The sequence below is a fragment of the Caenorhabditis remanei genome, chromosome II, assembly GCF_010183535.1.
Source record: "Caenorhabditis remanei strain PX506 chromosome II, whole genome shotgun sequence".
NCBI classification, from domain to species: Eukaryota; Metazoa; Nematoda; class Chromadorea; order Rhabditida; family Rhabditidae; genus Caenorhabditis; species Caenorhabditis remanei.
In genome coordinates this window covers 2377435-2448292 of record NC_071329.1, presented here as the reverse complement: position 1 = coordinate 2448292, position 70858 = coordinate 2377435, and the positions used below count along the sequence as shown (strand labels likewise).

Sequence of the window (70858 nt, the reverse complement as noted above, 5' to 3'; positions counted from 1 at the left end):
CTCAAAAAATTTTGTGAAAAAAAGTTTCAAAAATTTTTTCACTGTTTCAAAACCTCATCTGACTGAAAACTCGACAAAACTTTTCCGCAGGCAAATTTTATTATGATTTCCGAATTCTACACAAAATTCCCAAAATTTTGAGCCCCATATCGACTAGGTTTGTAGCAAATTGAATTTCGACCTCCCCGACCGCGACGCGACCGCAACGCGTCATAAAAGAAAATTTCCAGATGTGTGTTTCAACTGAGCTCAAAAGCTTTTTCCGTGGAATCTGTGGAAAATTAAAAGTTTCATGATCAAAAATTCCGAAAAAAACTGAAAATGTGTCAGGTGCGTTGCGGTTGCGTCGCGGTCGGGAGTAGGTCAAAATTCGAATCACTCCAAATCTGGTCAATATGGGGCTCAAAACTTTGGAAATTTTATGGAGAACTCGAAAATTGTAACTAAAATTTAGTGCGAGCGTCGGTTTTCAAATTCTCGGGGGGTACCAGAAAAAAAAATTTTTTCGAGTTTTTTGCCGAAATACAACTATCTATTTCCAACAGAAACTCGTAATAAATCACTCCCATTGGACAAATCGAAAACGGAAATGAAGACAGATGTTCTCTTCGAAAGTGCACATGTTCAAAGTGGGCGGAGCTTAGCTAGGGGGAGACGGGGGGTCATTTGACAGGTGTTGGGTTGAGTTTTTTTTTTGTTGAAACATTTAGAAAATGGAAAAGTAAAAAATGAACTATGGACAATGAAAGTGAACATAAAATTTGAAAGTGCAAGTTGGGAGCATAGAGAATAGAAGGGGGATAAGGAAAATCAAATGACTTGGGTTTACATTGAAAACTAACTTACCTTAAAAGTTTTTAATGCATTTTATGCAAAATTTTACGCTCTCCAACTTTGCAGTTGACAACTTTTTGATAACTCCTCCAGATTTTGAGATAGAAGGACTGGGAGTTAAACGACATAAGTTGAAGAGGATGAAGAGGTTAGTGTCTTTAAAGGCTCATATCTCGGAAACTAGAACAGCTATCAAAAAGTGGTCAATTACAGAAATGGGCCTCTAAACATGTTCCATAAGATAGTAAAAGTTGAGAAATTTGGAATAATTTTTGGAGCCGTGACACCTGGTCAAAATGGAAGAAAATTCTGAAAATTTCGTTTTTGACCAAAAATGGTGCATCGGCTCTGATTTAGTACCAAAAACGTGTTTTTCTGGAAATTTCTTGTGGTAACATGTAAAATTTGATATTTAACATTTTTCTTTTGTCTCGAAATTTTATAAAATTGTGAAATAGCCAAAACATGGTGCATCGGCCCTATTTGGCACTAGAAAAACGAAAAAATCAAAAATTTCTTAGTATTTCTGCATGAAATAAGCAAAAAAAACTGTTTTACGTTATTTTTAAAGCTAAAAATTTCCAAAAACCTCAAAATTTAGACAAAATTCAGCCAAAACAACAGAAAGTTTGATATATGGTGCATCAACCCTATTTGGCACTGGAAAATCGAAAAAATCAAAATTTTCTTAGTATTTTTGCATGAAATAAGCAAAAAACTGATTTACGTTATTTTTAAAGCTAAAAACTTTAAAAAATCTCAAAATGTTGACAAAATTTAGTCAAAACACAAAAAATTGATATATGGTGCATCGACCTATGTCAGAACTGGAAAATCTATTTTTTTCGAATTTTTTGCATGGAATAAGCAAGAATAGTTATTTTCCGTTTATTCAAAAGCTAAAAAATTTGAAAAATCAAAAAATTCAGATAAAATTAAGTCAAAACAACAGAAAGTTTGATATATGGTGCATCGACCGATGTCAGAACTGGAAAATCAAAATTTCTCTGGAATTTTTGCATGAAATAAACAAAAAAAAGTTTTACGTAACTCTAAAAGTTAAAAAACTTCAAAAATCTCAAAATTTTGACAAAATTCTGTCAAAACACAAAAATTGATAATATGGTGCATCGACCCTATTTAGCCTTGAAAAATACACATTTCCTTGGAATTTCTGCATGCAAAACGTAAAAATAGGTCTGCAAAAGTTTTACGGTATCCTGAAAACGTAAAAATCCAAAAAAATCCAAAAAAAATCCAAACGGCTCATATATATGGTGCATCGACCGCATTTAGTACTGAAAATTACCAAAATTTCGGAATTTTTTTTGATCTACACTTAATTCTTGACATACCTATACAACCTAAACCTAATAAATCGAGAGAAAACATAAAATAGAGAAATGCTTCTTCTTCCAACCTACTCACCTATGTTGTGTTCAAATGACTGCGACTAACTAATAAACGGCCATCAAAATGAGGTCCCATAAAGAAGAAACGAGAGAGTGCAGAGAGGAGAGAGACGCAGAGAGTGAAGAGAGAAACAAAAAAACATATGCGATACTCTTTAGATGTCCCCTTAGAAACACTCTTAGACCGATTTGTGACAAAATGTGAAAAGACACATCTGGACATACTTTACTCGAGGGACCAATTTAAAACAAAAAAGAAAAAAAAATTGGTTGGCGCGCCTCGGGCGCCCCCGAAAATTCCAAAAATCCAAAAAAAGATTTTTTGCACTTCAGAGCGCTCTCTAAGGGTACAACTCCCCCCAGTGCATGAAATGTCTGGCGTGCCTCCGGCGCGTTGATCATTAAGGTGACGTTAGCTGGCGTGCCTTTGGCGCAAAACTTAGAAATTTATATCATCAAAAAGCTCTGATTATGAGGATTCCGAATGTGGTTTTAGATTTTGATTCAGTTTCATTTTTAAATAATTTTCTAGATTTCCAGTGTCCCAAGTTAAAACCTTTGTATCTCGATGAGTTTTGAAGCTAGCAGAAATTTGAAAATAGATTTGAAATCCGGGGGATTTCAGCTTTCTGATGGTATACAGAGGTTTAAGGAAAGTTAAGTTTAAGGGGAAGAAAATTGAGTTTTAATAACAAAAAAAGATGAAAAAAATCTTTTAAAAAAATTTCGACCTACTTTTTTTCTTCGTGAACCTAGGCTATTTTTGTTCAACAATTCAAGAAATTGGATCAAAATTAGTCTAAAAACTGCGAAAATAGGTTTTTTGCACTTAAATCCTCCCAGGAATTGAAAAAAAACTGGCGCGCCTTGGGCGCGTTTTCAGATTGTTGGCTTGTACCGGGAAGCTCAAAACATGGAAATTCTGAATCTGTTTTCAGATTTTGATTACCTTCTAAATTATTTTCTAAATTGGCCGAGAAACAGGACACATTTTAAAAAACAAAGTTTTAGGGGTGAGAATTGAGTTTTTGAAAAAAAAATCTGAAAAAAATGTTTCCAAATTTTTTCAGATTAGATTTTTTGGTAGTTTTTGTCAGAAATAGTTTTTTTTTTTAAAATATAGTTTTCGGCCCTTGAGAGTTGAGAGCGCTCTCTAAGGGTGCAACTTCCCAGTGCTTGAGGTGTCTGGCGCGCCTCCGGCGCGTTATTCTAAACAGTCAGATCGTTGATCTGGCGCGCCTTTGGCGCGAAATTATATTACTAAAAATGAAGATAGATTCAGAATTTAAATGATTTCAGCTTTTTGTCATGCACATTTTCAATTTTAGGTTTCAGAATTGAGTTTTTCAAAAAAAAAATTCAGAAAAAAAATTTTGCCATTTTTTTTCAAATAAGATTTTTTGGTAGTTTTTGTCGAAAAACTTGTAAAATTGCAGCTGTACCCTAAAAAGTATCGGGTTTAATGACAATCAGCCGTTTTTTGTCAAAAAAATGTCCTAAATTCAAAAAAAAAAAGTAAAATTTCAACTTTTCACCTCCAAAAGTCTCCAAAAAAACCCCCCGATAACAAAAAAAGGCGGAAAACGCTTAACCTTAAAACATACACAAAAAAAAACGTACAAATATAGAAAAAAGGGAGGTGAGAGAGTGAGAGAAATAGAGAAAAAAAGAAAGAAATGGCAACACACCATACGGAGTATTGTGTTATCAGGAGTATTGTTATCAGCACAAGTTGATCGGCAGAAAGGGAGAAAAAAACTGGTGGGAAGGGAAAGGGAATTATTTTATGTATACGTAAGAAGAGAAGGCAGGTGATGGATGGGTTGGTTGGGGAAGAAGACAAGAAAATATTGATTAAAATTGTATTAAGCAGATTTGCGCGGAAGTGATTTTTTCAAAACGGAAGTCGGAAGTCGGAAGTAAAATTCCAAATCCGGAATTCGGAAGTCGGAAGTCGGAAGTAGATTTCTTCGCAAAGATTTAAAAACTCCAAAAGAAAATATCATGAAATTCACAAAAATCAGTGAGAAACTAGTTTTTTGATGAAGAAAAGCCTATTTTCTGTCCTTTTAGACCATTTTTCCTTATATTTCTGAGAAATTTACTTTTCCGAAATTCCACCGTTATGAAATGACGGAAGTCGGAAGTGAAACTCCAAATCCGGAAGTCGGAAGTCGGAAGTGAAAAAATGCCCGGAAGTCGGAAGTCGGAAGTGAAAAATGCCCGGAAGTCGGAAGTCGGAAGTGAAAAAATGCCCGGAGGTCGGAAGTCGGAAGTCGGAATTCCGCGCAACTCTGGTATTAAGGTATTCCCGTGAGTAAATTAACACGGCACACTTCTTACAACTGCGCTCTACCGGAACCGACGAAAATTTCAGGCATTTCTCAAGGGGATTTCGGTGGAGCGCAGTTGGAAGAACTATGCCATGCTAAAATATACACATTGATAGAGTTTTCCAAACTTGCAAAACGGGCCGAAATAGGCCGGCGCATAACTCGCTTCAAACTGAGTTTTATGAGCTAAAAAACATACCAAAATGTAGATCTCAGCGAGTTCTATGTCACTGATAATATACGGGCCGGATCGCTATTCGTTAATGTGCCGCGGGCCGGGAAAAAGTGACAAAAAACGCGAAAAGGGCCAAAAAAGGCATTCTAGCCCGGCCCGCGGCACATTAACTAATAGCAATCCGGCCCGTAGTAGGTCACGGACATAGAACTCGCCGAGATCTACATTTTGGTATATTTTTCAGCTCATAATATTCATTTTGAAGCGAGTTACGCGCCGGCCCGGTTTGCAAGTATGGTTTTTATACCCATTTCCATATTACGGCGTGTCAGCTACAGTATTTACTTAAAAGTCAATTCTACAAGATGTTTTGGAACACTATAAATTTAAACTAGACGGAATCGGTACATTTTAAAACTGGGAAAAAACCGAAAAATTCAGCAAAAAATCGGTTTGACAAAATTTTTTTTTTTTTTTCAATTTTAAGGGAAATTCGAATAAAAAAAATCATGTTGGTTATGTAGATCTAACCTAGCTCTATATTTTTGTAGTTGACCACTTTTTTGTACGGGCGGTCTCTGGGGAGTTATGGCGTGTCGAAGTAGACATACCTCCTTCCCTCTCAAGTAAACGGGCTGCCTACCCACTTTATTTCAAATTAGTGTATCTCTCTAGGGACCGCCCGTATAAAAAAATGGTCAACAACAAAAATGGAGATCTGGAAGCGCTCTATATCATACTAACGGTTTAAATAATTTGGGTAACATGGTGGTACTGTTACGGGATCTCGAAGTTGCCCGTAACTCTCTAGGGAGTGTCAGTACAAAAAGTGGTGGTCAACTAGTAAAACGGCGGTCTAGGTTTTGGCAATAATATATGTACTAAACATTTGGAAAGCACAAGGCTTCAGTTTAGAACATGTAGAACAATACAGTGAAAAAAATGGTTGAAAACATCGAAATAGGGTCAAAAAATAGTAAAAACTTTAAACTTCTTAAAATCCTTCAAAAACCGTAAAAACGTAACCAGGGCTTAAAAATAGAATAGGGACCACCACCTGACCAGTACGTGTCTACTGGTAACACAATAAGCCATCTGACAGGCGTGTGTAAAAACAAAAAGGTGATACATACGACCTGGAGGGTGTATTGGTCAACAAGTTGCATCCTGGTGAGCACATAGACATAGCTAACGGGTCCCTCTTTTTGTGATTAGAAGAAGACATAGTGTGTAATGTTTGACCCCTCCTCTCGGGGCCATCCATTCCGCCGAGGGGAGGCACAACCTGTGGTCAGAGAAAAGAGGAAGGTGCAAAGTGATTGATGGTAGCAAATCATCTTTTTTATCAAAAAAACCAACAAAAAATTGAGAAAAATTTGAAAAATTGGAGAAGATAGACTCTCATGATACTGTCTGGCGCGCCTTCGGCGCGAATATCAAGCTGTATCGTAGAATTGAGAAATCGCTTGTTACAGTTTTGACGTTACTAAGCTTTTAAAACTTGAAAAATGTAAAAATTCTCAGATTTTTATTAAAAAAATGAAGAAAAAACGGTTTTTTTTGTTCGATGCACCATGTTTTCGGGGCCGATGCACCATTTTGGGGGCTTTTTTGAAAAATTGCGGGTTTTCGCTAAAAATGTTTAAAATTTAACATTACGGCCCTTTTAAAGTGTTTTTTTTTCCGAAAAAAAGAAAAAAAGTTGGATATTCTTTGTGCAGAATTTCAACTGAAACAACTAACTTTGAGAGCCCGTCACCCTCTTCCTAATTATTATAATTAACCTAAATTTTTATTTATTGTATAGATCAAATCTAGATCTCCATTTTTGTAGTTGACCACTTTTTTGTACGGGCGGTCCCTGGAGAGTTATAGCCAATTGAAAACAGAAAATTTCATTTTTTGAGATTCTAGTGAAAATTGCTCGATTTTGAGCTTTTGTCTTAGGGTACCTGGTAGCTCAAACCAAGGGAATTTTATATTTATTGTGTAGATCAAATCTAGATCTCCATTTTTCTAGTTGACCACTGTTTTGTACGGGCGGTCCCTAGAGAGTTATGGAAAGGAGAAAGTTGTCTATCTTCCAGGAACCATAACTCCCAAGGGACCGCCCGTACAAAAAAGTGGTCAACTACAAAAATGTAGGTCTAGAATTGATCTACACAGCGAATATAAATTTGAGTTAATTGGTCAATTAAGAAAATTGAAGAACGGCTTCGAAAGTGATGGTACTGTAACGCTACTTGAAAGCTAATTTTCAAAGCTTTAAAAAGTTTCTTCAAAAGCAACAATTCTAAAACTATACGAAATTATGATCTACACATACAATTCCGTCGTCCACCACCTTCTTCTTCTCCCCCGTTCAAATCGTACATTTCTTCTAAATGAATAAATGAAAGAGACGAGAGAGAGAGACTACACAAAAATGAGAGACGCAGAGAAAAGAGAGAGATAGAGATCTGTCTAATTATTATCTTCTCAATAAGAAAAGAAGAAGACGAATGGAACGGAAAGAAATGGGGGAAGGTGTTTCACGCAATTAAGGCATTGAAACTAGATAAAATACGGGGAAAATAGAGAAAAAATAAGAAAAAATAGGAAAATTTTGAGTCGGTACGCAGTGAATTTACCATAGTGCAAAGATACGGAGTCGATGAAATGCTTAAGGGGACCTTAAAGATTGCCTCGAATAGAAATTTGAGTCGCTACGCAGCCAATTTATACAGATTGGGCAGATATATGCCACTGTAAAAGTTCAAAACTCTGAAAAAGACAAAAACTGTTGAGTCGCTACGCAGCTAGTGTTTAGTAAGATACGTAGCTTACTACACAAAAATGCCATATGACAGGAAAGCTGAAGACGTGAGGATTCTGAATCCGTTTTCAAAATTTATCAAAAAAGTTTAAAAACCGAAAATATTGAACATTTTTGGTAACCTAAATGAAGCGACATATTGGCTGGCGCGCCTTTGGCGCGTGCACCGGAATTGTCTATAATAAAGTTATATCAATGGAAAGCTCTGGTTTTGAAGATTATGAATATGTTTTCAGATTTGAGGCACAAGCAAAATCAGTTGAGATACGAGGTTTTTAAAATTTGCAATTTTTTTTTCAGAATTTTGAGAGAGTCTCAACTTCAAATTGTTGTATCTCGGTTGAATTTTAAGATACACAAAATTTGAAAACAGGTTTGAAATCCTTGAAACTTCAGTTTTCCGGTGATGTAAATATTTTATGATTTATTTTTAAAATACAACAAAAGTTAGGGTCATTCAGCAAATGAGTAAATTTCAGCTTCAAAACTTCTAAGGGCTTATAACACCCCGGAGACCGCCCGCACGAAAAAGTTGTCAACTAGAAAAATGGAGACCTCAATTTGATCTACACAAACAATATTAATTGGAAATAATTGCGGTAATTAGAGAAAGTGTGACAGGGTATCAAAGTTAGCTGCTTCAAAAATTTGGCAACTTTTTTTTTTTGAAAAAAACAGTTTAAAAGGTGATCCTTCATACCAAAACCGCTTAAAAAATCAAAAATTTGTTGCATTTTGAAAATTTTTAGCCGAAACTTGCAATTTTTCAAAAAAAGTCCACTAAACGGTGCATCAGACCCAAAAACATGGTGTATCGACCAAAAAAATCCGTTTTTTTTTCCAATTTTAGGCGCCAAAATGCTTATAACTCCCAAGGAACCGCCCGTACAGAAAAGTGGTCAACTACAAAAATGAAGACCTTGTTTTGATCTACAAGATACTAAGCATTCACCTATTTCTATCAAAAAATACGCTTGAAATCCGTTAAAAACTGCAAAAACCGCAACTTTTCAGAAAAGTCCGCAAAACGGTGCATCGAACAAAAAACCGTTTTTTTTTTTTCATTTTTTAGTAAAAATCTAGGAATTTGTATATTTTTCGAGTCTTAGAGCTTTAGTACCATGGTCAATTACAAAAATAGCAATTTTTGCCAAAAAATATGAGCCCAAACCTCCAAAACGGTCCCAAAACTCCCAAAGTCCTCCAAAAACCCTTATAAAATCGCTATAACCATCATGAGCCATCTGTAAATACCACGTACGCAATAAAAAAGCGTCAAAATAAAAATGACCTGCTTTTTCTCAAAAAACCCTCAAAAAACCGTTAAAAACTGCCAAAATCCCCTAAAAAATCCGCCCAAATATGCCACGTGTCACCGTACTGGAACTATGCAACAAAAGTGATAGCATGCGCACACATGTAACAAGTAAAGAGACACAGATACCAGAGATAAAAAGCCACAAAAAAAAGGCGAAAAAGAAAAAGAGAAATCGTACATACATAAAATGGAAAGTCAAAAAGGAAGAGAGAGAGAGGAATGGTTCCTGTCAAACAAGAAAAGAAGAAGACGTCTTCTCCCGAAATGACAAAAAAAAACGAAAAAAGAAAGGATGATAATGGCGCCGACGGCGCCATTCTGTATTCATTGATGGCGGGGAGGGGGAGAAAGGGCAGAAGACATTCTTCAGGGGGGTTAAATGGGGAACATTGATGGGGGGGGGGGATGGCATCAGGGTAGGAGGTTAAAGGTTAGCGGACATCTATAGAGCCTAGACTGTATAGCAGAGCTGTGCGGAAGTAAAATTTTCAAAAAAGGAAGTCGGAAGAAGGAAGAAGGAATAACATTTTCGAAAAGGAAGTCGGAAGAAGGAAGAAGGAATAAAAATTTTCAAAAAGGAAGAAGGAAGAAGGAAGAAGGAATAAAAATTTTCAAAAAGGAAGAAGGAAGAAGGAAGAGGGAATTCCGCACAGCTCTGCTGTATAGGTCTCAAGAATATTTATTTATTTATTCAATTAAATGGAAAAAATGACTATAAGATACAAAGCAGACTTGAAACATGTCCCTCGCGAGACATAGAAGGGACAATTGAATAAAGCGGAGATCAAAAAAATGTTTGGCAGTTTTCAGTGCTAAATGAAATCGATGCACAATATACAGTACCGCTCAAAAGTATATTAAGTTTTGCATTTTTCAGTTGAAAAAGTCCAAGAGTGTGTCATGGTAATACTTATTGTCCTATTAAGTAGATTTTTAATGGATAATACAAATCAAAGGTAGAGCTTTATTTTTGTAGTTGACAACTTTTTTGTACGGACACTCCCTAGAGAGTTATGGTCATTTTAAAGGGACGGCTCAAAAATCGCACTGAAAGTCGATTTGAGAGAGAGATTACTTCGACGATATGTAACTCTCTAGGGTGTGACCGTATAAAAAAGTTGTCAACTACAAAAATGGAGTTCTAGATTTGATCTGTACGATCCATTAAAAATCTACTTGATGGGACAATAAGTATTACCATGACACACTCTCAAAGTTGGATCTTTTCAACTGAAAAAGGCAAAACCTAATACACTTTTCAACGGTATTGTAGGTGTGTCAAAAATTAAGCGTAGATCAAAAAAAAATGTTTGGGAGTTTTCCGTGCTAAATGAGGCACCATATATAAGGGGTTTTAAAATTTTTTGAAACTTTAACGGTGTCAGAATAACGTCACAATCCTGTTTTCGTTTATTCGGTGCAGAAATTCGGAAAAAAATTTAATTTTTCAGAGGCGAATAGGGTGGATGCACCATATATAAATTTTTTTGTTGTTTTGACTAAATTTTGAAAAAAAAATTGAGATTTTTAAATTTTTTCAGCACTTAGGAAAAATGCAGGTTTTCTAGTGTTTAATAGGGTCGATGTATCATTTTTCGGTTATTTTACGTTAAAAAAACAATTTTTAAGAATATTCGAGAAAATTTAACTATTTGGTACTAAATGGGCCTCAAAAAATGAGATTTTCAGAATTTTCTTCCCGCGACATCATATGTCATAGTTAAACAGGCCATGACTCTCTACTAGAGTTGCGCGGAAGTGATTTTTCTAAAACGGAAGTCGGAAGTCAGAAGTCGGAAGTAAAATTTTGAAAACGGAAGTCGGAAGTCGGAAGTAGATTTTTTTTGCAAAGATTCAAAAACTCCTAGAAAAAGCTCATAAAATTCGCGAAAAACAGTGTAAAATTAGTTTTTGGCTGAAGAAAAGCTCATTTTTTGTCTTTTTAGACCATTTTTCCTTATATTTCTGAGAAATTTACTTTTCCGAAATTCCACCGTTATGAAATGACGGAAGTCGGAAGTGAAACTCCAAATCCGGAAGTCGGAAGTGAAAAACAGCCCGGAAGTCGGAAGTCGGAATTCCGCGCAACTCTGCTCTCTAGGTATACCGCCCGTACAAAAAAAGTTGCCAACTACAACAATGAAACTCTCAATTTGATCTATACAAGTTATATGAATTCAAAACGGTTGCGCTAGTTGTGATGCAGTAAAATGTTCTCAAAGCTGATCAAACTTTTAGAAAAAAATTGGGGATTTTTTTCAAAACCTTTTGACCTAATTTCGAATTGTATCAAAACAACTGCAATAGACCTCCGACCTTTCCCCCTCTCTAAACCCCCGCATGCTGTCCACTCTTCCGAAACCGTAAAAACCGTCATAAAATGCGTTTTTTCTCCTCTTTTTTTGACTATACCTGAGGACAAACATTACTCATTTTTTGGGGACAATAGGGAGAAGACTAGGCTGAATAGGAGGACTGTCTCTTTTATTTTTTTTTGGGTGTGGTGGTGACTAGTAGTACGACTAGAAAGCTGTAACAAGATAAAATACGGGGAAATGAAGAAAAATTGGAAAATTGAGTCGCTACGCAGCGAATTTAGCATAGAGCGGAGATACGGAGTCGATCAGAACCTTGAAGATTGCTTTGAGTCGCTACGCAGCGAATTTAGCATAGAGCGGAGATACGGAGTCGATCAGAACCTTGAAGATTGCTTTGAGTCGCTACGCAGCCAATTGATACGGATCATTCTCTCAACTTGAAAAGTTAAAGGTTCAAAACTCTGAAATAGACAAAAACAGTTGAGTCGCTACGCAGCTAGTGTTTAGTGTGATACGGAGCTTACCACACATAAAATATTATATGACTAGAAAGCTGATGACGTAGGGATTCTGAATCCGTTTTCAAAATTTGAAAAATGTCAAAATGGGCAGAGTTATGGGAAGTTAAAGTGCGCTCTACTGTACTACCAACTATGACAGATGGTATGTTCAGTTTTTCAAGCCACGCCCCTCTTTTTGCCACTTTTTTTGAAGTGGGCGCAGCTGGGGGGACACCACTGGCAGGTGGTGACCCTATCGGGGTCGGCGGCAACTTTTGGAGTATGTATACACAATATGGAGTGGGGATGTGAGTCATGGGATGTGTGTGGTTGGGGGATCGAGAAATCGCTAAAACTTCAAAAAATGAAAATTTGTTGTTTTTCAAAAGGTCGTAACTCTTTAAGGACGGTCTGTACAAAAAAGTTGTCAACTACAAAAATGGAGATCTAGATTAGATCTACACAATAAATACAATTTGTTGACCTTCAAACCGCCTGGGACCCGAAGACGGTATTACAAATTAATCAAATTTTCACAAAAATTGCAAAAAATAAAAATACATTTTTTCAAATGGCTATAACTTTTTAAGGACTGCCCGTAGAAAAAAGTTGTCAACTACAAAAATGTATATCTAGATTCAATATACACAATCAACATTAACTGGGGATAATTGTGGTAATCAGGGAAACAGTGACGAGCTCTCAAAATTAGCTGTTTCAGCTGAAATTCTGTCCAAAATTTGTGTCCGCAAAATGGTGCATCGGGCCCGAAAACATGGTTAAATCAAGGAGTTTTAACATTTTTTATGATTTAAATAGGGTAGGGGGCTTAGTTAGTACCGTCAAAACTCGTTGTCAGGAAAATACGAATGACGGACTCTCAAATTCTACTAACTTTCATGAAATTAAAAAATACATTTTTTCAAATGGCTATAACTCTTCAAGGACCGCCCGTACAAAAAAAGTGATCAACTACAAAACAGTAGATTTTGATCTAATCTACACAATTAATACAAATTTTTCAAATTTCAGACTGTCTGGGACTTCAAGACGGGGTCTCAAAGTAAGCCAATTTTCACAAAAATTGCAAAAAGTTAAAAATTCTCTATTTTTCAAATGGCTATAACTCTTCAAGGAACGCCAGTAAAAAAAAATGGTCAACTACAAAAATGTTACCCTCATTTTGATCTACGCAATAAATATAAAATTTTATTGGTTTGGGTGACCAGGTACCCTAAGACAAAAGCCCAAAATCAAAAAAATTTCACTAAAATCTCAAAAATGAAAATTTGTTGTTTTTCAAATGCCTCTAACTTTCCAGGGACCGCCCGTACAAAAAAGTTGTTTACTACAAAAATGTAGCCCTCAGTTTGATCTATACAACTAATACAAAATTCCGTTGGTTTGGGCTACCAGGTACCCTAAGACAAAAGCCCAAATTCGAAAAATTTTCACAAAAATTGCAAAAAGTTAAAAATTTTCTATTTTTTAACCGCCCATATCTCCTCAGGGACCGCCCGTACAAAAAAGTGATCAACTACAAAATTGGAGATCTAGGTTTGATCTTCACAATATATATATAAAATTCCGTTAATTTGGCCTACCAGGTACCCTAAGACAAAAGATAAAAATCGAACAATTCTCACTAAAATCTCAAAAAATTAAAATTCCTTGTTTTTCAAATGGCTATAACTCCCTAGGGACCGCCCGTACAAAAAAATGGTCAACTACAAAAATGAGATCTAGGTTTGATCTACCTTAACAAATGCAATTTTTTGACCTTCAGACTGTCTGGGACCTCAAGACGGTTTCTCAAAGTAAGCCAATTTTCACAAAAATTGCAAAAAGCTAAAAATTCTTTATTTTTCAACCCTCATATCTCCTCAGGGACCGCCCGTACAAAAAAGTGATCCACTACAAAATTGGAGATCTAGGTTTGATCTACACAACCGATACAATTTTTTACAATTTCAGATTGTCTGGGACCCCAAGACGGGATCTCAAAGTAAGCCAAAGTAGTGGAAGTAGTACTACTGGAATTCTCTCTAAAAGAATGCTGAATGCATAGTAATCAAATCACTTATCACACCAACTAAGCATAGTTTACACTCCTACACTCAAAAAAAAGTGAAAAACCTGTTTCTATGCCAAAAAGATACAGATAACTGTCCCCCCCCCCATCATCAATCTCATTATCATATGAAAAAGAAACGGGCGGTTTCTTTTCTTTCCGAATCGACGGCTGTGTATTAGTTCCGCCCGTTTCACGCCTAGACAAGAGGAAGTGATGTGGAACTTATTCAGTTTCATTGTGAGAGGGGGAGGGATTACTAGGCCACGCCCACTTTTGACAAAAGTTACAAAGTTTTAGTTGAAAATTTTGGATTAGGGTCGCTACGCAGCTAATAAATTGATACGGAGTGAATGGAAAAGAGCATTAAGGGAGTTGAGAGAGTCGCTACGCAGCCAATTTAACACAGTAAGCAGGATACGGGGGTTACGCCCACCTCAGGGAAAAAATTTGACGAAATACGCGATTTTTAAAGCTTTTTGTCAAAGAAACGCGATTTTGAGAAGATGAGTCGCTACACAGTGAACTTGACACTGAAGAATGATACGGAGTCGGTAAAGAAGACTGCATAACGCATTTTACCAAAAAATTTCGCAAATTTTGTGTCAAATGAAATTATTGAAGTCTTATACTACGGAATGACCGATTTTTGAGAAGTTGAGTAGCTACGCAGCCAATTCAGCATAATAAATTGATACGGAGTGAATGAAAAAGCGCATTTGCACCTTAGAGTAGCTAGATTCTGCAAAAATGGCAAAATTATATCAGTTCCGGGAGTCGAGACGCTACGCAGCCAATTCAAACTAGTCAATTGATACGGAGCCAATGAAAAATATTTCTCGCTAACTAGGCCACGCCCATCTCTTAGTCAGTTCCGCGCAAAAGTTTGAGAAAAAACGCGAAACCCCGGATTCGTCGAATTTGAGTCGCTACGCAGCCAATTCAGCACAATAAATTGATACAGAGTGAACGATCGGCACAAAAGGTAGAACTGTAGCCCCATTAATCTTTACTAATAATATTCAACAGATTCCGTTTGTCTGTTTATTTGTCGCCGATCATAACTCCGTCCGAACTGGACCGATTTTAATGAAACCTGGATAGATAGATAGGAAATTGCGCTTAGATGATGCCCGAACTTTTCTTTTTTCTAAAATATCAAATTGGACGTCTTCTGGAGACGATGCCGATTTCAACAGTAAAAAGCGTTGAGAAAGGTGTGTCCCGACAGGGTGGTAGAAAGTTCAAAAAATCAATGTCATACTGGCTCGGTTGTTTCTTGACTGCATTCTCGAAAGCGCCTCGGCCGCGCGTGTTTGGTGTAGCGGTCTACGCAGATGACTCTCACGCGTGGGGTGGTGAGATCGTTACCGCCAGGTCGGAAATGTTTTTTGGATTTTTGTTTTGATAAGGACATAGCCAGTATATGAAAGTTGTAAATATTTTGTTATAGCCGAGATTTTGTAGAACAAAAGGGTGGAGTAGCTATCTTTGTGTTGACACTGTACACACCGCTCAAACTCTGTCATAATGGATGATTGAGTTCTCACTTTGACGGTGTTTAAAAAATTTCAATCCTACAAACACCGAGTCAGAAACTTGGTAGTAGTTAACAATAAGCCTTTTGTCCGAAGCTTCATGGGGAAGTCATGCAGCATTGCCACCGATCGTTTAAAAACTCAAAAAGTGTTTTTTTAAAGAATTAAAAGAATTTTTTTGTGAAGTACTGTCATGTACAAATGAGAAGGATTGAAATCAAAATAGACTGAATAAGGGGCTTCTTTAACTTTTCAACTTAGAAATATGTAAAATAGTTTTAGTTTCGAAGTATTCCAGAGAAGAGAGGCGGCATCGCCGCCGAACAATACAAAATTTAGAAAGCAGAACTTTTTGGATCAAACCAAACTAAAAAGAAGATTTCCGTGTATATGAAACAAATCTTGAACGAATTTGGGGGAAGGAGGCGGCATCGCCGCCGATAAGTCAAAAACTTCAAAAAAATACTTCAAACGCAACTTTTGAAGATGTGAATAGGAAATTCTCTTTTGGTGAAGGGTTTCTCAGACAGGCAAAAAACACATTTCCTGTATTTAGTACAAGAATTGATGGTGAGTTCTAGAATAAGGATTTGTCTAAATACCGCCTTAGTTTGCCTTCAGAGGTGGGAGGCAGCATCGCCGTCGATCAGTCAAAAATAAAAATAAACGTAATATTTAGAGGATCACCTGCCTTTTGATAAGGGGAAAATAGAGTTACCAAGTTCCTGTTTTTCTGAAGTAATTTGTCGAAATCTTATCAGAAAAGTAAGGGTGTTTTAATTGTTCTCTCTAGAACGGGTTGCTCAGCTAATAAAGACTACTAACAACTGAAGAAAAGTTATAGGACCAGAAGAAAAAGAGAATTCTGATACCCCGATTGTTTGAACCATGTGAGAAGCGCCGCAGGCGCTTTAACACTTAGAAGGGGGGTGCTGAGAAGGAGGTTCAGTTGCCGTTAGGCGACGTGAACCGACTGGTAAATTAATAAAGAACACAAAAAACAATTTCTCTTTTTCCTCGTCGCGGGGTCTGGGTAGATCAAAACTTTTTTTGTAGATCAAAATAAAAATGTATTAAATATTGTGGCCACGCCTTAAACAAGATACTTCTAAACACGTAGAAAGTGATTTGAGTCGCTACGCAGTCAATTCGGCACAGATATGGTGCATCGACTCGGAACTCGGTTTTTCACCAATTTTTTTTGGTTTTTTGGGGTAGAAATAAGTTCTAAACACGTTTTTTTCTGTTCATTCACTGTTTAAATTTTTTTTTAACTCAAAATACCAAAAAAATCTTTAAAAATCACCATCAATGCACCATATTGCACAAAAACTTGATTTTATAGATTTCATACCTTTTTTCACCGAATTTTCAGCTTTTTGATGTCAAACCTGGGTTCTGAACACGTTTTTTTTTCACTAAACTCGATTTTTGCTCATTTTTTTTTGTTTCACATTGCTCTCTACCCATTCGTCTCCAGCTATACATACGAAATGTAATAGCTCCTCATAAAGCATGTTTTTAGACTTAAAACCCCAGTTTTCTGACAAAAAAACACACTTAAACCCTTCCAAACAGATCAAAAATCAATAATCCACAAAAACAAAAAAAGCAAAAAGAGAATGGGCCGAACCGGGGATTGAACCCGGGACCTCTCGCACCCAAAGCGAGAATCATACCACTAGACCATTCGGCCGCAACGAGAAGAGAGGTGGAGGGCGTATAAGAATGCGCGTCTCCCCCACCGCTGGCTGCGGCGAAGGGAGACGCTTTTTCTCTTTTTTCGCCGATTTTTTTCTCAATTTTCGCGCTTTTTCACAACAAAAACCCATTCAATCATTCATTCATTCTTCTTCTAAAACAACACAATAATTAAAACAAGTAAGATATTAAAGAAAACCCTAAAAAAGTGAATAAGATGGGGGGCGGAGCCTAGAGAGAGGGAAAGATCGAGAAATTGGCGAGAAAAATGAAACAAATATGGTGACGATAATAGTGGATATTTATAATATTAACAGAGAAAATTTTTGAATTTTTAATTTTAAAAATCATTTGATAAAGAAATAGTGAAAAAAAAGAGAACAAATAGGATGGACCGTAATAATTAATGGAAGTCAAAAGTGGGCGGAGCTAAGCGAGGGGGCGTGGTCAATCAGATGAACAGCTTGGCAAGGTCCCGGGTGTGATTGAAGACGGCGTGACGTTCTCTTCTGGAAAAACTAATGGATTTTAGAAGGGGGAAAGTGCGCTCCACTGGACAACACCCCATTTCCAGCATTTTTTGAAATTTCACTTACTCCCTCGCCACATTGTTCACAAAATCCGTCAGTTGCTGGGCGGTCGCCTTCATCGGATCGTTGGGAAGCGAGTGGACTGCCACAGCGATTCTCTCCTTGAACTTCTGGAAAGATAAGACGGGACTTAATTAGCAGCTCATCCCCTCTTACAACCGCGCCCCACTGCAAACGAAAGAAGAGACTCTGCGTCTCTCTTTCCGATGCTCTCTCGTTTGCGGTGGGGCGAAGTTGAAATACAAATTCTCGGCTAATATAGATATCAGAGTTGCATGGAAGTGAAATTTTCTTATCCGGAAGTCGGAAGTCGGAAGCGATTTTCCTTATCCGGAAGTCAGAACTAGGAAGTCGGAAGTGAAAAAACGCCCGGAAGTCGGAAGTCGGAATTAGATTTTTTCTCAAACTTTCAAAAACTCCAAGAGAAAAATCATGAAATTCATAAAAATCAGTGAGAAACTAGTTTTTGGCTGAAGAAAAGCCTATTTTCTGTCCTTTTAGACCATTTTTTCAAGTATTTCTGAGAAATTTACTTTTCCTAATCTCCACTCTTATGAAATGACGGAAGTCGGAAGTGAAACTCCAAATCCGGAAGTCGGAAGTCGGAAGTAAAATTTTTAAAACGGAAGTCGGAAATCGGAAGTCGGAAGTAAAATTTTCAAAACGGAAGTCGGAAGTCGGAAGTAAAATTTTCAAAACGGAAATCGGAAGTCGGAATTCCATGCAACTCTGATAGATATAAGTACCTCCTGATCGTGTTTCCCAATTTGAAGGATCACATCGGCCATATCTCTTCGAATTTGTCCGGAATGACTGAAAAGAGCCATCCAAAGAGCAGTCGACGTGATGTGTTGAGCCTGATTGTCGACGATCAGTTGGGCTCTCGTCACACCATCATCCGAGTAGTTCGTCTGCAAATTATCACATTTATTATGAATTATGGTATATGAATTTGAAAAGCGCCAAAGACACACCAGTTTTTCATAAAGTTTGGGCTTTAAAACAGAACTTCGGATAAAAAATGTTTAAAATTGATATTTTCCATACAAAATGGCTTAGAAATTGCTCGAAAAAGTTGAATTTGAATGATTTTGTAAAATTTAAAAGCGCTGCAGGCACGCCAGACCCACAGGAGGGAAAACGGCTCCAAATTATGGAAAGCTACAGTACTTTTGAGCAATTTTACACCAATTTGAAATGCGCCGAAGGCGCCCCAGATCACTTTTTCCGTTTTAAAAGCGGCAAAGGTGCGCCAGAGACCATTTTCCATTTCTAAATGTCTCAAAATGAACGTTTTCAGCTCAAAAAATGCTCAAAAAACCCAATTTTCCATCGAAAATCACGATTTTTCTCTTATTTTCCACCCAAAATTACCTTTTTAGCGGCTGCCAACTGTGCCAATATCTCCAAAATGAATTTGGTGATACTCTTACTGGCATCCGGATGATCCAAACGAAGATTCGAGATGGCGTGAATGAAGAGCATTTGAGAGATTGAGTGAGTGAAGAAGATCGTCGTCGCACGCATCGTGAATCGTTGCGCCAAACGGAACAAATCGTCGACGGTGTCCGGATTGTTGACGGCTCCACCGTTTTCGAGCAGTGGGAATGTGTGACGGGAGAGTGTCTGGAAATATGAATATGGGGGCGGAGTTTATAGATAGGAAATTCGAAATCGACCGGTTTTCTCTTTGAAATTCTATAAAAATCACATATTTCCAGCAAAAAACGATCTAATTTCAATCTTTTTAGGCTAAAAGTTAGAGTTTTTCAGAAAAACTTCGAATTGATTTTAAAAATTGATAATTAATGAAATGGGGCGTGCAGGGAGAGCGTCTGGAAATATGAATATGGGGGCGGAGTTTTGATTAGGGGGAAACTCGTATTTAAGACACCTTTCAAATTGGCGCGAAAGTCAAATTTTCAAATTTTTTCAATTTTTTAGCGAAAAAGTCAATTTTTTTTTTGGAAAAAAGGGTCATTTTTTGAAGCCGGGCCGGGCCTTGAAAATTTCCTACCGGCCCGGCCCGGCCAACTATGCTTTCAGCACATTAAAGGAGGAATGAAGCCTTTTTGTTAAAAACTTTTATTATTGACGCATATGCTAAAAATCGCTCCACAATTCCCGTTTCTTCTGACTCAAAATGAGCTTTGGTGGAAGAGTTTTTCCGCGCGGCCGTGTAGTCCTCTCGGACAAGATTTCTAACTCAATTCCTGTTTTTCTCACTTGCTAAACAAGTTTTCCAGACTTGTCATGGTTGAAAAAAGTGAGAAAAAGAGGAATTCCGCAAAAATCTTGTCCGAGAGGACTACACGGATGCGCGGAAAAACTATTCCACCAACGCTCATTTTGAAACGGGAATTGTAGCGTTTAGAGCTTTACGCGGCAATTATAAAAGTTTCTTAGAATTTTCTGAAGTATAGGGAATTTGCAAATATGACTTCAGTCATTCTTTAAAAGTACTAAAATCAATAATTTAGACTGAAAAATTTAGGAATTTCTCGAACTTACATCAAGCATATGAAGTAGACCTGGTCTCATCTCATCCAATTGTCCGTACTCATCGACTATCACTGATGCCATATAGAGATATGATGAGTGACGGTGTTTCGGATACGTTTCGATCATCTGGAAATCATAGATTTTGAAGTTTCAATATGAAAACATGGGTTAAAACAGGTGAGAAAGTTATTTGAAAAGCGCCAAACGCGCTCCAGTTCCAACCTTTACTGATAATCTAACGGTTCTTAAACAGAGTTGAGCGGAATGCGGTTTTTGAAATGGCGGAAGGCGGAAGGCGGAAAGCGGAATGAACTTTTTTTTGGCGGAAAGCGGAAGGCGGAAGGCGGAATTTAAAAAATATCGGCGGAAAGCGGAGAGCGGAAGGCGGAAGCGAAAATTTTTTGGCGGAAGGCGGAAGGCGGAAAGCGGAATGGAAAAAAATGCCAAAACGCGGAAGGCGGAATACAATGTCACTTTCAAAAATACGATTTTGGCCTTATTTTGTAGTAAAAAACACTTAAATGGTTAAATTTGAGTTAAATTTTGTTTTTTTGATAATCAATTATAGCTTTGCTGCAAAAAACCACAAACATATCAGTAAATTGGAATAGGTGATCAAATTTTTCAAGCTGAGGAAAAAATCTTTAAATAGCGGAAGGCGGAAGGCGGAAAGCGGAAATAGGAAAATTTTTGGCGGAAAGCGGAAAGCGGAAGGCGGAATAAAACATTTTTCGGCGGAGAGCGGAAAGCGGAAGGCGGAAGGCGGAATTCCGCTCAACTCTGTTCTTAAACCATTTTCTCTACAATTTTCCACCAAAAAAGCGGCCAAGGTGCGCCAGGCATTTTTGGTTATAATCCAAACCGCGAATTTCAACGAAAAATTGTGGAAAATTCAATATTTCCGTCAAAAAGCAACTGCTTCTAGGGTAAAATTTCAGAGAAATCACAATTTTTAACATAAATTCGCGATTTTCCTGATAAAAATGTGACTGTTAGCCAGAAAATATTGAAACTAGAGAGATTTGTGCTGGAAATATGGTCAAATTGTCCTATGTAAACTCCGTCCATATTAGCTAGAAAACATTCGAAAATATCTGAAAACTGGAGTTTATAGTATTATCTCGCTTTTTTGAAAGTTTGTCAGTCAAATTTCAAATTTCAAAACGTTTTTCCAGCTGAAAATACCTCAAAAATCAGATTTTCAGCTATTTCTGACAATATCAGACGGGAAATTATTCTCAAAATCTGATTTTTCGAGATTTCCAGCCTTGAGCACTCCTTACCATTTCCACGACGGGTCCAACCAACGGTCGACTCTGTGGTCCGAGAGCTCTGAAAATGAGTCGACACGATCGTATCGAATGTTCAATGACACGTGGAGTTCCTTCGAATTTTCGACACGATTTGAGAAGTGCTCCGATGAGTTGCTCGGCGACTGGAAGCAGTGGAGACGGTTGTTGTGGAGACGATGGATGACCGTTTGGTGACCATATGTCTGAAAATTTCACTCTAAAATCGAAAAAAATCGGATTTTTAGCCGAAAAATCGCATTTTTATGCAGAAATTCCGTTTTAAATGACGATTTTTAGCTAAAAATCTCATTTTAAGCTGAAATTTCGTCTATAATTCAAATTTCAGCCCGAAAATTGAAATTTTAAGCAGAAACTCAGTCTGAAATTTGGATTTCCGGTTAGAAAATCGTGTTTTTAAGCCAAAATTCACTCTAAAATGACCGATTTCAGCTTAAAAATAGCATTTTAAGAGTTTTGACTGAAAAAGCGCATTTCAGACTGAATTTCAGCTTCAAAATGAGACTTTTGGGCTGAAAATCAGTCTAAAATGACAATTTTATCCCAAAAATCACATTTTTAAGCTTAAATTTAGTAAAAAATGACGATTTTTAGCCCGAAAATCTCGTTTTTAAGCTGAAATTCCGTCTATAATTCAAAATTTCAGCTTGAAAATATAATTTCACAGCTGAAATTCACTTTAAAATTTGAATTTATAGCCTAAAAATCACATTTTTAAGCTTAAATTTAGTTAAAAATGACAATTTTTAGTTCAAAAATCATATTTTTAAGCTGAAATTCAGCATAAAAATGATGATTTTTGCCAAAAATCGTATTTTTAAGACGAAACTCCGTCTAAAATTCAACTTTAAAGTAAAAAATCGCATTGTCAAGCTGAAATTCGGTCTAAAATTGGAATTTATAGCCCAAAAATCACATTTTTAAGCTGAAATTTAGTCAAAAATGACGATTTTTAGTCCAAAAATCTTATTTTATGCTGAAATTTGAAGATTTTTGATCAAAAATGAATTTTCTCACCTTTGAACACAAAAGCGCATCGATCAATCCAAAGAATGGGTCGAGTGGCGAGTGACGCCCACGATTCGTACGATTTCCCCTTGAACAGTCCTCCCTCATTCTCCTTATTGGCTCCATTTGAAGCGGACGAATTGTTATTGTTGTTGGAAGAGGAAGATGACGGCGGATGGGTGGCTTCTGTGGCGTCAGTTGACTGAAACTTTGTCACAAGGGGTATACGATAAGAAGATAGAGGTGAACAATGAGAAAATGTGACTATTTTCAATTTTTTAGGCTGAAAGTCACTTTTTACAAAGAAAAAGTGCGAAAATTATGTTAAAAATTGAGATTTCTCTAAAATTTTACCTTAAAAACGCTAATTTTTGACTAAAAAATTTGAATTTTTCGCTGAAATTTGGATGTCTGGCGCGCCTTGACCGCTTTTCTAGTTAAAATTACCGAACAAGTAGCGTTATTTGGTTCCATAATGTAGGTTTCAAACTGTTGAACAAACGTGACGAAAGCGCGCCAGACAGAATTTTTCTGTGAAATTAACTGTTTTAGACCAATTTTTCGTGTACTTATTTCACTTAAAGTGCGTCAAAGGCACGCCAGACATTAAAAATTGGCAATTTTCATGAAAATCTAGACCTCAATATAAATTGTCCGATGAAAAACGTCTGAAAATGCCATTTTGTATAAGAAAATGTGAAAAATCGATATTGTGTTTTTCATAGAAAAATGCGTCAACGGCACGCCAGACGGCATGATTCTCACAAAACTGGCATTATTCACTTAAAAATAGTCATTTTTGGATAATTTCAGATGAAAAAACAGCTGAAACTTGGAAATTTTTCATAAAAATCCGATAAAAACCGGTATAAATCCATAATAAAAGCAACCTACACGATTCAAATTCCTAATAATTGGTTCACAGAGTTGTTGCATTGCGACGACGGCCTCCTCTGCCGGCAATTTCGAAATAATCGTGGAGACTGCTCTCGTCAGTGAGCATATCGCCTCCTCCACTTTGATTCCGTTCGTTGTCGTCTGTTCGAGTACGGAAATGAGTGAGAATAACTGAGGAAGCAGTTGCATCATTGGACCCGCGCATTTCGCTGTGATCTGAAAATGGCGGGTTTTTGGAGCTGAAAATAGATGAAAATCTCATTTTCAGCATCAAAAATTACTGAAAATATTGAAAAATGACTGAAAATCTACACAAAAATAGATTTTCAGGATCGGGAAACTTCTACGTCGACTGAAAATCGACTGAAAATCGACTGAAAATGTTAAAAATTATGTTTTTCATGCGAAAAATCGCCAAAATAGCAGGTTTTGGGGCTGTAAATAGCTGAAAATCTCGAAAAACTCATTTTCAGCATCGAAAATTGATTAGAAATATTGAAAAATAGGTATAATTTGAATCAAAATGTTTCCAAAATCTTGAAAAAATGGCTGAAAACACAATTTTAAGCTAAAAAACGTAATTTCTCTGGAATTTTGATTCTCAAAAATGGCTGAAAATGGCGGCTTTTGGAGCTGAAAATCACTAAAAATCTCGAAAAGCAGGGTTTCTGCACCAGGAAATGGTGGAAACCACAAAAAACGATTGAAAAATGACAAAAAATGACGAATTTTAAGACTTTGAATCCAAAAACTTCGAAAAATCGGCAAAAAAAGACTGAAATCCCGTGAATTTCAGCATTTCTTACAGGTTTTTTGGCTGAAAATGGCGTTTTCTAGTCAATAAATGCAAAAATATTAATTAAAAACAGAAATTTTCGATCCAACCCCCGTCATTTTGATACGAAATGCCAGTTTTGCTCTCAAAATGCTAAAAATATCTGGAAATTTTGGGGAAAACAATCAAAAACAAGGTTTTAAAATCGAAATTTTGGCGAATTCAGAAGGATTACAGATCAAAAATCGATAAAATTAATCATTTTTCATTTAAAAATTCAGAAAACCGTCTATTTCAAGCCATTTTTCAGAGTTTTTTAGCTGAAAATACCGGATTTTCAGCAGTATTCCTTACCCGATCGAAGCACACGGCAACATGATAAGCGAATCGAGGATCTGTGGCGAATTGTAGAATCCATGGAATGACGGGTCCTGAAGTTATAACTTCTTTCAGAAAAAAGTTCCATTTTGATATGACAAAATCTCTAATGATGCGTCCAAAGGAACTTTTGTGTAAAAAATCTTTAAATTGACGGAAAAGCGGCACGAATCTGTCTATCGATTGGAAAAAACAGGACCCAGAAATGTTACAAACTAGAAAATTTACAGCTTTGTATTCCGTTTTTCCGTAGTTGACCAGGCGCAGCTCGGACTGAAGCTGCTTGAGAAAGTGTCGATTCCAGAAATTCTCGGATAAACTTCATTGTAAGCTTTTCGCGAACAGCTCGAGCTGAATGTGGTTTTATAAGTTTAGTTATATAAGAAATATAATAATAAAACTGTAAAGAATACAAGTAAAATAGAATTATAAAAATAGATAAAGAAAATATAAATAAAGGAAAGAAAATAATATAAGAGGGTTCTCTCAACCACAACTCCAACCCAACTGACGATCTCTTCTTTCCTCCTCCTTTGATACTAGCGTGGGCGGGGCCTAGTCCGCATCCTCTTAGGAGTAGTACTTGGCACAGTGCGCACCGGGTTACAGATGTTTGTGAAAATTACTAACTTAAATGCATCGACTGGAAAATATAACAGCTTCATCCCATTTTCCAGTCAGTGATTTGACCCTTTTTCGGTCAATGACTAAGCCCTGCTAAAACATGGTTTAATGATAGAATTTTAAGTTGATGCTAGGAAACTTATTGAAGGAAACAAGAGGGACATAACAGCAATAATATAAAATTGACAAAAATAGAACTGAAAAGAATGGTACTGTAGCAAAATGAACCCCCAAACGAGAAGGTTATTGGAAAAATAATGTAACAGGGCACAATCTCTCGGAAGAAATGTAGATTAAAAAAGAAGTTGTTTACGAATGTTGATAAAAAATACAAATGGAATCGTCGAATCACTCAACGAAAAACAATACAACACGCCGGTTTTCTCTTTTAAAGGAGGACTGCGTTATTCGAATTGAAACCTTTTTTTACATGAATCAACGCAGATTTAAGGCTAGACAATAAAATTCTCTTAAAGGTATTTTGAATTCAATTTTTACGTGCATGAGAAGACCGCGCTCATTTTTTGCGACAGTGTTCAAAAATGGAACGCAGCGTTAAAATGGGACGTGGTCGCCGCGTGTGTGCGGCGCGGTCTTCTCATGCACAGAAAAAAATGAAATCGTAATAGGCCAGGAAATTTGATTCAAGAAAGCTATGAGCTGTCAAAGTTGTCAAATCACACCTCCATGGTGCATGCTTTCACGTGCACCATGAAAAATTCAACGGAAAAGTGTACCATGAAGGTGCGATTTGACAACTTTGACAGCTCATAACTCTCTTGAATCAAATTTCCTGGCCTACCTTCAAGGGAATTTTATTGTCTAGCCTTAAATCTGCGTCGATTCATGTAAAAAAAGGTTTCAATTCGAATAACGCAGTCCTCCTTTAAAAGAGAAAACCGGCGAGTTGTATTGTTTTTCGTTGAGTGATTCGACGATTCCATTTGTATTTTTTATCAACATTCGTAAACAACTTCTATTTTAATCTACATTTCTTCCGAGAGATTGTGCCCTGTTACATTATTTTTCCAATAACCTTCTCGTTTGGGGGTTCATTTTGCTACAGTACCATTCTTTTCAGTTCTATTTTTGTCAGTTTTATATTATTGCTCTTATGTCCCTCTTGTTTCCTTCAATAAGTTTCCTAACATCAACTTAAAATTCTATCATTAAACCATGTTTTAGCAGGGCTTAGTCATTGACCGAAAAAGGGTCAAATCACTGACTGGAAAATGGGATGAAGCTGTTATATTTTCCAGTCGATGCATTTAAGTTAGTAATTTTCACAAACATCTGTAACCCGGTGCGCACTGTGCCAAGTACTACTCCTAAGAGGATGCGGACTAGGCCCCGCCCACGCTAGTATCAAAGGAGGAAGAAAGGGGAGATCGTCAGTTGGGTTGGAGTTGTGGTTGAGAGAACCCTCTTATATTATTTTCTTTCCTTTATTTATATTTTCTTTATCTATTTTTATAATTCTATTTAACTTGTATTCTTTACAGTTTTATTATTATATTTCTTATATAACTAAACTTATAAAACCATATTCAGCTCGAGCTGTTCGCGAAAAGCTTACAATGAAGTTTATCCGAGAATTTCTGGAATCGACACTTTCTCAAGTAGCTTCAGTCCGAGCTGCGCCTGGTCATCTAGCACCAGCATCAACCATGTCTGCAGAAGCTTCACTCCTTCCAAACGATACACTTTCAAGATAGGCTTAGTTAGAATGACTTCGAGTATTATCCGGAATTGTAGTTTTCCATCATGCTCCACTCTTAATATCCTTGCTCTATATATTTCCTTTATTTCAGTGCTGTCTCTAGTTAGAACTATCCGAAATAGAAACGCTACGAATCTGAACCGACTAAAAAATAGTTGAAATTCGTTTTGAAGCAATTAAACCTAAATTGAGGGTTCTAATTCGTACCACTTCTAGTCCGGGCGACATCGCTCAGGAGCAGCATATTTATTCTACGTCAATTTCGTTTTTTTTGCTTCTACCTCGTCTATGCAGTCATAATATAACTGAAATCCTCTTTTTCCAGACTCACACAACTTTTGTTCCCTCCGACAAACTACAATCTATTACAATGCAACAATGCAAGGTAACAAATTTACTAAAACTTAACAAATTCAACTTTCCTCATTCCAGACCATGCCAGCTCCCACCGTCTACCCTCCATTCACCAGACACTCGGGGAAAACGTCTGTCACGAAATGCGCATGCGGCATGCCAGAAGACGACGCCGTTGAGATGGTGATGTGCACCAATCGAAAGTGTTACACGTGGCAGCACAGTCAATGCGTCGGATTTCAAGGAGATGATGACCTCTCCAACTATGAATGTCCATTGTGCTCTAGAGGTGAAAAATGGAGTGAAGAAGATGATAAACGATTGATGGAAGAATTCGAGTTGGAAGTTGGAAAGAAGGAACCGAGGGACAAGAACGATTTCTTCAAAGAATTCCTCGAAAGATATGAAATCGACGAGACCACCGGTTTTCTTGACCGCCGATTCAGCGAAATCTCCGAAGATTTCCTACTCGATGAAAGCGTGGATATTAATCGAAGAGCGGCGGTGTGCATCCGGGGAAAGCTCAGAATACCGCAAGAACTCAGAGAATCGTTAGTTATTGTGTTCAGTTTTGAATTTATTCTGATCTTTAACATTTTCAGACTCGAATCATGCGACAAACTAGAGTCAGATGGTAATGGAGGGTACAAATACACTTCAAAAGATAAGAAAGTCAAAATCGTTTCTGCTCCACGTCGACAAGTAACTGTGAAGCCTGAAGAATCAGAAGAGGATCCTGCAGCAGCTTCACCCTTAGCTCCAAATGCTCCGTTTTCACTGGCCGAGGATCCTGCAACTCTCCCGAACGATGCTTCAGCTCCTCAGTCACCAGGGCTCCATGACATCCCTGAGTACGACCCACCTCAGCAAGACTTCGATCTCCTACAAAATCTCTCTCAAAATCTGGCAGAAACTTCGGATGTGGCTTCCCAAGACACTCGGACTCCATCTCCAGGTGTTCACGAAAGACTCTTAGTGAAGATACGTCCATCAGACTTTCCATCGCTCTTTCCTGCTCACCTTCTAGCGGCTCCAGTCCCAGCTACCCCAACGCCAACTCCTTCCAAGGATCGTAAGCCAGAATCTCCCACTCCACCAGTCTTGGCTCATGACACTCGGACTCCAGCCCCTCTACCACTGAAGGCTGCTCCGCCATCAACTTCAACCAAATCTCCAGCAACCTCCACTATTGCTCCACCAGTAGATCTTGCTCCAGTTCCCCCGTCTTCCACCTCTCATGTTCCAAATGGTAATCCTCTAATTCATGTTTTTTCCGCTAATTCCATCTACTATTTCAGACGCTCCAATGGATCTTGGGAATCTACCTCCACCTCCAGCATCGGCTCCTAACGGTAATCCTCTAGGACCATTAGGCGTATCAGGACCTTCAATTCTGCCAGGATCTTCAGGACTGCCAGTACCTCTATGCCCATCTCAGTATGCAAATCAGTTCCAAAACCAGCAACCCGTCCAAGTCCATCAGCCAGGTGCTAACCACGGTGCATGCCCATCTTATCAACCTGGACTACTAGAATTGTTAGGTCTGTCGAGTCGACCAGGACTTTCAAGACCCCTATACCCCACTCATTTTCAAGGATGTCACATGCCCATCAACAGTGTGCCACAGTTACCAGCTAACTATGGCGCAGGTTCTCGGCTCTTCAACTTCTCGAATCAAATTCCAATGAACAGTGGGCAGTATTCTGGACTGCCCGGCCAGCCTGTTTCCATCCCAATTGGAAGGTACCACCAAGCTATTTCTAATCCTCGATCCAGTGCTGCACCCTTCAATATCCCAGCTAGCAGCCATCCGAGTTGGTGTATCAATCCTTGCGTGCCAGATGCCAGCAGAAAGCGGAAACACGAGGAATTGTAAGTTTAAGCATTACCTAGCCTACCAAACTCTTATAATCCTGTTTTTTTCCAGAAACACCAACCTCGCTATGCCGGAGATCCCGGCATATAACATACTATTCGTTGTGAAAGCTTTCCTGGACGGCCTGGAGCAGAGTGCTCTAAAGAGTTTGGCAAAAGAGTTCGAAAGAGCAATGGTGACGAGAGAAAAAGAATTAAAAGAGAAGGTGGGTTTCATTAGAGCGCACTTGCATCGCATCACAGATTTTGTTTCAGATGGTCCCGTACAACATCTTCTTCGACCACCTGGAGTTGGTGTACAAACTCCTAAAGGACAAGTCGCGTGAGAAGAAAGCGGCAGATGGCGAGATCGACGCAAAGCTGTTTTGGCAAGCATTCTGGAAGCTTCCCGACGGAAATCGCATGTTTCTAAAGGAATTCGTGACGCTTTGTGGTAAAATCAAAATGTTATGGAGAGGAAGGAAGGAAAAAGTGAGTTTGCTGCGCGGCGGGCGTATTTTTATTGTATTTTTCAGGCCATCAAGGTATCGGATATTGAATATAACTTGAGAGCGCCTTTCCTGGTTTACTTGAGTTTGTAACGGAAGGACGCATCTCTCTTTTTCCACGCATCTGTCAAATGGTACTCCATCTCTGTTTGCCTTAGGAATCAACCTGGAACATCGACGACACACTATCTCTTTCTCTCTTCGCTTATTTGCATTATTCATGGGATCAATCACCCAGAGTTGAGCGGAATTCCGCCTTCCGCTTTCCGCTACTTTTCTCTTTCCGCCAAAAATTTTCCTTTAAAGATTGAAAAAATTGACCTCAGCATGAAAAATTTGATCACCTATTCCAATTTACTGATATTTTTGAAGTTTTTTGCAGCAAAGCTATCAGTATTTACCGAAAAAACAAAATTTAACACAAATTTAACCATTTTAGTTTTTTTACTACAAAATGAGGCCAAAATCGTATTTTTGAAAGCGACAAAAAATTTTCGCTTCCGCCTTCCGCGATTTCAAAAACCGCATTCCGCTCAACTCTGCTTCCACCTTACGCTTTCCACCTTCCCGAATTTCTTAAACCGCATTTCACTTTTCCAAATAAAGATTCGCCTCGTTTCTAACTCTAGAACTTGGTCATTATTCACTGTAAGCAATTAAAATCAATAACCTTTGGATACTTGCCCCAAAAAATGATTTTACTGAAGAAAGAGAAGTGAACATCAGTTATGTATATTTTTCAGTTCTATAAGTCCCAACTGACAGGTGCAACGGTTACGTATTTTCTGGACTTTTAATTGGAAATATTTTGAAATTTTTCCATGATAACTAGTCCCCAGTTATCATGGCGTACACCAGAGTTGCATGGAAGTGAAATTTTCTTATCCGGAAATCGGAAGTGAAAAAACGCCCGGAACTCGGAAGTCGGAAGTCGGAATTAGATTTTTTCGCAAATATTCGAAAACTCCAAGACCATAAAAGTGGCGGAAATCAGTGGAAAATTAGGTTTTGGATGAAGAAAAGCCAATGTTCTCTCCTTTTAGACAATTTTTCCTTGTATTTCAGCGAATTACACTTTTCGGAAATTCCACAATTATGGAATGACGGAAGTCGGAAGTAAACATTTCAATACGGAAGTCGGAAGCCGGAAGTGATTTTTCTTATCCGGAAGTCGGAAGTCGGAATGATAAAAATGCCCGGATGTCGGAAGTCGGAAGTGAAAAACAGCGCGGAAGTCGGAATTCCGCGCAACTCTGTCTTTCAGTTTTCAATATTTTTGGATCTTGTTTTCTCCAATCGATAGACAAAATTGTGCTGCAAATTTGATCTTTCTTGAGAAAAAAACTATTTTGAGGATTTCCTTCCGCCAATTCTCCCGAATTCTTACCCAACAGGTTCATGTGCAACTCGAACCAATCATTCAAATCGGATATCAAATTGAGTGACGTGGCGATGAGAGCAGGCGGCGAGACGGGTGAAAGTGAGCAAATCAATTGGAGCACTTCTGGCATATTTGACTCGGATTCACTGCAATAAATTGACGAATTGAGTTTATTAAAAACGCGTCAAAGGCGCTCCAGTCTTTATTTTTCTTCATTTTCGATATTCAGAAACGCGTCAAAGGCGCGCAAGACTGTGTTTTTTTGAAATTTTAAAAAGATTTTTAGCAAAAAAAGATGGGTTTTAGTTATTATCCGGTAATTTCCGTTTCATAAGACACAAAAGACGCGTCAAAGGCACGCCAGACTACGAAAATGCAATTTTTAGAATGATTTTTGGATATTTTCAGCACTAAATTTGTCCTTTGTACAATTTTTTTGGAAGAAAAATGATCGAAAAGATTATTTTTCGATGATTTTTGGCCTTTTTCAGCGCGAATTCGACTATTTTCAGCAATTTGTGCTAGATTAACAGTTTTTCGGCCGGAAACTTGTAGTTTTCGCCGAATTTCAGACAATTTCTACCAAAACTCTTCATTTTTCGACTAGAAATTGCTTTTTCCAGCCATTTTTGCTGTTTTCACTCAGATTTTCAGCATTTTTTCCTGGATTTTCGCACTTTTTCGATGAAAAATACAATTTTCTATATTTTAAGATGATGTCAAGTGATTTTCACTAAAATTTACTATGGAAAGGTCATTTATGGAAAGATTTAGACCGTTTTCTGCTCAATTCCAAGCAAATGTTCACTAAAAATCTATATTTTTCCTGAATTTCACCCGATTTTTGCAGTTTTTCAAACAAAAATGACCATTTTCTACATTTTAAGAGCCAATTTTTCACTAAAAGTTGCAATTCTCGACTGGAAAACGCATTTTTGAGCGAATTTTCACTAAAAATCAATTTTTTTCAGCCATTATTGCTGTTTTTACTCAGATTTCAAGCTGTTTAGGTCGTTTTTTCGCTCAATTTCAAGCAAATTTTCACTAAAAACCAATGTTTTTCTAAGGAAATGTCAATTCTCAATATTTTAAGCAGATTTCCAGTCAGATTTTCAGCCATTTCCTGGATTTTCGCACTTTCTGGAAAGATTTAGACCGTTTTTTTTGGCTCAATTTCAAGCAAATTTTCACTTTTTTTGCTCTTTTTTAATCAGATTTTCAGCATTTTTCCTGGATTTTTCACGATTTTCGCACTTTTTTCAGAAAAAAAACCAATTTTTTGCTAAAAATCGCTATTTTCGACTGTAAATCGCATTTTTCAATCATTTTTGCTGTTTTTTACTGAGATTTTCACTTTTTCCATCAAAAATGACTAATTTTTTCACTAAAAATCGCAATTTTCGCCTGGAAATCGCATTTCTAAACTCACGGCAACAAATTCTGCACGACTGCAGCCATCACAAACAGTGCGGATTCAGATTCCTCCCACGATGCGTTCTCTCGATGACAACACTCTATCAATTTCTGATGCATCATCTGAATACATTTATCCGAGTTAACAATAAACACGACATCTCTGAGTGCTTCAACAGCTTTCGCTCGGAATTCTCCAAATTCAGAAGACTCATCCAAGATGTCGTCAACGTCATCTGAATCCATTTTACAGTGTTCGTAGAGGCATTGAATGAATTTCTCGGCGTACGGACGGAATTTCCCGATATATTGATCGTCGTCGTACTTGAATAACTCTTCGGTGATACGGTACCACACATTGAATGTCATCTCAATCAAAGACCAATCGTGATGACCGGCGACGAGTAAAAGTAGATCAAAACAGGCGAGAGAACCGACGGAATGCGGATCCGGATGGGCTTCGTTGACGATTTGGACGTAGAATGATTCGACTGTCTCGACGAATATACGGGCAATGTTCTGCAAAATTTGAAGTGAAAATCTATTAATTTTGAGCTTTTTTGGAGGGAAAATCTGGAAATTTTGAGCTGAAAATCGAAATTTCATCAGTTTTTGAAGTGAAAATCCATGAATTTTAAACTGAAAATCACGATTTCGGCAGTTTTGGAGTGAAAATCTGGACATTTTGAGCTGAAAATATCAATTTCAGAGTGAAAATTCGTGAATTTTTTAACAAAAAGTGGAATTTCAGCAGTTTTAGAGCGAAAATCCATGAATTTTAAGCTGAAAATCGACATTTTAGCAGTTTTGGAGTTAAAACTGTTAATTTTGAGCTGAAAATCGACATTTTAGCAGTTTTGGAGTTAAAACTGTTAATTTTGAGCTGAAAATATCAATTTCAGAGTGAAAATTCGTGAATTTTTTAACAAAAAGTGGAATTTCAGCAGTTTTTGGAATGAAAATCGGTGAACTTTAAATTGAAAATCGCGATTTCAGCAGTTTTTGGATTGAAAATGTCTTTTCAAGTGTCAAAATCTGTGAATTTTGAGCTGAAAATTGCAATTTCAGCAGGTTTTTGAGTGAAAATGACATTGCAAGTGTCAAAATCCGTAAATTTCGAGCTTAAAATCGTAAATTCGACAGTTTTTGGAGTAAAAATGTGTTTTTTTTTGCGTCTAGCAGTGAAAATCGGGAAATTTTGAGCTGGAAATTGCAATTTCAGCAGTTTTCGGAGAGAATATTCATGAATTTTAACCTGAAAAAAATTGCGATTTTCAGCTCAAAATTTCCAGATTTTCACTGCAAGACGCAAAAAGACATTTTTACTCTAAAAAATGCTGAATTTTAGATTTTCAGCTTAAAATTTATGGATTTTTAACGTTAAAAAAGATATTTTCACTACAAAACCTGCTGAAATTGCAATTTTGAGCTTAAAATCTTCGGATTTTGGCGTTAAAACCTTCAATTTTCCCCATTTTTTCACCAATTTTCTCTCTCAATCTTACCTGCAACCGATCCAAATCCTCAACCTGTTGTGCCTGTTGGAATGGTCCAATCAGCGAGATGACTCCTCGATGTATAATTTCAGCCAATTTTCCATGTGAATCAATGTCTTCAACTCGGTAGAGTGCAGCGACGATACAATTCGTCGCCGTCTCATGAAGACTCGACGGAATCGCCGGATCAATTGAGGCGATGACGTGGAATATCGATGAGATTAGGGGAGATGTGGCAAAGTGATCGGTACGCATTTGATGGTTTTGTAAGTTCGATTCCAGACATTTGAACACCTGGAAATGGGGATTTCAGAGTAGTTTTTCAAGAAAAATCGTTAAAAATTTGGGCATAGGTTCCCCCTACGCGTGACTAAATGCGCTCTATTGGTAATCTCAGGAAAATTTCAGTTTTCGATGAAAAAACTGCAATTTTCACAAGATTATAATTAGAGCGCATTTGCCACATTCTAGATCGTTACAGTAATCTATAGATGTTTCCGGATGTCCACGAATATATAGTATACTTCTTTAGACATCCGGAATCCGGATGACAGACAGCAGAGTTGCGCGGAAGTGATTTTTTCTAAAACGGAAGTCGGAAGTCGGAAGAAAAATTTTGAAAACGGAAGTCGAAAGTGGAAAAATGGCCGGAAGTCGGAAGTCGGAATTCCGCGCAACTCTGACAGGCAGTCTACATGTCAGAAAACCCCATTTTTCTCAAAAAATCAGTCTGAAACAGTGCAAAAACTAAATTTTCAGAACATTTCAAAAAAGTTGAAAAATTTATTTTTGTCTGTTTATCTGTCTATACATCCGGATGTCTCACTTCAAAAAAAAATTTGGGCATAGCTTCCGCCTACGCGTGACTAAATGCGCTCTATTCATAATCTTATAAAAATGTCAGTTTTCGATGAAAGAAACTGCAATTTTCACAAGATTATAATTAGAGCGCATTTGCCACATTTCAGTTTGTTTTTTTCAGACTAATTTCTCTCTATTTTCCACCAATTTTCTTCTCCAATCAGTGATAAACACAAATATCCCTTTATTGTTGATTTCCAGTCTAAAATTCGGAATTCCCCACTGAAAAATACAGTTTTACAGGCTAAAAATGCAGTTTTAGAGCCAAAAAATGAATTTTAAGAGCCTAAAATCCCTGATTTTTACCCTCTTCAACATATCAGCATTCGCATGGAATTTCTCGAGAACATGCGATAAGAAAGTGATCATCGGTTGCTCGCATCCAGCCAATTCCTCTCGTATCGCAATTCTTCGATTCTCTCCGATTCCTCGAATATTTTCAACTTCTTCAGGGAATACTTGAAGGAGTGTCAGTGTCATGATGGTACGGTCTCCTTCCAGTGTTTGGCATCTGGAAAATGGAGAGATTTGGCTGGAATTTTGGGGGTTTTCAGCCAAAATGAGTCGGAAAATGGGATTTTCAGCCAAAAAAGAGATTCTAGCACTAGAAATTCAGTTTTTTAAACCAAAATCAGAATTTTCAAGAGTTTTTGATTAAAAATAGGCCGAAAATTCCAAATTTCAGCCGGATAATTAAATTTTTGAGTTTTTGGCTGAAATTTTGGAGATTATCAGTGTCAAAAATCATCATTTTTTATCATTTTTGATACTAAAAATCGTCAAAATTTGGAAAAATGAGTCGGAAAATGGGGATTTTTAGCGAAAAATGAAAATTTTGCCACTAGAAATTCACAAATTTCCAATCAAAATCAGAATTTTCATGAGTTTTCGATAAAATCATTGATTTTTCACTCAAAAATAGGTCAAAAGTTAATAATTTTAGACAGATTTTCGAGCTGAAAAGTTGATTTTTACACTAAAAATCTATTTTCAGTCAAAAAATCCATCAAAATTTGAGATTTTTCGACAGAAAATCCTAGAAAATTCATTTTTCCGACCAGAAATTCGATTTTTGGACTAAAAATTCTCATTTTCTCTCAATTTTCGCTTCAAAAATTCCAGTTTCCACTCAAAACTCGTCAAAATACGCACTGATTGAGCAACTCGAAGATCCAATTCGTCCATGTCGGCACTTGAATATATAAATCAGCAATTGCCAGACATAATTGAGTGGCGGTCGCTTCTGATTGACTATCGTGAGCCGATGCTCCGTGGCGGCTGAAAAAATTCAAAAATTACAATAAAATAAGGGTCTCAAGGCTGGAAAATATGAATTTTAGGTGAATTTTAAGCCAGAAAGTCAAGTTTTGAGACAAAAATTCAATTTTTTGGCTAAAATTTCAATTTTTAGCTAAAAAAATTGATTTTTGACTGAAAAATGAGGATTTTTGGTGATTTCTGAGCCAGAAAGCTCATTTTTGAGCCAAAAATTGAAGTTTTAGCTGAAAAATAAGGTTTTTAAAGCAAAAAAATCCCTCTTTTTTCAGGGTTCTGAAGTCGAAAAATAGAATTTTCAGTTAAAAGTGAACAAATTCGAAATCAATTTTTAACTGGAAATACCAGTTTTTGGTCGAAAATTGTCATTTCAAGATGAAAAATTGCTAAATTTCAGTCAAAATAACGATTTTCGACTCAAAAATCGCTATTTTAACCCAAAAAACGTGAATTTTAAGCCAGTAAGCTCATTTTGAAGGCAAAAATTGAAGTTTAAGCTATAAAATAAGGATTTAGAGCAAAAAATCACTCATTTTTAGGATTTTCTGTCGATTTTTTAACTGGAAACCCCAATTTTTGGTCGAAAACTTTCATTTTTATACCAAAAAGAACTCAAAAATCGCATTTTTCGCCCAAAAAATATCATTTTTTCAGCTGAAAACCGTGCAAAACTGACTCCAAATGCTGCAACAACGACTGTCGTAGTGCTTCGTATTGATCGGGTGGCAATTGGGAGAACTTTTTGAGAATCTTCGTTCGAAGTGTCTGCGAAGCGAAGTAACACGCCAGAGAATTCGAGTGTAAACGGATTATTTGGTCACAGATTGTCCATGATTCTGTCTGAAAAAAATAGTGATTAGACTCTGCCCACTTTCAGCATTAGTGCCGCATTGAATGTTCACATAATTTCAGAATATTTCACCGACTCACAATATAGACTCCGCCCCCTCTTTCGCAATTTTGTCACACAGCGCTATAATGAACGTTTCAAGGCGCTCTTCGAAAATGAACCAGGAAGAGCTCCGCCCACTTTTCGCAATAACGACGCACAGTTTAATTTCTCAGCGTCTCGGGACATTTCCAGTCATTTTTCATAGTTTTGGCGCTTTATCGGCATAGACTCCGCCCCTTTTTTGCAATTCTGACGCTTTTTTTTGTCAGATTGTCCATGATTTTGTTTGTAAAATAGTGAACGAGATTAGACTCCGTCCACTCTTTCAGCAATAGTGCCGCATAACTCCCAATTGATTGTTCACATAATTTCAGAATATTTTATTGATTCACAATGCAGACTCCGCCCCTTTTTTCGCAATTTTGCCGCACAGAGCCACTTTAGTGACCAGAATTGTAACCATGCGGCATTATTGCTGAAAGTGGGCGGGGCCTAATCTCAAAAATGGCGGAAAAAACTGATACAAGAAATTCATCAATTTCTCGAATTTTCTGCCGTTTTTGAGATTAGGCTCCGCCCACTTACAGCAAGATTGCCGCAATATTTCGATTTTAGCGAAAATTTGAAATTTTGGGGATAAGCTCCGCCCACTTTTGCCGCATGGTCTTTATTTCACGCAACTCCAGCCGGATTTCGTCGTTTTGTTTTCCGTTTTCTCGGCATAGACTCCGCCCACTTTTGGCAGTTTTGCCGCACAGAATTGCTCTGGACGTTTCTAGCCGATTTTTCTTGCTCAGGCTCCGCCCACTTTTGCAAAACTGCCGCGCGGGCCCGTTTTTGATGGTTTTTAGCACTTTTTGAGTCAATTTTTGCGTTTTGGAGCTTCAGGCCCCGCCCACTTTCAGAAATTTCGCAATTTGATTTTAAAAATTTAATTTTCCAATCTAGACTCCGCCCCTTTTTCTCTTATTTCTCTCTAAAAAACTATCAAAAAGGGAGGATAGGCTCCGCCCTCTTTTATGCGAAAAATTGGGCGGAGCCTAAGCCAAGCCACGCCCCCTTTTCTTTTCGCTTACCGACTCCTGAAATTGTTGTAGAAACTGTTGGGCGGGTTGAACGTCGGGCCCACCGTTATAAAACGCGTCAATGGCGCGACAGACAGTGTCCATCGAGTCCATTTTCTCTGTGTGTATTGTGTGGGCTCTGAAATTGTGTGAGTGGGTGATTTTTGAGCAGAAAATCGCTGAAAATATATGAAATACGGGTTAAAAACCTCAAAAATTGATGAAAAACGGTGGAAATTTCGAGGAAAAATACGAGAAACACTGTAAAAACCGTACATTTGACACAGTTTAAGACAATTCTAGGTGGATTATGATGGGAAAAAACATAAAAATGAATGATTTAAAGGGGGAAACTATACAAAAACTACCAAAAATGGGCCAAAAAACACAAAAAACTGTTGTTTTAGGTCGAAAATCGATGATTTAAGGGGGAAAATCAAGGAAAAATGGGGGAAAATGGGTCGAAAAATCAATAATTTAGAAGGCGAACAGGTCGATACGAGCCTCGAAGAGTGCACGAGAACAACCGAGTGCAGATGTGTAACCGCCGGCGATCAGATCCTGGAAATTGGGGATTTTGAAGGGGGAAAATTGAATTTTTGATGAAAAAATGAAGATTTTAAGAGAAAAATGTGCATTTTTAAGGTAAAAATAAAGATTTTTTTTGTCAAAAATGCGATTTTTATGGAAAAATTGGGGGTTTTTTAAGTTGAAAATCAAGATTTTTGGGATAAAAATTTAATTTTTCGGATGGAAATTACGATTTTTGATGGAAAAATATAGATTTTCAGATGGAAAAATATAGATTTTTTTTTCAAAAAAGGGCATTTTTGAGCTGAAAATGAAGTTGTTGGGGTTAAAAATGGGCATTTTCATGAAAAAAAGTGGGTTTTTGAGCTAAAAAGTTTGGTTTTTAAAGAGAAAATGGGCATTTTCAATCTGAAAATGAAGTTTCTGGACTTAAAAATGGGATTTTTAATTGGAAAATTGGGTATTTCGAGGTGAAAATTGGGGGTTTTTTAAGTTGAAAATCAAGATTTTTGGCATAAAAATTTGGTTTTGATGCCGAAAAATTTAATTTTTCGGATGCAAATTACGATTTTTGATGGAAAAATTGAGATTTTTAGCGAAAAAATGGGCATTTTCAAGCTGAAAATGCAATTTTTAACGGGAAAAATAGAGATTTTAGCGAAAAAATGAGCAATTTTAACCTGAAAATGAAGATTTTGGGGTTAAAAATGGGCTTTTCATTGGTAGAATGAACATTTTTAGCGAAAAATGGAAATTTTTGAGTCAAAAATGAAGATTTTTAGTCAGAAAATGGGTATTTTAATGACAAAATTGCGATTTTCAGGGGGAAAATAGGAATTTTTGAACTGAAACTGCGATTTTTAAAGAAAAAACTGGACTTTTATAGCAAAAATTGCCTTTTTTTCTTAATTTTCGGTTGAAAATTACGATTTTTATTGAGAAAATGAGCATTTTTGAGCTAAAAAATATTGATTTTTGGGTTAAAAAAAGGGTATTCAGCAGGAAAATGCGTCTTTTGGAGGAGAAAAATTAACATTTTGAGGCAAAAATACAGATTCGAGCTGAAAATATAAAATTTTCAGTGAAAGAAAAGCTTTTTTAGCCGAAAAATTCCATTTTTCAGCACTGATATTAATTAATTTCCGAATAAAAGTTGGATTTTTAAGCTAGAAACGATGTTTTTAGGCTGGAAAATGTGAATTTTCAGTCAGAAATGCCGATTTTTTTTGAATTTTTCGGTTGGAAATTACGATTTTTGATGGAAAAATAGAGATTTTTAGCAAAAAAAGTCATTTTTGAGCTGAAAATAAAGATTTTTAGTGAGAAAATCGACATTTCTCAGCTGGAAATGAAGATTTTCGAGTGAAAAAAACAAGGTTTTCGAGCTGAAAATGTGATTTTCAAGCTGTAATTTTCAAATTTTCAAATAAAAATAAGATTTTTAATCTAGAAACGAGGATTTTGGACTGGAAAATGTGAATTTTCAGTCAAAAAAAGCAATTTTTTCTAACAAATAAGGGACTTATTGCGTTTTAATACCGAAAAAGGTAGAAGTTTAAGTTGGAAATACGATTTTCCAATGAAAAATTGGGATTTCGAGCTGAAAAATAGAATTTTCCTTGAGAAAAGCTAGCTTTTTCATCCCCAAAATCGATTTTCAGGACTGAAAATGCCATTTTCGGATCAGAATAATGATTTTAATGCTGAAAACGCCAATTTTCTGCAAACTTACCGGTGTGGCATTGCGAATGTGAGCGAGATAACCCATCGATTCGATTTGAGATGCATTCGGCATTGGTGGTCCGTTGATGACGAGTTCCAGGGGCTGAAAATGAGAAATTTCAAAGAAATTTCAGTTTTTCGGTTAGATTTCGATTATTTTTGAGCTGGAAAACCTTAAATTTTACAAATTTTCCTAGTTTTAGACGAGTTTTAAGGTCCAAATGTCTGAAAATGCTCACTTCCAGACACTGTAATTCTCCGTTTTGTACGAACATCTCGGTATAGAGACGGTTTAGATAAAGACTACGTAAAACAGTGGAATTGTGACATTTTTAGTGAAATTTCACGTTGAAATTCAATTTTTCGATGGATTTTTCCGAAAAAATATGCTCGGAATTCCATAAAAACCGGTATAAACTAGCCTAGTTTAAATCACTTAAAACCTAGTTTAAAACTAGGTTTTAACTGATTTCAGTCTAAAATCGTCGTAAAACTCTGAAGTTTTCAGCTGAAAATGAGGATTTTCCCGAGAAAAACTAGCTTTTGAGCTTCAAAATATAAATTTCTGGAAAGGAAATGCAGATTTTGAGGGTTTTTTTCAATCCAATAATCGATTTTGAGCACTGAAATTGGTATTTTCGGATCAGAACTATGATTTTGATGGCGAAAATGAGATGTTCAGAATGCTACAATGTTTCGGTTACAAAAAGCTCCGAAAATCACGGATATTCAGCTGAAAACAATGAAAAAAATGCAGATTTTCAGGCGAAAATGATGAAAAAAGGCAGATTTTTAGCTGAAAATGATTAAAAATTGCAGATTTTCAGCTGAAAAATATGAAAAATTCCAGATTTTCGGGTGAAAACAATGAAAAATTACAGATTTTCAGCCGAAAATGATAAAAAATTGCAGATTTTCAGCTAAAAATGATGAAAAATTACAGATTTTTAGCTGAAAATAGTGAAAAATTGCAGATTTTCAGGTGAAAATGATAAAAAATTGCAGAGTTTCAGGTGAAAATGAAGACAAATTTCAGATTTTCAGCTGAAAATGATGAGAAATTCCAGATTTTCAGATAAAAACAATGAAAAATTCCAGATTTTCAGATAAAAACAATGAAAAATTCAAGATTTTTAGATGAAAACGATGAAAAATTGCAGATTTGCAACAGAAAATGACTAAAAATTGCAGATTTTCAGGTGAAAACAATAAAAATTTTCAGCTTTTCCCATCTGAAAATCGCGTTTTCTGGCACAAACCTGATGCAAATAAGCCCTTCCAGCGATCCGAATGACCGTATTGAATGACATATTCTCGGCGGCTCGTTTCCTCGTCTGCAACATCTCTTTATTCCGTCTTTTCCGCTTCTCTTGCTCTTCTTTCTCTTCCAATTCCTTCTCAATCTGTTTCTTCCGCTCTCTATCCAGAATCACTTCCGCGGCGACGTTCGAATCACGCAATTCGTCCATTATCTTTCGGGTGTCCGTAACGGCGGTCGCGTTCTCTTTGTCGCGCTGAAAATTGGAGTTTTCAGTCGAAATTCGGAATCTGGGGTGCCTTCGGCGCGTTTTGAACATAAGAAGTGATAAAAAAGCAAACATTTCCGTTCAAAATAGTGATTTTCAGTCAAAATTTTAAATCTGGGGTGCCTTCAGCGCGTTTTCAAGCAAGAAAATTATGGAAATTTCTTATTGTTCAACCGAAAATATGGAGTTTCAACAGAAATTTCAAAACTCTTTGGCGCGTTTGTTGGTGAGTTTTTGGTGAATCTGGGGTGTCTTCGACGCGTTTTGAAGGCAGAAAATGATGGAAAAGAAAAAGTTTCAGTTCAAAAATAGGAGTTTAGGCAGAAATTTCCAAACTGGCGCGTCTTCGGCGCGTTTGTTGGTGAGTTTTTGGTGGATCTGGGATGTCTTTGGCGCGTTTTCAAGCCTTAAAATGATGGAAATTCCTAATTTTTTAACCGAAAATATTGAGTTTTTGTTGAAATTACAAAACTGGGGTGTATTCGGCGCGTTTCGTTTTTGCAGAAAATTATAGACAAGCAAAATTTTCAGTTCGAAAATTGAAGTTTTCATTCGAAATTCGGAATCTGGGGTGTGTTTGGCGCGTTTTCAGATGAAAAATGCCAAAACTCTCAATTTTGAAGTTTCCCAGCTAAACGGGGGCGCCTCACACGCGTTTTCTCCAACATTCTATCTGAAATCCTCGTCTCCTTACCGCATCAGTCTCCATATGTTCCGTCATTCTCGCCTTCATTTGTCTCTCGTCACGCAACTGATCTTCAATCCATTTCTGGTCATCGTCAAGTCTGAAACTATGGGAATATTATTCGTTCCAAACGAATTTCTTATGAAGAAATGACTTTTCGAGCTTAAAATGATCAGTTTTAAGTCAAAAACGAGGATTTTTGGTCTGGAAAGCCGTAAAATCACATTCTGAAGCCTAAAAGAAATTTCGGTCGAAAAATTGCATTTTTTCCCTCATTTTCCATCTAAAATCATCCGAACCTCCTCTTATTTCTATCAATCTTCTCCTTATTCTTCTCCTCAAACGCCTGAATTTCAGCATTTGTCTCATTGACATTTGTCTCAAAACGAGATTATAAACGAGTGTTTCAAATCTCTCCTGATAGTCTCCAAACTCTTTCAACGTCTCGAAATCGTCCTGCTTCAAATTATAGACTTTTCGCAGTTTTCGACGGAGAAATGTCTCTTTGTCAATGAGCGGATCGTCGTAAATCTGCTCGCGGAATCCATTTTACGAAGGACGCGAGCGCATACGTGACAGTTGCCAGAGTTTAGGGCGAAGATGTTGTCCACACAGTTTCTGGAATGAAAATGGATGGAAATTTTTAAAAATTTCGAATTTTTCGACTCAAAACAGCTGGAAATCGTCAATTTACAGTCAAAAATACTGAAAAAATGTGAAAATTTCAAATTTTTTGCTAGAAAATTAGCATTTTTCGACTCAAAACAGCTGGAAATCGGCAATTTATAGTCAAAATTACTGAAAAAATGAGAAGTTTTCGAGATTTTAGCTTCAAAATTGAGCATTTTTCGAGTAAAATTTTAATAAAAATCGGCTATTTACAGTCAAAATTACTGGAAAAAAGTGAAAAATTCGAATTTTTGTTCAAAAATGAGAATTTTCGGGTCAAAACAACTGAAAATTACAGTCGAAAATCAGCAATTTGTAGTCAAATTGTTGACTTCAAAATTACTGAAATTCTGATCAAAATCATCAGTCTTTGACGGAAAATCAGATTTTTTTTACTGAAAAAGCTGAAAATCATGAGTTTTTGAGATGTTTAGGGTCGAAAAACGCGATTTTTGAGTCAGAACGACTGAAAAGTGTCATTTTTCGACGGAAAATTCGAGATTTAAGCTCAAAAATGAGCATTTTTCAAGTAAAATTTGTTTGAAAATCGGCTATTTCCAGTCAAAATTACTGAAAAAATGTAAAAATTTCGAATTTTTCGGATCAAAATTACTGAAAAAATGAAAAATTTTCGAGATTTTAGCTTTAAAATTGGTATTTTTCGAGTCAAAACAACTGAAAATTGGCAATTTACAGTCAGAAATACTGAACAATTGTTAAAATTTTGAAATTTTTTGCTCAAAAATGTGAATTTTTCGAGTCAAACCGACTGAAAATCGGCTATTTCCAGTCAAAATTAGCGAAAATCTGGTCAAAATCATCAGTTTTTCGAGGGAAAATATCAATTTTCAGGCTGAAAAACACTTTTTCAAGCAAAAAGTACTGAAAATCGCCATTTTTTCACGGAAAACAGAGATTATCAAGCAAAAATGACCAAAAATCATCAATTTTTCGACTCTTTTCAGGGTAAAATCGATACAAATTGGAATTTTTGCTGAAAAATCAGTTTTTCCGGATGAAAATTACCCAAAAATAATGAATTTTGAGAAAACAAGAAGCTCAAATTTTCAAATTTTTCGCTCGGAAATGAGAATTTTCGTGTCAAAACGACTGAAAATCGTCAACTAATCGAGCCAAAGTACCAGAAATCATCATTTTCTGACGGAAAAATGGATTTTCTGGCTGAAATTGGCTGCAAATCAGGAGTTTTTGAGATTTTTAGGGTCGGAAAAACGCGATTTTCGAATCAAAACGACTGAAAATCGTCAGTTTTTTGTGCAAAAATGACCAAAAATCATCCATTTTCCTATTTTTGTTGAAAATTCAGTTTTTCCGGATGAAAATTTTAAAAAAGTCAAAAAATGGCAAAAAATCCCTGAAAATGTGATATAACTCACTTGCACAATGGATGACCACACTCGTTGATCATCATCACCAGTTGTTTGTTGGTGTACTCGTTCGATTTGCACTTTTTACACTCTCTTATTTTGCTCATTTTGATTGATTTTTGGGGTTTTTTGAGGGGTTTTGTAGATGTTTAGTAGCCTGAAAACAGAGAAAAATGAAGATTTTTGCTTAAAAACGCGCCAAAGACACCCCAGATTTGAAATTCCTGCTGAAACTCCATATTTTCTGTTCAAAAATGAGGAATTTTCATCATTTTCAGGCTTGAAAACGCGCGGAAGGCACCCCAGCCATGAATATTCAGCAGAAACTCCATATTTTCAGTACAAAAATTAAAAATTTCGATAATTTCCTGGCCGAAAACGCGCCAAATACACCCCAGATTCCAAACTTTGACTAAAAACCACAGTTTTCGAATAGAATTTTTCACTATTTTAATGATTTTCTGCTTTAAAAACGCGTCAAAGACACCCCAGATTTACTGAAACTTTTCAAAGATTTTATGAACGTTTTGAACCGAAAACCGTCAGGAAAACTGTTAAAAACACGAATTTTTCGTTTCAAAAAGACAGAAAACCTGGAAAATGAAATTTCCCGCTGAAATCTCGTATGAAAAACGATTTTAACGGGTTTCCCACTCAAAAATGTCACTTTTCGCGGTATTTTCTCTCATTTTTAGGTCAAAATCTAGGGTTTAGGGTCTAAAAAATGAAAGTTCCCGCCAAAAATGAGACTTTTGACAAGTTTAAAGCCATGCTTAGGATCTAAATCAAAAATTTGAAATTTCCCGCCAGAATTTCGTCGAGTAGATCAAATTGTGATTTTTTGAACGATTAAAGGCCTAAAAATGCTAATTTCCGATTTTTTTCGAGATTTTTTCGGAATTTTTCGGATTTTTCATCACTTTTCTATCAAATTACACTCAAAAATACCACTTTTCGCGGTATTTTCTCTCATTTTTTGGCCAAAAACCTGAGAATTTGAAATAATCCGCCCAAATCTCGAATGGTGGGTCAAAACCTATGATTTTGGGTCTAAAAATGAAATTTCCCGCCAGAATCTCGTCTGGTAGGCCAAATTGCAATTTTTGGCCTAAAAATGCTAATTTCTGGCTTTTTTCAGCCAGAAATCTCATTTTTTATCAATTTCTATCAAATTGCACTCAAAAATACCCCTTTTCGCTCTCATTTTTTGGCCAAAAACCTGGAAATTTGAAGACACCCGCCTAGATCTCGAATGGTAGATCAAATTACATAATTTTTGATTTACAATCGTGCTTTTTGGCTAATTAAAAGCCTAATTATGCTAATTTCCGGATTATTCAAGCCAGAAATCTCAATTTTTATCAATTTTCATCGATTTCAATTCAAAAATACCACTTTTCGGGGTATTTTCTCTCTTTTTTTGGCCAAAAACCTGAAAAATCGAAAAAACGCGCGTAAATCTCGAATGGTGGATCAAAACCTAGGATTTCGGGTCTAAAAATGAATTTTCCCACCAGAATTTCGTCTGGTAGATCAAATTGTGATTTTTGGCCCATCAAACGCCTAAAAATGTCAATTTCCAGCTTTTTTGAGCCAGAAACCTCAGATTTTCGAGATTTTTTCGGAATTTTTCGCATTTTTCATCATAGTTGTCAAGGCCCGGGCCGGCCCGGCAAGGCCCGAAGGCCCGGGCCGGGCCGGGCCGGGCCGGTAGAAAATTTTCAAGGCCCGGCCCGGCCCGAAGGCCCGGCTTCAAAAACGACCCTTTTTTTTCCAATTTTTTTTTCCAATTTTTTTCAATTCTTCATCGGAAATGTCACCATTTTTGACTAATTTTCAGAATTTCTTCTATTTCTGACTGATAGTCGAAAATGTGACTTTTTCGCAAAAAAATTCAAAAAAATTCAAAAAATTTGAAAAAATTTGAAAATTTGACTTTCGCGCCAATTTGCCCGGGCCTTCGGGCCGGGCCCTGATTTCGCCGACAAGGCCCGGCCCGGCCCGGCCCGGGCCGGGCCTTGACAACTATGTTTTTCATCAATTTCCATCAATTTCCACTAATTTCCGTACCGAGTTTCTGCTCGACAACGGTCTTGTTATGCGGATAGAGACGAGTGAAGACGACTTGTCTCTTCAACGATTCCAAGCTCTGAACTCCCTCCTCGTAGAGTTTTTTCTGCTGAACGACGTCGCTCACTGAGCGATTCGCAACGAAATGATCACGGATACGGCGTTGATAGAAGGCGCGGTAGTTGTATTGTGGGATCTGAAATTATAGAGGATTTTGAAGGATTTTGAAGGATTTTGAGAAGGAAAATGTGATTTTGGAGCTGGAAAATGGGTTTCAGTCAAAAAGTGAGCTGAAAAACTGGTTTTTGACCTTTTCAGCGGGTTTTTTGTTGAAAAAACGACCAAAAATCGGTCATTTCCCAAGAAAAACCAATTTTTGGTCCGAAAAACCAAAGTTTGATGAAATTTTGGTCAAAAAACTGATTTTTCAACCTAATTTTACGATTTTTACGGTTTTTAAGATGGAAAATGTGATTTTTGGACAGTTTTTGAGCGGGAAAATGGGTTTTTTGCTGGTTTTTTAAGATTTTTGGGTGGAAAAATGCAACTTTTGAGGAAAAAGTTTCATTTTTCGCAAGAAAAACTGGATTTTTCAGCATTTCAATCAGTTATTAGTGCACCTATGCTCCCAATTTGATAAAAATTGTAATTTTTGTAGAAAAAATTCGAAAAAATTGGCCATAAACCAATTTTTGGTCCGAAAACCGAACAATGATGAAATTTTTGTCAAAAATCCCATTTTTCAACCGTTTTTCACGTTTTTATGATAAATTTATTAATAAAAACAAGGAAAAACTAACAAAAACTAGTCATTTTCCAGAAAAAATCGGAAAAAAAATCTGAAAAACCGTTTTTATCAAAAAATGACGAAATTTTCTCAATTTTTCAATTTTTCCAGGTTTCCTGCAATGAAAATCACGAACTTCCCATTTATTTTCACCTTTTCCGACCATTTTAGCCCCAAACCACTAACCTTATCAGCCTCTTTCTGGAGTTGTTTGTAGAGGTTCACCCAGGCGCTTTTAGTGATTGCAGAGCTCATTCAGTGTGTAACCCTATCAAAATCAATATTTTAAGATTCGAAATCGCGAAAAAATCTCGAAAAACGATCGAAAACGGGCGAAATAATTCGAAAAAAGTGAAAAAATAAGTTGAGAAATTTGTTGTCGTCAAATCTGATGCATTGTCTGCATGTACACCACGGTGTACATGCAGACGATTGCATACCGTATCCCTTTCGAAAAATCGAAAAAGTTATTTTATTTTCACCTATTATTGGGAGTTTTTACTCGATTTTTATGATTTTTCGTCGATTTTTTATTGATTTTTATCTAAAAAATCAAATAAATCTCGGTTTTTAACTCTAAAACCTCAAAAAACCTTTAAAATTTCAAGTTTTTAGCGATTTCAGGTAAAAATGGCAGAGGACATTGGAATGGAGCCATGTTTCGAGATGGAAGATCCGAAACCACGTAAAGAGGCGTTGAAAAAGATGAAAAAGCCGGAAAGATCGGCGCCGGTGAAGGAAATCGAGGAAAAAATGGAAAAATCGATGGAAATCGTGGGGGAAGGAGAGGAAAAACCAATGTCAAAGACACAAAAACGCAAATTGAAAATTGCGGCGGCGATTGAGAGGAAGGAGAAGGTTTGTTAGCTGGAAATACCGCGAAAAATCGATTTTTTGAGCCAAAAATCATAATTTTTGGTCAAAATCTTCAATTTTCAGCTTTTTTCCACCAAAAACCTCCAAATTTTCACAATTTTCAGGCTGAAAAAGGCGAAAAAGACGAAAAAGATGATAACGAGGCTCCAGAAGCGAAAAAAGCGAAATTCGAGCCAAAACATAAGGACAAGAAGCACAGTTTCGAGGCGATCGAGAAGAAATTCAGTGCTTTATTGGGAAAATTGTCGGAAACAACGACGAATTTTAAGGAAGTTAGTAAATTAGGCAGAAATTGGCTGATTTTGGGTTAAAAAACGTCAAAATTGACCGATTTTAACCGTTTTCGAGCCAAAAACCGTCAAAAATGACCGATTTTAACCGTTTTTGTCCAAAAAACCGTCAAAATTGACCATTTTTCATCGTTTTTGAGCCAAAAACCATAAAAATTGACCGATTTTCACCGTTTTTGTCCCAAAAACCGTCAAAATTGACCGATTTTTACTGTTTTTTGACTTAAAAACTGTCAAAATTGACCGATGTTTACTGTTTTTGTCCCAAAAACCGTCAAAATTGACAGATTTTCATAATTTTTTCATAAAAAAATCCAATTTTCAGGGCGAAGTTATCATCAAAAAAGACGTTGAGGATGGGAAAATCACCGCTGAAGAGGCCAACACACTCTATCGAGTGTATAACAGGAATTTGCGGCTTAAGGTGAGAAAAATTCAATTTTAGGGTGGAAAATTGATGAAAATGAGGATTTTCAGGTTGGAAATCAAGTTTACGTGCTGAAAACACGATTTTTGCCACAAAATCATTATTTTTTCATCAAAACCTCACGATTTTCATCAAATTCCGACTAAAATTGTCATTTTTAACTGAAAAAACCTGTTTTTCAGTCCAAAATTGTCTTTATAATCTCAATTTTTGTCAATTTTTATGCTGAAAACACGATTTTTGGCTTAAAATCATCATTTTTCCATCAAAAAACCCACGATCTTTTATCAAATTTCGATCAAAATTGTCATTTTTAGGTCATTTTTGCATTAAAAACCTGTTTTTTAGCCCAAAATCGTCCTCATAACCTCAATTTAGTGTCAATTTTTATGCTGAAAATCCTAGAAAAGCTCGAAAATTCACGATTTTTGCTCAAAAATATCATTTTTTCATCAAAAACCCACGATTTTCATCAAAATTTGGTTGAAATTGTCATTTTTGGGTCGTTTTTGACTGAAAATTTTTTTTTCAGCCCCAAAATTGATGAAAATGCTGATTTTTTGGTATGGAACTCAATTTTTATGCTGAAAACCCGATTTTTGGCTTAAAATCTTTATTTTTTCCTTAAAAAACTCAAGATTTTCATCAAATTCCGATGAAAATTGTCATTTTTGGGTCGTTTTTGACTAAAAAAAACCTATTTTCAGCCCAAAAAACCAAAATTTCCCAATTTTCAGCGTCTCCGCAACAAATTAAACGCGACACTCGGCGAAAGCGCCCCGCTGGAAGCCGTAAAACAGAAAATCAACGATTGGAGAGCCGCCGGAAAAGTGACGGAGGCGGATGCGTGTCTTCTGGTGAAACGATGGAAAACGAGAGAGACGAGACGTGTTGGAAGACAGGAACAGAAGATTACGTACGTTTTGATGGAGAAAATTGAGGGAAAATGAGAAAATAGAAGACAAATGGCTAAAAATGAGGGAAAATGAGGAAAAATCGGTGAAAAATGGCTTAAAATGATGGAAAATGAGGAAAAATCGGTGAAAAATGGCTTAAAATGAGGGAAAATGAGGAAAAATCGGTGAAAAATGGCTTAAAATGATGGAAAATGAGGAAAAATCGGTGAAAAATGGCTTAAAATGAGGGAAAATGAGAAACATCGGTGAAAAATGGCTAAAAATGAGGGAAAAATGAGAAAAATCGGTGAAAAATGGCTAAAAATGAGGGAAAAATGAGAAAAATCGATGAAATTTGAGCTAAAATGGCTAAAAATGAGATATCTGGAGCTGAAAATGGCTGAAAATGACTGGAAACGGACATCCGGACATCCGGACAAACAGAAGTGCTGAAAATGATAAAAGTGGGGCATCTGGACACACTTACAGACAGATAGACATTTTGACATCCGGATACCTGGATAGGTGACGGGAAGGACAGAAAATCTGGAAAATTTGGGGAAATGCAGAGTATTTGAGCTGAAAATGGTTGAAAATTGGACATCCGGGAACACAGATGTACAGACAGACGGACATCTGGCTATTTAGACAGACAGACATCGAAAATCGCCAAGAAATTGGTGAAATTTGAGCTAAAATGACTGGAAATTACTGGAAACGGAAATCTGGACATCCGGACATACATATTTATAAACAGAGAGAAATACGGGCATCCGGACGAACAGATGTGCAAAAAAGGATAAAATTGGGACATCTGGACATACTTACAGACAGATAGACATTTTGACATCCGGATGGGCGGTGGGACATCCGGATATCTGGATAGATGGAGGGAAGGACTGTAAATCTGAAAAATTCGGGGAAAAGCAGAATATTTTGAGCTGAAAATGGTTGAAAATTGGACATCCGGAAACACCGATGTACAGACAGACATTAGAACGGACATCCGGACGAACAGAAATGCTTACATACAAGAATACGAACATCTAGACATCTGGAATATGTGGAAAAATGATCGAAATCCGGATTTCTGGACATCCGGACGCAATCCGACGTGATTTTCAGAAATACTTACAATTTGGACATCCGGATTAACAGGCAAACATACGGAAAGATTTTCATGAATTCAAATTTTTAGACATCCAGAATCTTAACTTCTGAAACCCCAAAGACATGATTACATTCTTTACATTAATTCAAACTTGTGGCAAATGCGCTGTAATGATAATCCAGTGAAATATTTTCACTGGCTTATCAATAGAGCGCATTTAGTCATGCGTAGGCGGAAGCTATGCCCGAATTTTCATTTTCTAGCTCGAAATCTATATTTTAACCGTAATTTTAAATTTTCGCTTTCAATTTCGGAACTTTCGATAAATGTATGATCCGAGTATCCGGATGCCCTGAATGTCGATTCTATAAATTTTAAACCCGGTTTTTTCCATACTTGCAACGGGCCGGGCCGGGCCGGACCGGGCCGGGCCGATTTGAGAATTTTCACCGGCCCGGCCCGGGTCACAGTACAAAAATTTGAAAATTTGAATTTTTTTGAAAATTTTTTGATTTTTTCGCAAAAAAGTCGAATTTTCGACTATGTTTTTACATATCGATAAAACTCAAGTTTACATAGGATTTTTGACTATTTTTGACGAAAATTTCAAAAAATTTCGAAAAATTTTGTGAAAAAGTTGTGCTCATTTTTTGACTCCGGGCTGACGGGCCGAGCCGGGCCGGGCCGATATTTTGCAAGTCTGGTTTTTTCATATTTTCTAATTTTTCCAGAGGCGCCGCGTGTTTCCACTGTCGTGAACCTGGCCACCGACTGGCTGATTGTCCGAAACGAAACAGTTCCCAATCGGACGGTGTCTGTTTTAAGTGTGGATCAATGGAACACTCAATTCATGAGTGTAAGAAGAAGGGTGTTAAAGGTATGGGTTTTAGCTTGAAAAAAGTTTATTTTGGCTGAAAATCGGGGGTTTTTGAGCAAAAATCGGTTATTTCGAGTTGAAAATCAAGGGTTTCCAGGTAAATTTGGTTGAAAACGCATATTTCGGCTCAAAGAAGCACTAAAAACTCTATTTTCAGTCAAAAAATGACGGATTTTCAGTAAAAACTGATGATTTTCATTCAAAAATGACGGATTTTCAGTCGAAAAACGACGAATTTCAGACCAAAATCTTCATTTTCCGTTCAAATTTGACAACTTTTCAGTCAAAAAATGACGATTTCCAGTCAAAAATTTTCATTTTCAGTCGAAAAAATGTCGATTTTCCGCAAGAAAATGACGATTTTCAGCCAAAAAATGACGATTTTCAGACCAAAATCTTCACTTTCAGTCAATAAATGACGGATTCTCAGTAAAAACTGATGATTTTCATTCAAAAATATTGATTTTCAGCCAAAAACTGACGATTTTCAGTCAATAAATGACGATTTCCAGTCAAAAATTTTCATTTTCCGCTCTAAAATCCCCATATTTTTCCAGGATTCCCCTACGCGACATGTTTTGTCTGTAAACAAGTTGGTCACATCTCTCGTGACTGTCATCAGAATGCAAACGGCGTCTATCCGGACGGTGGAGCGTGTAATGTATGTGGAGCTGTCGGTCATTTGAAACGAGATTGTCCCGAGTTGGCGGCACAGAAAGCGGGTGGAGCGTTCAATCAAAAGAAACGTAAGGGACTTCAGAGAGAGTTTTCAGACAAAATTGCGGAAAAAACGACCTAAAACTGGCTGAAAATGATAAATTTGGCATGTGGCCTTGTTCCAGACCGTTTTCAGCCAGTTTTAATGCAATTTTTAGTGAAAAACTCATGAAACATGAGCAGAAATCTAACTAGTAAGAAAAATTATCCAAATTTTCTTTAAAAGTTTGGAAACTAGCTGAAAATGACTGAAAATGGCTGAAAATTCAAGTGATTTTGTTAAAATTCCGCTTAGTTTCTTGGATTTTGAGTGAAAATCATTATTTTGTTGCATTTTCCCTCAAAAAAATACGCTCTAAAACGAGTTTTGGTGAGGTTTTGGCTGAAAATTTAAGATTTTTGTGTTAAATCAAAAAATTTGAAAATTTGGCTGAAAACAATCGGAAAACGGTCATTTTTTCAGTGATTTTATGCGATTTCAGACTACTTTCAGCCAGTTTGTCTCAAAAACTGTCTGAAAATTTCAAATTTGGCATCTAGCCTTGTTCCAGATCGATTTCAACCAGTTTTTGCGGTATTCTGATGCAATTTTTGCAATTTTTAGTGAATTTTTGACTAAAAAAACGCGATTTTCGCAGTCATAAAATGGTTTTCAAGCATTTTCAGCTTGTTTCAATTATTTTTTCAATTAAAAGTCTGAAATTTTCGCCTAGCTTTTGTCTGTCTATGTGTCTGGAAATCCGGTTTCGTGTTGGAAATCGAAATTTTTCGTGGTGTTCAGGTCTGAAAATCTGTCATTTTCAGCCAATTGGACTAGATCTCAATCATTTTTCAGTCTAATTTTCTGAATTTTACCCTCAAAACTCATTGATTTTGTTGAAAAACGACTAGATTCCAGCCTAAAGCCCATAATTTTCAGTGAATTTGAAGCAATTTGAGCCATTTTTTCAATAATTTTGGTGTTTTTAAACCATTTTTCCACTCAAAATCGATAGAATTGCATTGCGAAAACGACAAAAATTTTACCGATTTCAGTCATTTTTCGGCTATATTTCTACTCAAAATCGATAGAATTGCATAGGAAAATGACCAGAATTGCCAAAAAAAAAACATAATTTGATACATTTTAAGTCAATTTTGAGGCTATTTTTTTTTGGCTATTTTTCCAGTGATTTTGGGGTGTTTTGAGCGATTTTTAGTTGGTTTTCAGCCGATTTTCAGTCATTTGCAGCCATTTTCAGCCCCAGTTCCCCCCAAAAACCGTTCAAATTTCCAGACTTCACCGCCCGTGCCACATCCGACTGGAAGACACAATCCGCCGACGCCGACTACGATCCAACGGAGACTTCTGGAGACATCAAATCAGATGACGTCGCATCGAAAAAGAAGTTTATGCCTAAAAAAGTGGCGAAACATATCAAGTTTTGAACGGATTTTTGTTAATTTTTATTGTTTTTTCACTGTTTTTTTTTCTCATATTTGTTATCGCCTACTATTGTTTCGTCGTTATTCAAAAAAATTTATTCAAAAATTATGATTTTTTAGCTCCGCCCCCTTCTAATAGCCTTCTGATATCCCTCGTTGACTCTCCGCACGCAATAATCGATGGGCGATACGCAATTTCGGGAACTTTGAAAATTTTCCACCGGAATCTTCTCTTTCCGCGTGAATATCGATTTCCAGCGATTCCTTGACGATTCGATTTTCAGAAAACCGTAACCAATATCGAATTTATAGCCGAAAAGGCAAAAAATGCCGAGAAAAATGCATAGAAATGAGAATGGAACCATCAGGAATTGAGTGGCGATGGGTAGTTCGGCGATGAATCGACCCATTAGTTTGCCGGTGGACTCGCCGAACTGAAAATATGGAATTTAGAGAAAAAATGGAGTTTTTTGGTGAAAAATTGAGTGAAAACGGACTAAATTGAGATTTTGAGCCGTGTACTCCTCGTGGACAAGTGGAATTTTGGGATTTTGAATTTTTGATGGATTTTTTAGCTTTTCTCCATGATAGATGAGAGTTAATCAAATTTCAGCAAAAAATTGAGTTTTTTGGTGAAAAAATGAGTGAAAACGGGCTAAATTGAGATTTTCACACGTGTACTTCTCGTGGACAAGAGGATTTTCGGATTTTTGAAAATTTGAATTTTTGACCGATTTTGGCGGGATTTTCTAGAATTTCTCTGATAATAACTAGAGTTGATAGATTTTCAGCAAAAAATGGAGTTTTTAAGTGAAAAAAATGAACGAAAACTGGCTGAATTGAAGTTTTGAGCCGTGTACTCCTCGTGGACAAGAGGGATTTTGAAAATTCAAAATTTTTATAAGTTTTTATCGATTTTTTTGGTTTTTCTTGTTAAATACCGACAATTTTAAAGATTGTTCGATATTTTCCAGTTTTCTCGTTTGAAATCGCGAAAAAGAACGGTCAAAAATTCGAATTTCTGTTTTTTGTTTACTAAAAAAAGCTTGAAAACTCCGCAAAAATCGGCCAAATATTCAAAATCTCAAAACCATCTTGTCCACGAGGAGTACACGGCTCAAAATCTCAATTTAGCTTGTTTTCACTCATTTTTTCACCTAAAAATTCCATTTTTTCGCAAATCGTCTATTTACTCTTATCACCAATGAAGAAAAGCTTGAAAATCCCGCAAAAATCCATCAAAAATTCAAAAATTCAAAATTCCTCTTGCCCACGAGGAGTACACGGAGAATTTTCAGGTTTTTGCATTTTTTCTCAATTTTGTTCACTTTAAGAGCTAAATCATCATGTTTTACAAAAAACTTTGGAAAAAATCATTTTAAATTTCAAAATTTTAAAATCCCTCTTGTCCACGAGGAGTACACGAGTCAAAATCTCAATTTAGCTCGTTTTCACTCATTTTTTCACCAAAAAACTCCATTTTTTGCTGGAAACGGATATTCTCTCATTTTTATTAGAAAAACGTTTGAAAATCCCGCAAAAATCCATCAAAAATTCAAAAATTCAAAATTACTCTTCTCCACGAGGAGTACACGGCTCAAAATCTTATTTTAGCTCGTTTTCGCTCATTTTTTCACATAAAAACTCCTTTTTTTTTTAAATCGGTTATCTGGCGCACCTTTGGCGCGTTCTCTCTAAAAAAAATTCAAAAAAACACCCACCACCGACGCGGCTAATACAATAATCCTCCCCAAAAGACTAAAGGGTACTGTAATTGGGTTAACATGCCATTTCCAATGAGAACTTTCCGATTTTCCGAATGCCCAACGGATCAATTGATTGGTGAGGGTGTCTGGAAAAAATTTGTGGAGTCTGGCGCGCCTTGGACGCGTTTTGAGGAACATACCATCCCGCCACTTGTGCTCCTCTAACATTAGAATCGCTTCGAATAGGATTATTCTGGAAAATTTTTGAAAATTTATGGGGAATTTAATTGACCAATTAAAAAACTCACACAGTGCCCAAAAACGCGCCAAAAAGTGCCCAATTCTCAATTTTCAGATATTTATATATAGCTTCTCTGGTTAATATGAAGAAACCGAGAAGGAGAAGAATCCAGGTGACAAAGAAGATTATATCGAAGAGTAGCATGTCTGAAAATGGGCGGAGCAACATTTTTTCGAAAAAAATTTGAACAATTTGAAAAAATCCGAAAAAAAACAATGAAAAATCGGTAAAATTCAGTGATAAACTTACAAAAAAGGTAGTATTTAATTTAGAAACTAATTAGGCAATTAAATATGTGCACAATTTCGAAATACAGCTTTCACAATTCAAAACCACTGCTTTCCCTCCAAATTTCAATAAAAAACATATGTGTGTAGATTTACGGTAAACAACGCGTGCTAGGTGGGATGGCGGAGTGTCGTAGTATAGTAAATAGATGGGGGGGGAGGAAGAGGGGAGGGTGTACACAGACAGATAGTAAGAAGGGTACTCACCGTAGTTGTACGGAATGACATTTTTCTTTTTCCGGAATCCGGAACCTCCAAGTCTAGTGAAGATTCAGTTCCAGAAATCACCAGAGTTGCATGAAACTCCGACTTTTGACTTCCGACTTCCGTTTTCGGATTTTTACTTCCGACTTCCTTAACTGCGGAATTTACGATAAGTACAATTCGCAGAAATACATTGAAAATGGTCTGAAAGGACAGAAACCAGGCTTTTCTACAGCTAAACACTAATTTTCCACTGATTTCCGCAAGTTTTATGAACTTTTTCTAGGAGTTTTTGAATCTTTGCGAAAAAATCTAATTCCGACTTCCGACTTCCGGACGTTTTTTCACTTCCGACTTCCTACTTCCGACTACCGGATCAGAAATTTTCATTTCCATGAAACTCTGGTACTCATCCTCTGAATTTGTGCTTCCCCCTGCTGGATGTATATATATTTTTCAGTTTTGAACATTTGAATTCCCTCCGATTTGACACGGAAACGATCCGACGTGACCTATATCATTTCTCCGTGGAGATAATATATGATGAAGATAATATCGCATGTCCTCTGTCCAAATAGACTCTACAAGAGGGGTTGAATTGAGATAAGTCAGTTTGCCCAACCGATATTTTCTCGTAGAGAGTATTTTTTAAAGTTTTCTAACGGTGATTTCTTACTAATAATAACTATTATCTTAATTCCAGTTTTTCAGGTCGATCCATGTCAAATGTACTACTTATGTCATGTGCCGCCCTTCTGGCGTTTAATTTTTGTGCAGGTAAGGTTCAATATACCGTGGGCCGGGAAAAAGAGCCAAAAAACGCGAAAATGGCCAAAAAACCGTTCTAGCCCGGCCCGCGGCGCATTACCGATTAGCCATCCGGCCCGTAGTAGGTCACGGGCATAGAACTCGTTGAGATCTACATTTTAGTATATTTTTCAGCTCATAATATTGAGTTTAAAGCGAGTTACGCGCTGGCCCGGTTTGCAAGTATGATATGCTATGCACTGAAGTTCGAAAGTTCACCGTGACGCAAAAAATGTACCATGCTTGTCAATTGAGCGCGTCTGCATACGTTGTCCTGGACTCTACGTGATTCGTTTATAACATTTTTGCAGGCGCGACTCCAATTAGTGACTCCGTCGAGCTCTCGAATCTAGCAAAGACCTGTCTGTTGGATTCTGAATGCGAGGAAATGACGGGCGGTATTCTCACAAAGTTTTATGCAATGTGGATGTGTCGGTACTTGGTGAGAGAAGTTCATAGTGTGATTGGCTTACAAGAGTTACGATCTGTGCTTGGATTCATTCCGATTGTTCCATGGAAAAGACCGAGTGAGGATAAGAACAACACGACTTTGGTGGCATATTATGAGCAGAAGGAACCGGTTGACACCTATGTTCATGGCCCCAGAAACGACTTGTTATTCGAGAAAAATGTGGCTCCAGCTATCAAGGTTATGGATAAACGTTTACCGATGGTTCGGACTATTTATCGGAGATATCTTGAAGATCGTCTCAGTCATCGGAAAATCAACGAAGACGTTGACTTTATGATTGCACAATACGAAGTTATCCACGGATTGGTGAACGATGCAACGGAAAAGATAAAGTTCCGTGGGAAGTGCTCAGACGATTCTTAAATGTTTTTTTTTCAATGAATCGGTTATTTGCATTTTATTTTGATCACCACATAAATTGGTCTCAAAAACACATACTTGTCCACCGGGCCGAAATGGGCCGGCGCATAACTCGCTTCAAACTCAATATTATAATCTGAAAAATATACCAAAATGTAGATCTCAGCGAGTTCTATGTCTGTGACCTACTACGGGCCGGATGGCTATTCGTTAATGTGCCACGGGCGGGGAAAAAGTGCCGAAAAACGCGAAAATTGTCAAAAAGCCATTCTAGCCCGGCCCGCGGCACAATAACGAATAGTTATCCGGCCCGTAGTGGGTCCCGAGCACAGTTCTCGTCGAGATCTACATTTTGGTATATTTTTCAGTGCATAATATTGAGTTTGAAGCCAGTTACGCGCCGGCCCGTTTCTGCCCGGTTTGCAAGTATGATCTTTATTTACAAAAGTTTTCAAGTCTTATCAGAATTAGAATCTCTGTTCGTAAATATATGCTCAAAGACGGTTCGAAACCAAAGTTTGTCAGCCTCTTGACATACAGATGCGTCTGAAGAATCACACTTTCTCTATCTCTCTCTCCCGTTCTTATTTTCCATTCCGTCAACAAACATTTGCGAACTTTTTTTTGAAGAGACTCTAGAGAAAAAGCGGAAACCGCCCTTCTCTCTCTCTCTGATCGCCAATTTTCATTCAGTCGATGAGAAATGTAACACGGAGCATCAAGACGTCCTTCTGGTTGGACCGTCGAAACTCTAGCTAGTATATGATTTTTATTGAATTCTAACTCTACTTTCTTTATTTTCGGGTTATGAGGTAAGTCTTTTTTCTTCCTATATGTAAACGCGCTCTATGGAAATTTTGTTCTTCTGACTCAATAGGTGGAAGAGTTTTTCCGGAAACAGATTGCACCAGCGTTCAAGATGCACAAGATGCCTCCGTCCTCATCCCAATGCACCAAACCACAGATGCCCACCAGTCAAGCAGCGCTGCTACTGCAACAGCAGCGGCAGACACCACAGAAGTGTCTGCAGACAACGACCACAATAATCAATCAGTCAGTTTCAGTTAACTTCAGTTGATTGTTTTAGTTGGTCCCCCCCCCCGGGAGTGTGATGAATCACCATTCGTCGGCTCCCACAGTTTTCAATGTATCAATCAAAACATATTTTCTATCTGTTTGAGATTTAATTAAATTCTTCCCCCCCCCCCCCCCCCCCCCCTTCCCACATCGCCCCCGCCATCTTCCACAATATAAAAAGGAGGTTCATTTTTCATTTTATTATATTTTTACCCTATATTTATTATTTTTTATTCTTTCAATAAAAAGGTTTAAAGGAGGACTGAGCTCAAAAGGAGCCTAGGTGGAAGAGTTTTCCCAAGCGAATTTTTGCCCCCGTGTAGTCCTCTCGGACAAAATTATTTCTTTTTATCTCTCGATTTCTCATTTTCTTGCTTTTTTAAACAAATTTTCTTGTTTTTTCTTATTTTTTTACGATATAAATTGAATAAAACACGAAATTTTGTTGAAAAAAATCAAGAAAACAAAAAATCGAGAAATAAAAAGAAATAATTTTGTCCGAGAGGACTACACGGGGGCAAAAATTCGCATGGGAAAACTCTTCCATCTAGGCTCCTTTTGAGCCGGGAAAACGTGAATTTAGGATGTTTAGAGCGATTTTTAGCATATGCTCCAATGATGAAAGTTGTTCAGAATTTTTTGAAGTATCAGAATCTGAAATAAAAAAATATGACTTCAGTCCTCCTTTAATTACCCAAGTTTGAGGTAAACCTCTCTTGGGCTATAGTTTTTGGTGGTTTTTTCTACCTTACTAACTAATTTTTGGCTAAAAGAGTCGAATAGACTTGTTTCATTTGCTCAAAACAACATCTGAACTGTCGTTAGAGACCTTTCAGCCTCCCCATTCCCTGTATTATACTAATTTGGCACATTTTACTCCAAAAATGGAGTTTTCGTGTCAGTCCCATTGCGAAAAAACCACCGCGCTAAACCCATATGATTCTGAATTCAGAGAGGAACCGGATTCAGAATCTATTTCAAAAAAGGTGATTCCCACCTTCGATTTTCCCGGGAAAATCGAAAAGAGCGACGGCGAAAGCCAAAAATCAGATTTCTTGTCCGAAAAAGTATCGGATTCGAATTCTGAACTCATATTGGTGATTCCCACCTCTGTTTCTAGTCATAGAATCAGAAAGAGTGACCAAAAACTGCATTCAAATGTCGAAAAAGAGAGAAATTTCGAGTTTGAAGCCTTCTGTGTTGAAAATGGCAGTGAAAAATCGATTTTCCAAGCTGAAATCCAAATCATTTCTGTAAAAAATCATTTTTCTGCTGTTCTCATCCCATTGGCACTTCCTTTTGTTCATAAACAAAGGTATTTTAGCGAAAAATCGCTAAAAATCGCTGCTAGAAATGCAGCAAAATCTGTCTCGCTGACCGCTGTGTCTGCGTCTCTTCACTCTCTCCACACAAACGACAAGGACACTCTCCTCCACTTCAACGACTCCGACGCCTCCAGGACCTCAATATGTACGTATCGAATGGTGGAATCGGATGGAATGGAAGGAATTGGATACGGCGATGACTCAGGTATATTTTATTTTGTTGGAAAAAGAGTAGAAAAGTGGAAAATTCTCGAGAAGGCGGAAGCTCTCGCGAAAAATTCATTTTTCTCAGAAATTCCTTCAAAAAATGATTTTCGTGATGTTATACGCGAAAATTGTCCAGAAAATCGATTGTTTATTGTCTTCTTCTCAAGAAAAACGATGATAAATCTGGTTTCATTCGAAAAAATCACTCGATTGTTGCCGGAGGAATTGTTGAGAAATTTGCTTGCACTTTCTGCGAATTCTCTCGTTTCCCAACCGAATTTCTGGCGCCCAGCAGAGAAATTCGCTGGAAAATTGTTGATTCTAGCTAAAAGAAAGCTAGAATTAATGAAAAAATCGCTGCTCAACCTCAAAAATGAGGGGAAAAGTCGAGAAATTACAGCAGAAATGCGTGATTTATTGACTTTCGGGGCAGACGACGAAATTTCGAATAAAAAGGTGTTTTTTATCGTCGAAAAAGAGAATTTCTTCGATTTTAACAATATTTTTATTTCAGAATCGTCGAAAAATCGTTCGGAGGTCGCGATGGATGCGAAGACGAACGAAACAGGACAGGAGCGGTGGTTAGAGAGGAGGCCACGTCGTCCGCCGAAGGATTTGAAGGGAATCGCCAAAAAAGAAGTGGTGAGTGATCTGAAAATCTGCAAAAAGCCTAGCCTGGTGTATGGAGCAGAGTCTGTAGACGTCTCTTCGTCTGCCGACCTCTCTATCTGCTCGGCGAGCCAATTGCGCCATTTTTATCAAATTTTTTACGTTGAAAATGTAAAAATCGATAGAATTATGAAGTTTATGGTGGAATTTTGGAGAGAATCCGCTGTAATGCGAGTGTTTACTAGTTTTAATAACTGGTTTATGCTTGTGGATAAAGAAAAAATACTTGCACTTCCTGTATTTTCGTCTTTTTCCCTTCAGATTATCGATCGAATTGATAAAAATGGTGTAAACCAAAAATTGTTAATTTTCACTGAAAACCAGTGTGTTTTGAGTGAAAATAATCGTTCTGAACCAGAAATACCACGTGAATTTCTGGAAAATGCTGCAAAAACGTGGTTTTTGTGGGAAAACAGAGCAAAAAAGCTGGAAAATATCGATTTTGTGTTTGAAAACGCAAATTTCGTTTCAGGCTCGTGGAAATTGGCGCCGGCTGAGAGGGAAGCGGTGTCGATGCGAGATGTCGCCAACGAATCGATCGATAGAGTGACGATTCGACGCGAAGAGCTGGAGGAAGGATTCGCCGGTGGAAAAAAGGTGCGCGACTCTGAATTCTGCTCTGACATTAGTCAGGTGCACAGAGAAGTGGCAGAAGAAGGTTTAAATCTTTCTTCTGTCCTCTCAGTCTGCTTGGCGACGTCAACAGAATCTTTTTATGCTTTTGAGAAAATAGAAAAAGATAAAAAGAAAAAATTGGTATTTTCGGTGGAACTTTTCGAAAGTTTCGCTGAAGAACAAGTGTCGAATAGTAGCGAACTTGTGGGGAGAGGAAAAATGCCTGTGTTTTCGGTATTTGTGTCCCTCCCATGCCAAATTATCGATCGAAAATGCCACAAAAAAGAAAATGGGGCAAAAATTGCTAAAAATGAACCAAATATGGGGAATTTAAAGAGAAAAATGCAATTTTCGATGAAGCGACCGCCTGCTATTGTAATTAGAGGCGGCGCTAAGATTGCGAAATCGGAGATTGAAAAAGCCGATAGAATAGTCTTGGTAGAGACACGTGGGGAGAACGTCGTTGTGTGTCAAGTGAGCATACCGGCCACCCGTTATCGCTGCTATTACAAAAACTGTTTCGGTACGTCCGCCGGGGGCGCGGGCGCCGCAGACTTGCAGCATCTAACCAGGCATCTTTCGAGTGTCCATCAGAAAAAAGTCGAGTGGACTTATAAATGCTCCATCTGCGGTGAAGAAGCAGCCGGAAAAAGTACAAAGGCTACTAGATGGGTGTCGTCGCACATGTTAGAAAAACATGGGGCGCAGCATAGACCGCGAATAAGGTCAGCTCCTACGACTAACCAGAAAGTCTCCGATGTTTTGAAAAAGGCGGCTCCGTCGCTCCAGCGGCCGGAGAGAGCAGTAAGAAAAGGTTATACTGCGCCGCCGGTCGAAGAAACGACACCAGAGAAAATTCTCAGAGTGGAGGCAATGGAAAAGATGCCCCAAACAAGAGCTGTTACGAAATCTCTGAGTGTGTTGAAAGAGTCTGTCAAAAAGAGTGTGAAAAAGACAGAAGAGAAACAAATGGGGAAAAAAGTGTTCTCTATTTTCTCAAAGAACGGCGAAACAAGCAGCCCCGCCAGTAGGAGGCTGTCTGTAGCGCCGGTTCGTACTAATAGTCTCGGATCAGTGGTTGATCTGAGCAATTTGCAAGGGCCGGAAAGAGTAAAGGCCGCGAAGCTGAACGCGCAGATCTCTGCGAGAATGGAAACAAAGCGCAGAAGAAGCTCTTTGTCTGTTCTGAAACCACAAAAAGTGAGTGGAAAATCGGGAAAAGAGGAAACTAATAGAATTTCCGAGATAATACCCGAAGACTCGATCGTTTCAAGAGAAAACGATTGGAATGAGTCGGGTGTGTTGAACCTAACGTTTGAAAGTGATGGTAGCAATGGCTACGTTGGTAAAAAGTTCAACACTTGGTGCCTCGACCATGAAGATTCAAGAGAAGCATGGTTGAGTGACGAGGTCATTATGTGGTACCTCGAGAGAATTTGTTCTAAAAGTGAAAAGTACAAAATTCTCGACCCATTAACATGGGAAATCTGGAAAATAGAAGGAATTCAAATGGTCGAGAGCAAGCTCTGGTCATCGAAAACCTATCTTTTCCCTGTTTGTGAAGAAAGTCACTGGATACTTTTGATTATCGACTCACAAAGTGTCTGGTACGCAAACAGTTTAGCATATGAACCAGCCGGAAACGTCGCGAAGTTTCTGAAGGAATTGAAAAGGGAGCGTAAGTACTTTGAAATTCCTACACCGTATCAGAAGGATAAGGTGAATTGTGGTGTTCACGTGTGCTTGATCGCAAGATCAATTGAATCAGGTGTGTACTGGTACGATATAAAAGATGTACAGTCATTCCGAAGTGATATGAAAAGAATGCTCAGAAGAAGGGGATATGAACTCTTTTCTGCGCCATATCATCAGATTATTCCACAAAAAATGAGTAATGATGTGGACGATTGTGAAATAATCGATGACGTCTTTTATGACGATTCCGAAAAAGAAAGGGATGAGTCAGAAGACGTTAAAAAGAATATAACTGGAATATCGATTGAAAATATCACTCCACTAGAAAAGACTGAGAAAGTGGAAGAATGTAAAAGAATCGATAGTATTCTTTACGGCGAGTCTGAAAAAGGTGAAAATGAGACGGTAGACGTGAAGGAGACTCGGTCAGATTTATCGATTGAAAAGGGTGAAATAATCGATAAACTACCTGCCGATGTCATCGAAAATGTTGTAAAGGAGTCAGAGGGTCTTCTTGAAGTGTTCCGGTCCGAAATTTCGACTGAAAACACAACAATTCCAGCCCAAAATAGGGAGAATGAGAATGATTTCGGTATAATCAGTAATATTCTCTCAAAATTGGTGGAAACAGTGGTGTATAATGTAGAGGGAATCAGAGAAATCCCAAAGCTGATGGACATCAAACTTGCAACACCGGAAAAAGTGTGTCAGGTGAAGCAAAAGAGAAGGGAAAAACCCAAGAAACAGATGGGAAAGATACAGAAAGTTCCCGCCGGCAAAGCTGACGAGCTTATCCAAAAAGTACGAGTATGGTTTGAAAAAGAGTTCAATTCATACTTGCAAGATGGAAAAAGCTTTCAAAGACTTGAATGGCTTGCCGATTCTCTAACAGCTGCTATCCACAAAGCATCGGTGGGCGATGAAGGAGCAGTGAAGAAAATTGAGAAAAGATGTCCTCCTCTGGAAATGAAAGAAGGAGAAATGTCTACTCAAACAACAGTGACAAAGAGTGCCCGAAATACTTCTCAAAAGAGCGGCGAGAAGTCTAAAGGCGCTAGAGAGTCATTGGGGAAATCGTACTGGCAGAACCGAGCCAAAACGTATAATAGACTCATCGGTAAAGAATCAAAGCAGTGCGAGATTCCGATTGGGGTACTGGAGAAGTTTTTCACAGAAACTACTTCAGTAACCAACGTGCCAAAAGAGGTATTGGAAGCAAAAAGCTCCAAGTTACCAAATGTGCAGGTTGGTGAGTGGATTGAAGGAGAGTTCACTCAAAAAGAATTGGCAGATGCTCTGAAAAAGACAAAAGACACTGCTCCTGGAGTTGATGGTTTGAAATATCATCATCTAAGCTGGTTCGATCCAGATTCCAGGCTTCTTGCCCTCTTGTATAATGAATGCAGAGTGCACAGAAGGATTCCGGCTCACTGGAAAGAAGCCGAAACAATTCTTCTCTACAAAGGAGGAGATGAATTGAAGCCAGATAATTGGAGGCCGATCAGTTTGATGCCAACAATTTACAAGTTGTACTCAAGTCTTTGGAACCGTCGAATTCGGTCGGTGAACGGTGTACTAAGTAAATGTCAGCGTGGTTTCCAAGAAAGGGAAGGTTGCAATGAGAGTATTGGAATCTTGCGTACAGCAATCGATGTAGCAAAAGGCAAGAAAAGAGACCTTTCCGTGGCATGGTTGGACTTGACGAATGCGTTCGGTTCTGTGCCACATGAGCTCATCGAACACACTCTGATAAGGAATGGATTTCCAGAAGTCGTAGTACATGTGGTGAAAGACATGTACAAAGGTGCTTCCATCAGAGTGAAGAGTAAAACAGAGAAAAGTGAACAGATTCAGATAAAATCTGGGGTAAAACAAGGAGATCCAATCTCTCCCACACTTTTCAATATGTGTCTTGAGAATGTCATAAGAAGACACCTTGACACAGCAGCAGGTCACAAATGTTTGAACACAAAAATAAAAGTTCTTGCATTTGCTGATGACATGGCAATACTCTCTGAGTCCCAAGATCAATTACAGCGTGAATTGACAAAGTTGGACAGAGATTGCACCCCACTGAACCTGATCTTCAAACCGGCAAAGTGTGCCAGTTTGGTTCTTGAGAAAGGAAAGGTGAATGCGGCCGCAGTTATAAACCTGAAAGGTGTACCGATCCGGAACATGGCTGGTTCGGACACCTACAAATACTTGGGCATTCAAACGGGTGTCGAGACGAGAACTTCCGAAATGGACTTGATCGAATCGGTCGTTAAAGAGTTTGAGTTGTTAGTGAGAGATGAGGAACTCACACTACCACAGAAACTAGACTGTATCAAATCCTTCATGCTACCGAAAATGACGTACATGTATGGGAATTCGATACCAAAACTGACAGAGTTGAAATACTTTGCCGGTGAAACAATGAAAGCGGTAAAATCAATACATGAGATACCCCATTCGGGATCTCCTGTCGAATACTGTCAATTGCCGATTTCAAAAGGTGGATTGGGTGTTGCGTGCCCAAAAATCACCGCGTTGATCACGTATCTCGTTTCAACAATGAAGAAACTCTGGTCGGATGACGAATACATAAAGAAACTGTATTCGGACTATCTGAAAGAAGTTGTAGTAGCAGAAACGGGTAGACAGGATGTCACCTTGAGTGACATGGCTGCTTATCTCAGCAATGAGACTCCGTCGAAGAAAAAGAATTTCGGCTACACAACTTTCACCAGAATACGTGAAGTGTGCAGAGGATTATCGAGCATCAAAGATGCCCCGCTGCATAAAATCAAAATTGTTGAGCATGAGGGAAAGCTAGCAATTTTGGTACAGGCCATCGAAGATGGACCTGAAGCAGTTTACACAGAAAGTCATGTGAAAAAACTGCAACTATTGCTGAAAAAAGAGGCGAACACGGGAATCTTACACAGGTTTATCACGCAGAAACCAGTGAAAAGTCAAGTCGTTCAAGTGGTACTTCAACACCCTCAGAGCAATAGTTTCGTGAGAAATGGAGGACAAATGAGCTTCTCCGCTCACAAAATAGTCCACAAAGCTCGATTGAACATGCTAGTGTGTAATGCTAACACATGGGATGCAACAAGTACGAAGCAGTGCAGGAGATGTGTGAAGGAAAAAGAGACGCAAATGCACATCCTGCAGGTCTGCACGTATAATAAGTCCGGATTGATAACCGAAAGACATAATGCAGTACACAACAAAGTGAGTGAACTCATTAAGAAGGGTTCGAAGAGAAACTGGAAGTTGGTAGACGACTCAGTGATTGCTGGACCCAGTGTGAAAAGACCGGACATTATGTTGAGAAGTCCAGATGGTAAAGAAATCATTCTGGCGGATGTAACATGTCCGTATGAGTACCTCGAAGGCATACAGAGAGCATGGGACTATAAAGTCGAAAAGTACACAAAAGCGTACAAATATCTCGAAGCACGAGGTATTAAAGTCACAGTCTTGCCGATTGTTGTTGGATCACTGGGAACGTGGTGGAAACCAACAACAAATAGTCTATTGCAGCTGGGAATCGATCGAAAAACGATCAATGAGTGGATCCCCAAGCTGTGCGCGGCAACTGCCGAATACAGTAAAAATATTTACTGGAGGCACATTAAAGGTGATCGTTACCAGAGTATTCCGATGAAATTCGGTCTTGATAAGCCACCGGGCAACTCTTGGAAGAGGGGGAAGAGGCGCAAGCCTCCGAAACCCGCCAAGAACTAGACGGCGGAAGAGACCACAAGCCAAAAGATCTGGCGGATAACGGAAACTGGAAACGGACTGAAAATGAGACTGATCGACGGATTGAGCTTGTACTGATCGGCTAACCAGTGAAAACAAAAGCACGAAAAGGAAAAAACGTGTGATGCTATCGATTCGGCGATCGATAATGCAAATGTTTTCACTGGAAAACACCTGGTTGTGTATGAAAACAATCGCAAAATTCGCTACGGAATTTTGTTTGTTTTCACGATTTTTAGTACATCATTGGAATCACTTCAGATTCCAAACACGAAAAATCAATACACAAGGTGTTTGTAATGTAAAAGGAATAGAAAATACGAAGAATTCCTGCTACATTTCGATTGAAAACTCCAGAAAACAGTGAATTTCACGCGAAGCCTTCAGCTTCGATCACTAAAAACGGAGAAAGGAGAAAAAAACCCGAAAATATCGATTAATCGGAGTAACAAAATATGTGTTTCTCTTGGAGTCCAAATCAGCTCCATACACAATTTTGTTAGACTCAGATTATGAACGAAATGGGAAATAAAAGCGCCGAAAGCTTCCGATAGGCGAGAAAAAGTACTGAAAAAAGAGAAAAAGTACAGAAACAGTCTTACCGATTATCGGCGACAACAGATAAGACATCTTGCTATCGGATATGACTGCCGCGTGGTAGGAAAGAGGAGTTTTGAATAATCTGACTTTTCTTGGTTAGTATTGGGGATAATTCCGTCCTCATACCAGGAAATGAGGGTGAAAAAGACAAATCTTCACGTGGTGGAATGAAATGAAAATGAAATGGAAAAAAGAGAAAAGTTTCATGAGTAATTTCGATTTTCGTTTAACCTAGTATGTCAGAAGAACTTGCTTGATCCGAAACGTGTCCAAACCAACCTCGTTGAAGTGACGGCTTGCTGAAGGCTGGCAATACCAGGTGGAACTGTTCAGCGTAATTAAACCTTACCCAAACTTGATCTGAACATGTTCCGTATTCGAAAATCAACGTACTAGCTGCGGGGAAAAGGTCAAAGTAGCGATGTGAATTTCTGGGATTCTCTTGGAGACATTTCTGTTTTCATGCCCGGAAATACGCAAAGCAAAACGAAAACCGTGGGCTAGAAGCCACAAAGGACGTGTACTCCAGTGCTGTATAGTCCGGTGTTTGTCATGAAGTAGGAATGAAACTTCGCACACCGGATGCGCTAGAGTACAAGGCAAAGTCGCCATCATACTGTCCCGACAATATGAGTCCCCATCAAGATTATTCCACTGGATCTGATCCGTAAAGTGCGCAAATCAAGCACAAGAGGAGATGAGCAAAGATAGGAAAATCATTGATACGATGGGTTGGGACAGGCTCCCCCTTCTTGAGACTGCGAAGTCGATGACGGACGGGAAGGCCGCGAGGCACCCGGCGGGTAACTCGGCCAGACGCTAGTAGATCTTTATATCCGACAGCCCTGGCTAAGAGGAACCCTGGGAATGGAGAAATTTATGGAAGATGTTGAGGCTGGCTTGGTAACAGCTCTCTACAGATCATCGCCCTGCAACCACGCAAACCAGTGGGATGTGCGGATGATTCGGTACTAAAATCAGTACTGTAGAGAAATAACTGTACCTTGCTTGACCATACCCGAGTTGTGACTGCTCTCTGAGCGAACACTTTAATGGCCCCTCACAAAATAAGCTCCCCAGCAACTGGTGGCCCGGCCTAAGCCGGTAATTACCACTATTGCACCCCAGGCTCGCCTGTAATTGAAAGAGCACGTCCCTACCACTAACCAACGACTCAGCGCAGCGTTGCCGTTTAGTCCTATCGGTAAAGACTTTTGCACTTTATATCGCAAAAAATAGTAAAAACCATAAAAATTTGTTGGAAAAAGCGGTAAATTGAGCAATAGTCTTGTCCGGGAGGACTAGGAAAACCTCTTCCACCAAAGCTCGTTTTGAGCCAGGAGAACGGGAATTGTGGCGTTTAGAGCGATTTTTAGCATAAGAAAGGTTTATATCGGACTGTCCGGTAAAATAAGTTTGACGCTCTTGTCAAAAGTACAATAAAATGAAACGATAATTTCAGGAGCTCCACAAAATAAGAAAACGACGCCGACAAGTTTGTCAACTGGCATAAAAGTTGTGTTAAAACATATATCTTCATGTGGATTATAATTAGCTGTAAGTTGAGAATATGAACATGAAAAATAAATGGGAAAAAAAGTTGCAGGCAAGATATGTATGCCGTGAATAATATTGCGGTGGTGGCCAAAACTCTCGAGGCGAAAATTGGCGATGAATTTTTTCGACCGACAACTTCCATTGCTGGGCTATTTCCAGTAAATGGTCTTATAGTCCTTGTCCCAAAATTAGTTATTATTTGTCACCATACGATCTTTACGGATTGAAAAGTGTGTTTTTATTAATAAACTACCACAATAAAAGCTAAATGAAATTCTCATCGTCAAATTACTATAAAACACAGTTTTCAGTAGTGCGATAAAGAGAGAGAGAGAGCGCGCAGACAGTCAGACAGTCAGACACTCTCGTTTCTCTGCGTCTCTCCCAATCTTTAAAGCTCATATCGACTCTGAGCAGTGAGAGGGCAAAAACTCGTTGCCTACGCCACTCGAGTTCCCATAACAACATTTTAGATGATAATTTGTGACATTGCGACGGACAGACTGACTCCACATGCGTTTTGTATATAAGAATGACTTTTCTAACTCTGCAATAAAAAGTGGAATTAGTTTTACAAAAAATTACACACGCTAATGGTCGCCAAGATCTTTATTACTAGAATGTGTTACAATGTTAATTATTCACGATGTTAATACATTAAAAACGTTCTCATATCCAAAATTGCTTATGAATTCGAAGTACGCCAAGACAACTGTTTCTGTCGTATCCTTGATGAATAGCACCGAGTCCAAGTATCCAATATAAGTTTTCTTTCCGATCGTGTATTCTTGCACTTGAAGAGAAAAAGTATTGATTGGGCAACCTCGTTTCTTTGATATACACAGTAACGATCCTATCCGTATATAACTTTTCCAGACAACAAATTTTTTGATCACGTCGATACACTCTGTCCATACCTAAACACGTGATTTATAGAAATCAATTATTGAGAAAGTGAGATCTTACTGATTCCAGGTTTCTCATATCTTTGCTTGATTGTTACAATTTTCTCATGCACATTGAACATCTCCACTTTGATTCGAGCATTTTTGATTTTCTCATTCAATATGACACATACATATGTGCCTATGGCTGAACGAGAGTTTCCATGTCTTCTTTCCGATTTTTTCGATCTCAGAAGCGTAAATAGAAAAAAGTCTCCTCATTTTTGTGTAATCGATTTCTGGTTCTCCATGAGCTGAGCCATCACCATTCATCTTTTCAAAAATGTTCCTCTTCCTGAGCAAGCAGCTAGCCTTCACATAGAATTTGCTCTGTTTTCAAGAACTTGTGCTCATTCTCACT

The 70858-nt window shown here is 37.7% G+C and overlaps 7 protein-coding genes across 7 annotated transcripts; 3 read left to right on the top strand and 4 right to left on the bottom strand.

Moving 5' to 3' along the window:
* Positions 1–17466: 17466 nt before the first annotated feature.
* On the bottom strand, positions 17467–25115 carry GCK72_004070 (uncharacterized protein; the record flags this gene model as incomplete). Its single annotated transcript, XM_053724443.1, has 10 exons — positions 17467–17524; positions 17612–17715; positions 18352–18516; positions 18980–19231; positions 20117–20233; positions 21391–21602; positions 22435–22627; positions 23320–23538; positions 24452–24528; positions 25106–25115. The coding sequence occupies 10 exons, from the start codon at positions 25113–25115 to the stop codon at positions 17467–17469; spliced, it is 1407 nt and encodes a 468-aa protein (XP_053588637.1).
* Positions 25116–27189: 2074 nt separating this feature from the next.
* On the top strand, positions 27190–29629 carry GCK72_004069 (uncharacterized protein; the record flags this gene model as incomplete). The annotated part of the gene is made up of 7 exons (XM_053724442.1): positions 27190–27204; positions 27252–27724; positions 27776–28422; positions 28472–29045; positions 29101–29254; positions 29304–29519; positions 29564–29629. 7 exons carry the CDS (start codon positions 27190–27192, stop codon positions 29627–29629), a joined length of 2145 nt encoding a protein of 714 aa, XP_053588636.1.
* GCK72_004068 (uncharacterized protein) lies at positions 28280–38032 on the bottom strand (the record flags this gene model as incomplete). Its single annotated transcript, XM_053724441.1, has 8 exons — positions 28280–28407; positions 30924–31063; positions 32347–32849; positions 33836–34120; positions 34994–35198; positions 35840–35965; positions 36639–36802; positions 37931–38032. The coding sequence occupies 8 exons, from the start codon at positions 38030–38032 to the stop codon at positions 28280–28282; spliced, it is 1653 nt and encodes a 550-aa protein (XP_053588635.1).
* Positions 38033–38395: 363 nt separating this feature from the next.
* Positions 38396–44546, bottom strand: GCK72_004067 (uncharacterized protein; the record flags this gene model as incomplete). Its single annotated transcript, XM_053724440.1, has 5 exons — positions 38396–38479; positions 40182–40274; positions 41431–41685; positions 42392–42482; positions 44449–44546. The coding sequence occupies 5 exons, from the start codon at positions 44544–44546 to the stop codon at positions 38396–38398; spliced, it is 621 nt and encodes a 206-aa protein (XP_053588634.1).
* A 1940-nt stretch (positions 44547–46486) lies between these two features.
* Positions 46487–47551, bottom strand: GCK72_004066 (uncharacterized protein; the record flags this gene model as incomplete). The annotated part of the gene is made up of 2 exons (XM_053724439.1): positions 46487–46705; positions 47483–47551. 2 exons carry the CDS (start codon positions 47549–47551, stop codon positions 46487–46489), a joined length of 288 nt encoding a protein of 95 aa, XP_053588633.1.
* Positions 47552–47926: 375 nt separating this feature from the next.
* Positions 47927–53918, top strand: GCK72_004065 (uncharacterized protein; the record flags this gene model as incomplete). Its single annotated transcript, XM_053724438.1, has 7 exons — positions 47927–48154; positions 48277–48444; positions 48788–48886; positions 49627–49805; positions 51628–51773; positions 52331–52519; positions 53767–53918. 7 exons carry the CDS (start codon positions 47927–47929, stop codon positions 53916–53918), a joined length of 1161 nt encoding a protein of 386 aa, XP_053588632.1.
* Positions 53919–57132: 3214 nt separating this feature from the next.
* GCK72_004064 (uncharacterized protein) lies at positions 57133–58055 on the top strand (the record flags this gene model as incomplete). The annotated part of the gene is made up of 2 exons (XM_053724437.1): positions 57133–57190; positions 57532–58055. 2 exons carry the CDS (start codon positions 57133–57135, stop codon positions 58053–58055), a joined length of 582 nt encoding a protein of 193 aa, XP_053588631.1.
* Positions 58056–70858: the final 12803 nt, after the last annotated feature.